The sequence below is a fragment of the Enoplosus armatus genome, chromosome 4 (genome assembly GCF_043641665.1).
Source record: "Enoplosus armatus isolate fEnoArm2 chromosome 4, fEnoArm2.hap1, whole genome shotgun sequence".
NCBI lineage: Eukaryota > Metazoa > Chordata > Actinopteri > Centrarchiformes > Enoplosidae > Enoplosus > Enoplosus armatus.
Genome location: NC_092183.1, coordinates 12016666 through 12088153, shown reverse-complemented (window position 1 = coordinate 12088153; position 71488 = coordinate 12016666). Strand labels below are relative to the sequence as shown.

General features: G+C 40.6%; 5 protein-coding genes across 7 annotated transcripts in view; 4 read left to right on the top strand and 1 right to left on the bottom strand.

Moving 5' to 3' along the window:
* Positions 1-18123: 18123 nt before the first annotated feature.
* LOC139283667 (mothers against decapentaplegic homolog 4) lies at positions 18124-24543 on the top strand. The gene is made up of 10 exons (XM_070903685.1): positions 18124-18184; positions 19334-19753; positions 20286-20460; positions 20649-20903; positions 21195-21302; positions 21420-21470; positions 22078-22261; positions 22856-23024; positions 23248-23386; positions 23831-24543. The coding sequence occupies exons 2-10, from the start codon at positions 19514-19516 to the stop codon at positions 24040-24042; spliced, it is 1533 nt and encodes a 510-aa protein (XP_070759786.1). The 5' UTR covers positions 18124-18184; positions 19334-19513; the 3' UTR covers positions 24043-24543.
* A 7422-nt stretch (positions 24544-31965) lies between these two features.
* Positions 31966-37290, bottom strand: LOC139284154 (RNA-binding protein MEX3B-like). Its single transcript, XM_070904338.1, has 5 exons — positions 36642-37290; positions 35203-35441; positions 34951-34996; positions 32742-33469; positions 31966-32376 (listed from the first exon to the last, which is right to left on the bottom strand). The coding sequence occupies exons 1-5, from the start codon at positions 37288-37290 to the stop codon at positions 31966-31968; spliced, it is 2073 nt and encodes a 690-aa protein (XP_070760439.1).
* Positions 37291-38578: 1288 nt separating this feature from the next.
* Positions 38579-42832, top strand: tmed7 (transmembrane p24 trafficking protein 7). Of its 2 annotated transcripts, XM_070904339.1 has the most exons (4): positions 38579-38640; positions 38990-39149; positions 40113-40358; positions 40606-42832. In XM_070904339.1, the coding sequence occupies exons 1-4, from the start codon at positions 38579-38581 to the stop codon at positions 40840-40842; spliced, it is 705 nt and encodes a 234-aa protein (XP_070760440.1). In that variant the 3' UTR covers positions 40843-42832. The 2 variants fall into 2 exon arrangements, with proteins under 2 accessions (XP_070760440.1, XP_070760442.1); XM_070904341.1 differs by lacking the exon at positions 38579-38640 and having other exon boundaries at positions 38949-39149.
* A 1257-nt stretch (positions 42833-44089) lies between these two features.
* fem1c (fem-1 homolog c) lies at positions 44090-50772 on the top strand. 2 transcript variants are annotated; one of them, XM_070904738.1, is made up of 6 exons: positions 44090-44633; positions 47983-48152; positions 48265-48450; positions 48858-49369; positions 49826-50002; positions 50347-50772. In XM_070904738.1, the coding sequence occupies exons 1-6, from the start codon at positions 44090-44092 to the stop codon at positions 50609-50611; spliced, it is 1854 nt and encodes a 617-aa protein (XP_070760839.1). In that variant the 3' UTR covers positions 50612-50772. The 2 variants fall into 2 exon arrangements, with proteins under 2 accessions (XP_070760839.1, XP_070760838.1); XM_070904737.1 differs by having other exon boundaries at positions 47983-48212.
* An 18175-nt stretch (positions 50773-68947) lies between these two features.
* The window catches only part of LOC139284599 (coiled-coil domain-containing protein 112), a 5466-nt gene continuing 2925 nt past the window's right edge, over positions 68948-71488 (top strand). Inside the window, exons 1-6 of the mRNA XM_070904934.1 lie at positions 68948-68992; positions 69520-69650; positions 70258-70376; positions 70585-70674; positions 70918-70993; positions 71246-71372. Of these exons, the coding sequence (XP_070761035.1) occupies positions 68948-68992; positions 69520-69650; positions 70258-70376; positions 70585-70674; positions 70918-70993; positions 71246-71372 (588 nt within the window). The remainder of the gene's footprint in view (positions 68993-69519; positions 69651-70257; positions 70377-70584; positions 70675-70917; positions 70994-71245; positions 71373-71488) is intronic.

The following is a 71488-nucleotide window of genomic DNA, read 5'->3' as shown; positions in this document are numbered from 1 at the left end:
GCACTCTGCCTCAAACACACACACACACACACACACACACACATTCACATATACTGTATGAACCTCTAATCAACCTCTTACGCAGTTAGCAAAACCATACCTTTTCAAGTTGTGGCGGTGTCAGTTTTGAGTATGTTGTACTTTAAGGACCTCTACGGCAACGGCCAATCAGGTGGTGCAGTAAGAACAAAGAGGGTTAAAGGCCTCATGACACAGGCATCCACCCTGCTCATGTGTCCTTGATCAAGACGCTGAGCCCCCACCGGTTACGTCAGGGGGTATTTTTATTAGCACGTAATGAAAAGCAAAAAATAATTTAGGAGGCAAGCTAATTCCCCTGCAGGATTAAGAAAATATTACTTTACTATTATCATTAAATGTAGATGAAGAGATACTTTGCTAAGGCCAATACCACCACATTAGCGAGAGCACAAGGGGAGAAAAACATATAATTCCTCCAAGTTAAAATGTCAACCGCAGCTTATTAATAATTAATTATTTCAGTGGTATCAAGTAAATATCATCCTGAACAAAATCCACTCCAGTACTGACAGAAAGTGAGTTATTTGTTTTATTCTAACACCTACCCTCTCTGTTTTCTCTGAGAACTAGCAGAATTGTATTTTTTTCGTCACCTTATAATATTTCTATTTCTATTTTCTGGTGGATGTGTTGTTAAACTGCGGACTACTTTTGAGGCAAGTGTGTGTGCATGTGTGTTTGTGCAAGTTTATGAGCCTTTGTGTATATCAGTGAAGAAAAAGGGGAGGACTGTGGGACAGAAAAGATGAGAGGGAGAAAACACTGACAGAAAAAGAAGAGTGACAGTGGAGAGATGAAGGAGGGAGTGAGGGAGCGAGAGACGAGAGGGCAAACTGATGGAGAGAGATGGAGGCTGTGGGTGAGAGACCAGACTAAGAAGATTTACTGTAACTGAGTTATTCAACACTGATGTTAAAGAGGCTTAGGATTCCAGCATTGCTCCCACCTACACAACCACACACACACACATGTACACACGCTAACACACACTGACACACACATACTTGCCTGCCTTTCATCATCTAACTGTCCTTTTGTAGACCTGACCAACCATCAGTGTGTGTGTGTGTGTGTGTGTGTGTGTGTGTGTGTGTGTGTGTGTGTGTGTGTGTGTTAGCGTGTGTACGTGTGTGTGTGAGTTGTAGTCTGGCTTTTGCATAACTGCCAATAGGATCAGTGTGAATCAGACTGAACTAAGAACGGGCCCCTGGACTTAATTTCATGAGTCTAGGACAAGGGGAGGCACACACACACACACACACACACACACACAGGCATTTATGTTTTCACATACACACTAATTTCTCATGTAGTAACACTCTCGGAGGGAGGGACACACTGTTCATTTATTCATCTGCTCATCTCTGCCAGTCATGTCAAAAACACAGCCAACGTTAATCTGGGAGAAGGCTCTGTCTGCTAATGTATGGTGCATTCGTCACCTGTGAGGAAATGTAGCCCCTTTCATGCACCTTGTTACATAAATTTGATGCCAACTTTACATGTCAGCCTTCATGTGTGAATAAGTCACTTCTTGTACCTCTAGCACTTTCAAAGTCTGAATTGAATGTCGTGATATTATATGACTCTTAGCGCTGTTCTCCAGCAGTGGTACTGCTTCCTCACATGCACCAGGTGGCACATATGGAGCTAGAATTGGTGGTTCTGTTCAAAATACTTCTGCCATGCTTTAATGAACATTTGAATAATATAAAACTATGTCTGAATGACAAAAAGTCAGTACTTTAACAGATAGATGAAGCCAACAATGCTGCATATTCCATGTCTGAAAAGGGATCCACAAGATAATTGTGTGACAACAAAACCTATGAATATTATATCTCATTAGCTGTATGAAGACATTTGATGGGAATGTGGCTGTTTTACTGCATCCATGGTCATTTCTTTTATTTTACATTTCCTCAAATGGCTTTGAGGCATGTTAACATCGGACCTGTGACCCTTCATTTGGCATTAAACAGACAAATTGGGGTCGTCCATATTTACTAAAGGGCAACACCAAAATTTTCTTTCAGTAAAATGGTAGAAAAGCAGCAAAGTTTAGTGCAATATGTATTTAAATGTGTTCATATTTAGTGTGTAAATGTGTTGCAATGTTTTATTGAAGACACAGAGAGGGAGAGAGACTATAGCCAGGTTGAAACAGTGAGACAAAGAGAGAAACAGCGAGTTATACAACTTCAGTCCGTCCTCAATCATAAGACAATGAAAACACTTCACAGCACAAAAGAACACTGCAGAAAATGGAAAGATATACATAACTTCACTTTACCAGAGCTCTCCAATCAGCACCACAACACAAGAGAGTGATACACAGTGGCATAACATCAAAGACAACACAGGAAATAAGCAAAAGCTGAAACTGAAACAACTTTTCCAGTCTGTTCTTATGAAAGCACAATATGCCACTGGTATCCACAGAGCTTATGTGTATGAGGTCATGTTTAGCAGTAACACAGTGGCCTCAGCTAACCATTTGCTCATGGTAGCAGCTCTTTTCTTTGACCTTTAATGAACCTTGCAAACCACTTTACAGCCTCACAGATCAATGCTAAATCTATTAGGTCAGATTAGAATTAAGGCAGTGTGTAATGGCTAGCCCTGTAACTATTGGGATCTCAGGTGTAAATACAGACTAGTGCTAATGCCACTACTGGCATTAGACCAGTGCTAAAAGCCATTACAAAACCGAGGTAGCTTTAACAAGGTCAGCGCATGTGGGCCAATTAGGAGGCTTGGAGAGGGTCATATGGCAAAGAGAGGAGTGAAACTGACTGGACGATAAACATGACATGTAGGTCAAAGGTGACACACACAAGAACACATAAAACACACATTCAAAAACAAGATAAGATGACAATGATTGACGTCTGATTTTTCTATTTTACTCACACACACTTCCCTGAACACACTCCTTTAACGGCCTTAGTCTCGCTCAGACAGGATATTGAGCCAATCGAGCTGCAAGACTTGAAAGCAGAAGGCAAACCTTTTCTGAATTAGCAGCGTGTCTTTAATGTGGAAGAACTAGAGCCGGACGGGGAAGAAGAGATGGGGGGGGGGGTGAAGGGGAGCTTTGTGGTTTTGAATGGAAAACCACAGTCCAAATTTTCAGCCCTTCTTTAACCAGAGCAGTTAACTGACGGCATATTTGTATTTACAGTAACAGCCACGGGGAGAGTTTGGAAAGGAAAAAGAGGGTTTCTTTACGAGTTTACACATGCCATACACATCCTGGGAGCATTTTGGTGAGTTAATCCAAGTCCATCACATGAAGGTAGTCACAAGTCTCATAAACAAGAATATCCAGTGTCATTACCATCCACGCTTGTCATTTAAGATCTTTTTCTTTTACTATTTTTAACAGGGGTGTACCGTCCTCAAATAATGACTTTTTGTTTATATTTACATAAAAAATAAATTTAATTCAGTGTTTTTAGCCTCACTTGCAGCGTGGCTCAGTGTCGGTGTAACTATTTGATGGATTGCCATGAAAGTTTGGACAGGTGGATGAAGCCTAATAAAGTTTGGTAAACCCTGACTGTCCCTCTAGTGCCACCAGCAGGTCAAAGTTGAACTTTTCCAGTGAAATATCTCTATCTACTGGATGGATTGGCACCAAATTATGGTTCCCATTACTTGATCCCCTGACTTTTCCACTACCCTGAATTTATATATTGAGTGGTTTGAGTGAAATGTTTCAACAACTATTGGATGGATTGCCATGACACACATTCAGGTCCCTGTCAGGATGAACTCCAAGAACTCTTTCATCTAGTGCTATCGTCAGGTCAGGAGGAGTGAAACTGACTGGATGATAAACATGACGTGTAGGTCAAAACACACGCTTGTATGAAAGAAAAAACACATTCAAAAACAAGATCAGACCTATGATTGAGAATTGATTTTCTTTTTACTCACACACACCTCCCTGTACACACTCCTTTCCTGGCCTTCATCTCGCTCAAACATAATATTGAGCCATCGAGCTGTAAGACTTAAAAGCAGAAGACAAACCTTTTCTGAATTTGCAGCGTGTCTGTGGTTGTGAGTGAAATGTTTCAACAATTATTGGATGGATTGCCATGACACATGGTACTGACATTCATTCACAACATTCAAGAATTCAAGGATTTTTTATTTGTCACACAACAGGAGGTACAGTGAACAGTGACAACCATCTCATTCTGTGAGTGTGGAAAAATGTATGTGAATGAATGTAATCTAATGTTTTATGTCAACTCCAAATGCCCCGTCAAATTCCATGAGGCATGAAGCCTTTTACATTGCGTAATTGGATTCATAGGCTGAAATGATTAACTAAAAACTGTAACTGTAAAAATTGGGACAGAGTGTTAAGGTATACAGAAAGGCGACTGTTGACCCTGACCTGAAGTTTATTACGCACATTGTCATTTCAAAACAACATAGAAACACTATGATGGAAAAAAATATGGGAGGGACTCGCAGAAAGTGGAAAAAGATGATTGTTAATGCCTAAAAGTGATTATTCATGCTGTGTTATCAGCATGACATTACAAGAACACGGAGGGTCTCGGTATGTCTGCTGTTACTGATCAGTTACTGATGACTTGGCATTTTCTGCATACAGTTATTCTGTGAATACCCATTTCCAAGGTCATGGAGGTAGAAAAGCATCAGATGGTACCACCAACAAACACCGCTATTGTTCTCAGTGGCTGGAGGCAAAGTACAGCTGTTAAGTAGTGTGTCAAAACAGTTTGATTCGGCTCCCAGATTCAGTTCATAACTGAAAGTGGAAGGCAGGTTTTATGAGGATCGATGCAGGGAACAGAGCAGCCAAAGGTTTTTTGAGGAAAAGCAAGGGACTCTCATGAATTTCAAGTCTCCTGCCTGCTGGATGAAGGAGTGGCCACTACATTTACACGAAAATAGATCTTAGACACTAACTATGAGAGATGTCAACATCAGTTTGGTCAACCAGTGACAAGCTGTGAGGTCAAAATGACAAGTGTTTGTGTGCGCTGTACTTCATGTAAATAAATACCACTATTAAATCACATTATTTCCACAATTAGCAATAACCTTCATAAAAGCAAAACTTCACTCAGCTACATCTGTGTAAATATGCAACTGTTTGCTAAGGGTTAGGGTTAAGTCCACCATATCAACTTAAAAGCTGATGATTTGTCAAAGTGGTGTTCACAATTTGTGTCCGAAACAATCTGTTATTGCAGGTTTAAATATGGTCCTTCTGAGGGTGAACCGTCTCTCATAATATGCACATTTTATGGGAAAGTCTTCAAGTTAGTCCCAGCTTTGAAGAAGGGCTGGTTACAGTTAGGGCTAACAGTTAGGAAGAGGTCTTTGTTGGTCAGAGTGAGTGGTTAGGAAATTAATGCAAGCAAAATGAGTGTCATACGAAAAACAATAAAAAGCATGTGCACTAACATGCATGCAGGCAGCATATGTGCAAATCATATCATATTTGTGCCCTGCTGCTGCCTAATCATCCTCTCAAGCAGCAGCTGGAGCAGTAGCTGTACAGTGGTAAGAGTGTTTGTGTGTGTGTGTGTGTGTGTGTGTGTGTGGTGTGTGAGAGAGTGTGTGTGGTGTGTGTGAGAGAGAGAGAGAGAGAGAGAGAGAGAGAGAGAGAGAGACCGTTGCACTTGCGGTAGTTAAAAGGAGATTTTCCATGTTGAGAACAAAGCAGTACAGTGGCCGAGAAAACGGCAGCAAACACTGCTGACGCATTAAGTGGGGCTCTGTGTGTGTGTGTGTGTGTGTGTGTGTGTGTGTGTTAAACACTCCTGGGGGAATTAGGGCCTAATGAAAGGCAGACGGACTAAAGTCCCAGACAGACTGTGAGGTAGCGTGACAACGTGCTAATGACTTATGTTACCCTTAAAACACAGTTTTTTAAAACTTTTTCCTGAACTCACATGAACACAGAAGAAAGCAACTCTTCTTTTGAAAAACCCCCGATCAAATTGTGAGGAGTAAGACCCACACTTCTCAGCCCACAATCAGATAGCTGAAAGCACTTTAGAGGGGTTGGATGGTCGAGTGGTTAGCAACGATGCATGTGACACCAGTGGTGCTGAGTTTAAACCCCACATCAGTGAAATTGCTTTTCCGCAACCAAAAAGCATTCCAGGAAGAAAGTTGTTTCTCAGACAACCGAATGTCCAAGCATGACAGAAATCACCATCCTAACACTGACAAATTGGGAGCTTAAAATTATATGGTTGTTTAAAGATGTTTTTGTGGAGCATTGAGAATCGACATTTTGACATCCCAGCTGGCGAAACGTTTGTGTAATGAAATCTATCTTTATAACTCAGCGCAGCCTGCACCGCAGTTGTACTTTCAAAGCAAAATGCTCGTATAATCTCATATTTTGTTTTCATCAGAGGGGAGAAAAGCAAACATAGATATTCTGGCACTCATATAACCCTCGTATTCAAAATGCGTCTGAAAGGGAGAGTTTGACTGATTCTTACTGAAGCATCAAAGTTAGTTACTTCCCATTTAAGTTAAAATGAACTAAGTCGATTAAGTTGACACCTGCAAAGTATAATTCAAGGTAATCTTGTATTTGACAGCAGAGCTTCTCATAGCAAAAACAAAAAGTTCGGAGGAAAGCAAAAAGCAAGTGGCTTTCATTTATTCTGCAGCTGATTCTGTTGATAAAAGTGCAGCTAAAAGAAGTGCTGTTGATAAGGACATTGATTAATGACCTCCAAACCTTTGTTTTCACAATGCAAAAAAAGGCTGTCACTAGCAAGCAGGCCCAGTCAGCAGTTTATGTCAGGAAGCCTTCAAACAAACAAGGTAAAAGAAGTCAATGACGGACCAAGAACATTTTGTGTCAATAAATACAGATATGCAGACGAAATTTAAGATTGGTCATGAAAACCTGAGAGAGCATGAGAAGCTTGTCACAAGTGTGTTTGTTAAGTTGGTGATGTACCCGCACATGATGGCTACCCACATGTCCTAGATTCCTTTAGAGATTTGTGTACACATCCTCAGAAATCAATGCTGCGTGTCTGAAAGATGAAATTGCGCCCATGAGCAGTGGTGGCAGTATGTTAAGGTGAGGAGGAAGGTTAGCAGCTGACTCTGTGCAAACAACACTGACAATGGCAGAAAGTTTTGAAGGAAACGAATGGAGCTTGTTGCCACTGCTGCTTTTTTCTGCCATGATCTTAACATAAACAAAATAGCAACATTCTTAAGTGCTGCCATGTTTAGTTGTTTATGTTGTGCAGAATTAGCTGTTCTAAAGGAAGACATTTCTGCGTCAGTCAGGGATAATTTGTCCCTGATCTGCCGCTCGTAGATATACTTTTTAATCCTCCAAGTACACAGGTAACAACTCTGCTCGTATCGTAAAATACAGGATTAGGGCCACATGTCACATGTCCTCCTCAACATCAGTTCTCCTTATTGCAGAAACTCAAATGTGTCTTATTGAACACTAAAGCAAAGCTGCAAAGAATCAAAAACATAATTAAATAATGTCTCTTTGTAAAACATCATCAGATGAGTTCATGCAGGTGTGTGTGTGTGTATGTGTGTGTATATGTTTCCTGATTGTGGGTGGGCCCATTAGCCCACAACCTCTCATAGCTTATGGGTCAGTGGTTTAGGAAAAAATGTTCCGAACCACAATCACATATACACACACACACAGACACACACGCACACACACACACACACACACACACACACACACACACACACACATAGACTAACCACAACACACCATCGTGCCAAACTATATATACAGACACACACACTATGAAAAAACACCCTGATCGTGTGACACACATCATAACAAACATTGCTCACATAAACCAAACACCCTGTGTGAGCGTGCGTGTGTGTGTGTGTGTGTGTGTGTGTGTGTGTGTGTGTGTGTGTGTGTATTGTATGAGTATTGCTTTATTGAAGTTTTATGATGAAACATGAAGACTGACCCTAATTCAAACCATATGACGGCACCAGTGTTTGATCTCCGCAAGCTCTCTGAGTCACAGAGGGGCTCACGGTGTGTGTGGTCACACGTTCACTTTACACATGTGATGGGTTAATGGTCAAACGCACACACACACACACACACACACACACAGAAAGACAGAGCAATGCAAGTGAAGAAGTGTCCTTGAGAAAAGTACTATACAACTTCTGATCCAGGGACATTATGCTGCAGTTGAATTGATATCATGGAAACATGGATTGACTTGAAGGATCCTACTGTTGTTTTTGCACGTTTTATCCCATTTAGAAAGTGTTCACATGTGAATTCATAACGTCATGCAGTATGAAGTATGTATGTATGAAGAATCATACGTGTAAACCAACAAGCATCTGTGCAAGTCTTAGCTTCACACCACACCAATAGTAAAAAGGTACCACAAATAAGTTGGTAATAGTTGATAATGTTACCATCTGTTTTTAGTTATAATAGTTTTCACAAGAAAACAAATGTTTCTTAAATTAGCATTAAGGACCTCAAATAATCTTGTGTACTTTGTTAAGTGCAAGATCAGGAAGTAAGATTAGGAAGAAATAAGAAGAATCTGATACAAACATCACCTGTACATGTACAATTGTACAGGCAGTGGAGAAACTTTGCTTTCACAGATGATGATTATGATGATGTTGGCCATGATGATGTTGTTGTGCAGCGAACAACATACTCAGACTAGAGACATGTGGCTGTCCTTGTGTGTCCTGAACAAAACACTTCTATTTGAAGATGGTTGTGTATGTTGAGCCGTTGGAGTGTTTGTCTTGTAAACTCTTTAACCTACTTTGCACATGTGTACATGTGCCCAACCTTCTGTTTGTTTTCAGTGTTTCCAAAATTAAGAAAACAAATACAGCCATTGCTAATACTGACTGACATGTCCTCACATACACACCACATCCTCTCTCTCTGTGAGTGAGATGTGATCGATTACATTCTCAAGTACGGAGCTGGAATCAGACATGCTTAGCCTAGCTTAGCATAAGCTAGCCTGGTTCTGTCCAAAGTGAATAAAGCCTGCAAAAATATACATTACATTTGTTTAATTCGTGCATACATAGAAATGTAAAAACAACAGCTGGGTGCAGCAGCTGTGCACGACATCCCAAAGTCTTGTCATCATAGTGATGTCGCCAAGTCAGTACAGAGACCTAAACCTGTGCTTACTGACCATATCTGGCAACTTATGTGGCTCTATATAAACATCCATATTAATTGACAATTGATGAGTATTTAACATTTAATGATGCCTTCTGTTCATATTGGCTTTGGCTGTACATAAATACAGCAAAACTTGTTTTATCGTCTGAGGTCTGTGAAGCAGGAGAAGTGTGTTACAGTTTTCTTTTTGCTAATATGCACTATTAATGAAATACAAAAAAGCTCTAAACAATATTGAAATGTGGCCGCTGAAGAACAGACTGCTGGAGGACGCTCCACTTCTGAAACTCTCCCAGTGGACATTGGAATTACGATAGAGCTGTGGTGCGACTTGAACTCGACACTGCCTCAACCAGTGGACATCAGGACATTTTTCACTTTGGACAGAGCCAGACTAGGTGTGTTTCCCCATTGCCTCGAGGCTTTATGCCAAGCTAAGCCAACCACGTCTTTAATTACAGTGAAACAAAAACATGAGAGTGGTATCTATCTTCTCATCTCACGATCAAAAAGTAAGCAGATAGGATTATTACCCAAAACGTTGAACCATTCCTTTAAGAGCTCCTTTAACTCTCTTTCTCTGTTCCTCCTTCACCTGATTTTCTCTTTCCTCCACTCGATCTTTCCATTTTTTGAACTTTCTGTATTCACTTTTCTTTTTTTTTTCCAGAGTTCATTCGCCCTCACTCAACCTTCTTCCTCACTCCTTTTTCTTTTTCTCTTGTTTGCAATCTACCTGGCATGCCTCTTCTTGCAGCTTTTCCATTCCTGTTTCTCTCTCTCTCCTCCTGAGATATCTCTCACTCTCAGTCTCTCCTTCCCTCTCTGCTCCTTCTCATGTTTTTCCCTCTGTTTCTCAGCAGTGGTTCTCTTGTGCTGATAGTCTTTTCTCGGGGGAAATCTCACAGAAGAGCAGTACAAAGCTGTAAACCCCCCATGACTCTGTCTAAGTTTCCTATCAGGTCCGTACAGGATTCACCAAACACAGAGAGCACACACACACACACACACACACACACACACACACACACAGTACACAGCCATGCAAACATGCAATAATGCAAAGACAGACACACACACTTACCTCACAACAGCGTGTTTGTGTGTGTGTGTGTGTGTGTGTGTGTGTGTGTGTGAGTGTGTGTGTGTGTGTGTGTGAGTGTGTGTGTGTGTGTGAGTGTGAGTGTAATAGAGCGAATCAGAGAGAACACATCTATCTGTTTGTATTTATTCCATGTTGACTCTGAGCAACACTGTAATGATGCTTGTCATGTTCCTTTGGGAAAAATGAGCTTACTCACACACATATACACACACACGCATTCAGGCTTACACAGATTCAAAACCTCCCAGAGATATCGAAGCACAAACTCAAAGACAAATAATAGATATGGAAAATTGGATATCCAAACCAACACAAATGTTCAAGCCAACAAACAAACACACATCTTTGTTCAGACACAAAGCGCTACAAGTCCTGAATTAAATCTAGTGGGTTTCAAACCTCATGCAGGGAAACCCTCTGAAAGGAGAGATTCATTACCTCTTTCAGAGTTGAATTTCTACTCTTATCAATGATGCTCTCTCTAGGAAAGTAACACTTGATTTTTGTGCTTTTAAAGCCACAATTGTTATGTTATTATGGCATCTTTCAAATTACTTTGATGGATTTTTTGTGATGGATTTTTTTAGACTGCATCAGTTTTAAGGCTTGTCTAATACTTGTTTTTACCAAGGTGGAAGCTTAGACAAGCAGCTGCAACACGATCAGCATTATTCACACACTTCCTCCACAGTCCTGGAGAATTACAGTATAAGTATAAGGAGTATCTTCCTCGAGAACTTCATGACTAAACACAAACATAACTAAAAATAGCAAACACTCAAGGGTTACTGTACTGTTAATGTTGAGATCATGGCAGACAAAGCAGTAGCAGCAGTGCCATCGTGCAGTAGTCTCTATGCCATTGTTGCTGTTTGGTCAGAGTCTGCTGCTGCTGACTTTCATATACTGCCCCCACTGGTAATCAGAATCAGAATCAGAATCAGAAATACTTTATTGATCCCCGGGGGGAAATTGGGGGGAAATTGTACAATAATGAGCTTAATTGCATCTTGCGTAGTTTTCATTTCTGTGGATGTGCACAGCCAATGTTCAGAAGGAACACAGGATAGCCAAGCTGCTGCTGCTGCTGACTTTCATATACTGCCCCCACTGGTAATCAGAATCAGAATCAGAATCAGAAATACTTTATTGATCCCCGGGGGGGAAATTGGGGGGAAATTGTACAATAATGAGCTTAATTGCATCTTGCGTAGTTTTCATTTCTGTGGATGTGCACAGCCAATGTTCAGAAGGAACACAGGATAGCCAAGCAAGTATATCTTTTTGTGTTTTATAGCTTATGTGTTGCATCTCCATGTCCCCGAACACATAGAGTGTCTTTTTAATACTACCTCTGGAGAGTGCCAAAAACAGACGTTTTTAAATTCTACATGTAGGCGAAACAATTGTAAAAAATCTCCAAATAACAATAACAAATATCTGTGTTTTTGATTACCTGTACTAGCATAGTACTTTGCAGCATTTGTTTTATTTAAAAGCAACACCGTGGAATTTTATCATTCCAAATGACACTCTAAGTGCCACTTAGCCATCTTTCCAACTCCTATTTTTACATAAAATCATGTTTTTTTTATTCCTAAAATGTTTAAACCTACAAATGGTGAGGATGCAGGCTTTCTGTAGCTACATGGTCAGTTACCTTATCTAATGGTCAAGTCTTTAACACAGAAGCAACTGAACACTACTCTGAACACAGATGGACGCAGCTCATTTGTAACTATGCCTATTTGCAAGCGGTGCAAGTGTGTGTGTGTGTGTGTGTGTGTGTGTGTGTGTGTGTGTGTATGTGGTTTGTGTGTGCGTGTGCCTAGCCCTGGGCTGATGAGGGGAGGCATGTGGTGGCCATTTAGAAGGATTAGAACTGTCAGAGACATCAAGCACGACTAATTATTCTGTTAGCACACTACACTGCAGGGATGGAGGGATACAGAGTGTGTGTGTGTGTGTGTGTGTGTGTGTGTGTGTGTGTGTGTGTGTGTGTGTGTGTGCGCGTGTGTGTGTTAGCAAAGAGGGCTGCAGGCAGGGAAAGATGGAGGGAAAGTAAAGCTAGAAAAAGATAAAGAGAGAGATGGAAGACAGATGGAAATGAATCCAGCCAGACAGAAGAGGGGAGAACTGAGAACTACTGTTAATACCCAGAGAGAATACACTCTCTGTATGAAAGATGGATTGATAGGAACAGAGAGAAGGGCAGATTTGGAGGTGTATTAGTCAAAAGCCCTGTGGGGAAATATGTGGAAAGTATAGAGCCAGGATTGAAAAAGAAAGACAACACAAAAGGAGAAAAAAAATGAGAAAAGAGTGATGCGAGGAAGGAAAGAGTAAGAAGGAGATGTTAAAAATGAGGAATGAGAGAGACAGAGAGAAGAGGGGTGACCTACCTCATGCCTTTATGGATGACTGCATTTGTATCCAAACATCCCAACATGCAATGCTCTGCCACTCGGGGCGAAATCAGCCTGCAGCACCCAATCAGCCGTGGCCTTTTACCACCTTGCCATGGGGCAGAGTGTGCGCTAGCTGAGTAAGTGAGTGTATTAGTGTTTGTGTGTGTTTGCATGTGAGTGAGTTCAAGCATGAGCGCGCACCCACATCTGTTTGTGTGTGTGTGTGTGTGTGTGTGTGTGTTTATGGATACAGACCTCCTCACTACACTGCCTCTCTGATTTATCTTCAAACAGACAGCTTAGCCATCTCCTCTCCCACACCTCCGTCTCTCTCCTCCTTTTTCCATCCCTCCGTTCACTCTGTCTCTGTGATGCTCCCCACCAATCCATCCATCTTAAAAATACCTTCCCTCTCTCAAACTAGCCCTCCCTTCCCTAAATCCATCTCTCCCTCCACCCATTTTACTCCTCCATCCATCTCTCCCCGTTTCCATCTATCCATCCCTCCATCTGCATTTACTTCCCGCGGGGTAGACAATTTCCTGAATCCCACTGAAGTGGAAAGATTTCACATTTAATACATCCCCCACTCATGTGATGTGCTCAGGCTTCAGATGAAGGGGTGAGGTGTTCAAAGGAGGAGAGGAAAGGAGACGGAGCAGAAGGTGTGAGGAAAGTTTTTGGAATGAAACGTGGGGTACCCTTAATTAATCAAACACATCGGTTAGTCTTTATCCTAAAAGCCTTTTCTCTGGTAACGTAAAAAGACTATTGACTATTAAGTCTACAGCCATGCTAGCAGCTCTTTGCTGTGAGCTAAATGCTAACACGTCTTAGTTTGGTGTGTTAGAATGCTAAAATGTGCACATTAGCACTACACATAAAGTACAGGTGATGGGAACATAATTAGTTTTGCAAGTATTTGGTCATGAACCAAAGCATTGGACAGATTAGTCCATGGTCGCTAGACCGTCGCCATGCCGCTAGCTTGGCTAAAAATATGTAACTTAAGCAGCCAAACTGGGTTCTGTTAGAATAATATAACAATCAATTTATCAAGGTCGCACAGCCTCTGCTGGAGTTATAAAAGACTTTATACAACTCTTCACATATGAGGTAGTAGTACTCCCCGAGACCTGTAAACAAACTTAGATGTGTAAAAAAGTTTCCCTTTAAGACGCCTTTTACAGGGTTTTCATTTAACACTTGCTTGAAAGTCAGCTTGAAACATTAAAGCCAGCATTTCCAACCAACTCATGAAGCTAACATTAGCCTAATTAGGTGGCAAGATAGACCTGCCAGCAAGTTTTCATTTCAAGCTTGACAGGCGTTGCAACAGTAAGTAAAGGGGGAAAAAATAAAATCTCAGTATTTTCATTTTGAGATTACGAGGACTTTTATTTGCAGAAGTGAAGAAAATGCAAAAAGGAGGTAACGGATGATGAGTAGAAGAGATGGAGGAGGAGGAAGAAGGGTGGGAAGAGTTGAGAATCATGAGGAAATAGAAAAAGGTGGAGGAGATGGAGAAGTGAGGAGGTTATAACCGAGTGACCAGGTGTGTTAAGTTGGAAAGCTGCTGTCACTTTATCCTGTGTTTTTTTGTCCCTCAGCAGAGTCAGAGACAGAGAGACAGAGAGACAGTCACATCACATCACTTACGCTCCTCTCTTGCTTGTCCATTTGTATTTACGTTTGTGACTATGCTGATGGATGTACAGTGTGCGGCCTACACACTCACACACAGAGCAGTCATGTGTCTTGCCTCTGAGGGATGGTTGTCAAGGTGATGTATAATGGTCCGATCAACCTCAGCATCATCACTGCGGAGACCCTGAAGAAAATCAGTTTCAACCAATCACAGTGTCTCACTTTGTGCTGTTATGCTGTGAAAATCTTTGTCCTGTGTGTTTTTAAATATGTGCTGTTGTAGGCAAGTCCTAATCAATTAGCCACCAGCTGCTCCACAATCATTAAACTGCACTTCAACCATAAACTGCTTCAAAAGTGCCACTATCACCTGGCACCAGCTGATATTTACTTGGTAATTTCTGTCATCCGTGTGAGAAATGAGATGAACTTCACATTTAAAGTGTAATTCCCTGTTTTTTCATGTGATATTCAGATGGCCTCGGTGCTAATGAAAGATACGGTTACTGCCAGACAAACATCTGCAAAATGACATCCACTACATCTAATGCAGGATGAATGGCAGTCATGAGGACAACAGACGCATTTTGCTTCATGATCAGTTCACGCTAAATAAAGTTTTGCAGCAACTTTGGTGTTTAGATTTTGTCCAAAATGTGAAACATGTCACGGTTGCTCCTGTGACTCTCATTCTTTAAGCATGCCGGGAGCTGAAATTAGGGAAATTGAATTTGTAGGGTTATTACCAGAAAGTAGAGCCATTCATTCCAGTTTTACATGGATTTAAAACTACCTCAAGGTTAAAACATTGACTAAACATCTGTATGTGTGTATTGGAGTTGCTAAAATGGCTGAATAATAACATGCCATCAATGTTGGGTGACAGCCTTTAGTATCTCCAGTTTCATCCATTTTATTGGCCAGTAGCCTACAGACAGATTCATTCAGTCAATTCATAGAAATTTGGATGAGCTAGAGAGTGACACGCATTTTATATTTTACAGCACATTTACATATAGCGTGTTTAACTTAGCTCTGTAAAAGGCTTATTATCAACACATGGGAGTACTGTATGTTTGATTTTTTAAGTTAAAATCTGATACACTATGTTTTGACACACACTGTATGGATACACCACTTTATCCTGTGTTTACTTGTTGATTCACCTCTGTAACAATGTAAGATTTGAATTAGATTAAGACAGAATACTAATTCCAGTATTTTCCTCACTAATTTAAGGATAAAAGTCATCACAAAATGATCACACCCTCTGATTTTTAACTTTGTGCTCAGAGGACACCAGTGCTGAGCAGAGTTTATAGGCTGGTGGTTACTGCACTCTGCTGGTCAGTATGTGGAAGTGGATGGTGGCTAAGTATTTTTGTGTATGTGTACCTAAAAAGTAAGGATTTTTATCTTCCTCTTGTCCCACAATGCCCTTTATCGATATGTTTATGCAAATAAATGTGACAAAAATAAATTCTCATTCCTCTTATTCTGTGATTCATCAATTCTGCATCTATCCTATTTATCTTTCTGTCACATGCTGAATGACAAAAAAAAGATCAAGGCCACACAATAAGTGGTTATTTTGGTCAGAGAAGGAGAAAGTCAGAGAATTAAAAAGAAAATGACTGCCTTCTCAATCTCCTCAATGAAGGTTATTTATTTGAAAGAAAGAAACAGAGGAGCGAGAGCTAAAAGAGGGAGCAATAAGAAAGGGAAACAAAGAGAAAGAGAGATGATAGACAATTAAAGTCAAATTATGGAAGCCTGCCAAGTACATTAGCTGCCAAAGCTGATAATTAATCATCATTGTGCGGCTTGTCAACGGGTAACATTCACATTTGTAATTGAGACAAATTGATAACCAGCAGGGCATTTAAACTGTGTGTGTGTGTGTGTGTGTGTCTGAGCATGCTTTTATATTCTCATTAATTAATGAAAGTGGAGAATCGAGGATAAACAGTGACTACTTTTCATTCCAAGTGAACATCACAGCAGCTGATTTCTCGTTAACCAGAGAGGAGAAAATAATCTGTGAAATGAGCCGCAGTGTGTGTTGCAGCTAAAATCTTCTCATTTCATACAATGTAAGTTATACGTATACTGAACTGAATCTGGAAACATTTCCCTGTGCTGAGTCACATGTTTACAGTTGCTTATATGCTATTAGAAAAAAAATGTGGTATTGGCTACAGTAGCTGCATGGTATTTGTATTTTAAATCTTCTCAAATGTTGATATCCCCTGTATACAGTCTGTCTACGGACAGCCAGAATAATAGTATGCTTTCTAATGGATACACATACAATATATGGATGTTAATGTGGACATGCATGGATAATCTGTAGGTATGTAGTTATAAGGACCTCTTTATGTAACAGCTTGCATGTTATTTTGTGTGTGTTACATGGTACTCCATGTTAACCAGTGTTTTCCTAGTGTCTACATAACTGTTAATTTTTAGTTTCTGCTCATTATGTCATATTCTAACAAAATTGTATGTTAATGAATAGATTCAGCTGCACACAAGCAGCCTCCTTTAGAGGAAAATTAAATTAAATTGTATGAAGCATTTCTGTCCATAATCAGATTTGTGTACCGATCCACAAACTAATGGACCCTTCACTGAGAACAAACTCTACTACACAGGACTCCAATAAATAACGGCTTTTAAATTTGGTGCAAAAAGGGTGTAAAAACATTAATAGAAAATGTGCCAATCAAACTTGATCTGTTTTCATTTAACACATTCTGTGTATATCTGTAAGTTGTTTGAGTCGGTGTGTTTTGAGAAACTGAGTTACACAGCCGTATCTTGTTCTGGTTTGGTCATCATGGAGGTAATAAAGACACACTTAAAATAATTTGTTTAAAAAACTTACAGAAGTAGATTCCTGGATGATTTATGATGTCAAATAAATGTAGTGGATTAAAAACTACAATTCTGCCTCTGAAATGTGCCAGTGTTTGAGTAAAAATATAAAGTAGCATCAAATTCAGTATTCAAGTGAAGTACATGTGCCTCAGAACTGTAGGCTACTTTAGTACAGTACCTGAGTAAATATACTTAATTGCTTTCCACCACTGAACGATTACCAGTATGACACCAGTGGCTAAACTGGGAGACAAAAGGACATTTGAACTGTGTCAGCTGAAAAAACAAACAAAACATTATCAGCAGTCCAGAAAGGCAGTAGGCTAGGGCAGCAGTGGTAGTGCAGTGCAGGTAATAGCAGATGTAGTAATGTGGTCAAATCCATTGTAGTAGTTTCAATCATTTGACATAACTGTAGTAGCAGTAGTAATAATAAAAGTAGATACAGTAAAAGCAATATATTTAGTGGTAGTGGTAATAGCAACACCACAACCTTATAGTAATGATAATATATCATTTTAGTAGCTGGAATAGTAAAAGTTGTATTTAAGTATCTTAATAATCATGAACCGTATGAACGCTTGACAAAGATCTCATTTTACGCATGCGCAACGCGCCACTGAAGGAAATAGTGTGAGAAGCCAGTGAAGTGGGTCGGGGCACGGCACGATATCTGAGATTTGACTCTGACTTGATCCGTGTTCTAGTTCCGAGGATGTAAGGCTACAGCTTGCGGACAAGAAGTTTCTTTCACCATGCCTTTTTGTTAACAGCTGGTGAAATTTACGAGGATAATCCAGGAGGCAGGGATCTTCACAGCCCCACCGCTGGCCCCGTCGGCACGGTAACTTGGTACAGAGGCAGGGCTATCCTGCTAGCTGACACACCAGCTAACCCCAGGTAGCGTAAAATTTTAGCTTTTTATATAACTTTAATTAGTTTGCCATTTTAAACTACATAGCAATCTCTTACCAGCCAATGTTTTTCACCGTTGCATATAATTATTTTGCTACTAAGCTAGCTATCAAACGAAGTGGTCAACAAATGATTGTGCTGCGGAACTGGCCATGATAAACAAACACGCCTGCTAACCTCGTAGTAGCATGCTACGTTAGCTAGTTCGCTATCAACAATCAGCGCTAGCTGATGTTTTGAGTAGCAGGTAGCTAGCAAATCCGATGTCAATTGAGTTTTAATAAAAACGCAAATTTCCTGTTAGGCTCTTCAAAATAAAACCACACGTGATTATTTTTCAAAGTAAACATCTTAATTGCCATCACAGACTAAAATGACTTTCAAAAGGCAGTTTGCACAAGTTATCTGATGTCAAAGTGTTTTGGTGTTAGATATTAGATGTCTTAAATATAAAGTCGTCAGCTGTCGCGGTTCATTTTCCTAATTCACGTTTCAAGGGGGTTTGCCTTTACAGTTTCACCTTTTATTTTGCAGACAAGAAGTGTCTACTTCCGATTAGCATCGCCCGTTTGCAGTAACTTCATGTAGCTTTCCTGAACTAACGGCAGCCAGAGTGGCGCCGCTAGCTAGCTAAGAGAGGCAAGCGAGCACAACTACTTAAACTTTATTTTTACCCTAGAATAAACAGTTCCGCGTTTTTCTGAACTCAATTGCAAATGTACAAAAATTGCTGTCGTCATGTCATTAGGTCGTTGGTGAGCTAGCGTTATCATTATGCAGCCCACAACTTAAAAACTAGAACGTTATATTTTCTGGTACATGCCTTCTGCCAGCCACCCAGACTCATAACAGAAACATTGTGTGTTTATCGGTTTTCGCTGTAAAAATAATCTGTCTCCCGGATTTGCTCACTACAGGACAATGGTACCACGGCAATAACTGACAACCAATATTCAAAATAAATAAACTAAAATAAAAACAGAGGTACATACAGCCTATTTCTTCGTGGTCAGTTCTACACAGTTGCCAGTTCATTAGATACACTTAGCTACAATTTATGTCATCTAATACTACAGCACTGCAATAAAAACAAAAAACATTTTCATCAACTTGCATGTTATCCACTCTTTTCAGATCTTTTCACCTTTCCGCTTCATGCCGAGAGGTTTGTGGTCACAGATCTGCCTCAACTACAGCTGAATTTGCTTTTCATCAGCCCTGTGAAGATTGTCTCAGCTTCGACTTCCTGATTATGTGAAACTGTGTCAACAACATACATATTCTCAGAAAGTGCAGTCAGAGACAGAAGTCAAGATGTCCATCACCAACACACCTACCAGCAACGATGCCTGCCTGAGCATCGTGCACAGCCTGATGTGTCACCGCCAGGGTGGTGAGAGTGAGACGTTTGCCAAGCGGGCCATCGAGAGCCTGGTGAAGAAGCTGAAGGAAAAAAAAGATGAGCTGGACTCCCTCATCACAGCTATCACCACCAATGGGGCCCATCCCAGCAAGTGTGTGACCATTCAGAGGACACTTGATGGACGGCTGCAGGTAGGACGATACGGTTGTCAGGATCATTCATTCAATACAGACAGATACATAATTATGAAGGGCGTTTCTACTCTTAGCATTAGTATTTATTAGATTTGACCCAGGTAAACAATACATCGTGTACAGTAAACTATCCAGCCATCAGAGTCAATTGCACATCAATAAAGTTATATTTAAACAAAAACATAAAATAACATTGAGCCTCATTCCAATTTTTGTTTGATTCACAAATTTAAACAAAACCCATGACAATCAACATAACTTCTAGATTTGCAACTAATGACTATTTTCATTATAGATGAATCTGTATATTATTTTTGTTATAAAATAGTGAAGAATTTAAGTTTTGTTAAGTTGTGCTGTCGACCAAAGTAGTTTTGGAGCCATTTTTTTGTTTTTGGAAAACAACCTGTGTTCAGATAATTAACTTAACACTATGTTTGACCTCAGCTGTAAGGACAGTGAGTTCACAAATGAATTCACTCTGTTTTCCTGTATTCTTTCTCTGTGTTGTTGATGTTGTTGTCCTCAGGTGGCTGGACGTAAAGGGTTCCCTCATGTAATCTATGCCCGGCTGTGGCGGTGGCCTGACCTGCATAAGAATGAACTGAAGCACGTCAAATACTGCCAGTTTGCCTTTGACCTTAAGTGTGACAATGTGTGTGTCAACCCCTATCACTATGAGAGAGTGGTGTCTCCTGGCATAGGTGAGTAGCAGGAGGGTTACCGTTGGAAAAAAGCGTCAAAGTTTCAGTTCTCTGTTTGTTATAGCGTACTGAAGTCAACTAAGACCAAAAACTGCCTTTAAAGGAGGAAATTAAGTGTTTTAGCAATTGTTCCAAGATACCATTTGTTTTAGTTAGACCAACCCACAGTCCCGTTCCTTGGTCCACAGATTTGTCAGGACTGACACTGACCAGTTCTGGACCCAGCTCAGCACTGATCGTTAAGGATGAGTACGATTTTGATGGACCGCAGAGTCTGCCCTCCATCGAGGGAGGGCACTCCATCCAGACCATCCAGCACCCCCCGTCTGGCAGCCGTCCGGCCCCCTCTGAACCGTTTGCGACCCCGAACCTGCTCCCGCCTGCTGAGGCCTCCACCTCTGCCTCAACGGCATCCTTCCCTGCCATTGCTGCTGGATCAGGCAGTAAGATACAGTTGTAAAATATTCCTATGTGTATGCTTGTTTGTCAGTCTGTCCTTGTCTATGTGTGTGTTTGCACATGTCATATGTGTCTGTAACTGACAGTTAAAGTCACATTTTAAATTTGGGACTTTATAGAGGGAATGGTTTTGGACATGTTCACTTTAAATCAATAATATTTAATGCATTTTCTGCTTCTGTTTTGTGAATTTTCTGCTTCTGTTTTGTGAATTGTTTGTACTCTTTGTCGATCTATCTGAGGATCTCTGACTTCCGTTCTGCTTTTCTCCTCAGGTGCCAGCTCAACCTGGTCTAGGAACAGCAGCTTTACCCCCAACATACCCCACCACACCAACGGTCATCTACAGCACCACCCTCCTATGCCACATCCGACACACTACTGTAAGTACGCACTGTTAATGCAGCTGGAAGTTAGTCTGCGGACAAAATCACATACTTGAATTATATTTTTTGCAAAGTGGGTGATTGCTGCTATAATACTCTCTCTGTTTCTCTCAGGGCCAGTGCATAATGAGCTTGCCTTTCAGCCTCCTATATCCAATCATCCAGGTGAGAACACACAACCCACAAGTAACTCTGGACAGAATTTTCAGGCCTCATATTTTAGAAAACTTGTGAATAGATTTGACCACTAGTACATCTTTCTTTGCATTTTTTTCTATCCACACTTGAAATATTCAGAGTACTTCCTTTGTTAGCTGTTATTCATTCTTGCTGAAGTTAGTGTTGCCCCTTTTAACTGCCTCTAAAAGTTTTAGACTAGATTGGATATAAAGTCGTGTTTCTGTACTCACTTTGATACTTTGATTGCCTCTGCGTTGACTTCAGATTTACCTTTATGCATGCAGTGCTGAAACAGTCAGTTTTCTAAATTACTGCAGTTGTTAGTATTTTAGTTTTAATTATATTTGAATTAAACAAATTGATTCAAAATATCATTGTTGATTAATGGTTTTAGTAATTTATCAAATGAAAATATCAAACATGTAGTCATTACTAAATGAGAAGTGTTGCTTGGTTTTCTTAATTTTATTTTGTAATTTGTAACTTGAAAACAAAAGTCACAAACGTTTACTAATGTTGCCTTGACGAGGAGCAAGGGGCAGCATTGCTGTTTGTTTCCATTTATGACTTCAGGTTCTACCTTCTGTTTCAGCACCTGATTACTGGTGCTCCATTGCCTATTTTGAGATGGACGTTCAAGTCGGGGAGACATTTAAAGTGCCCTCCTCTTGCCCCATCGTGACGGTGGACGGTTATGTTGACCCCTCAGGAGGAGACAGGTTCTGTTTGGGCCAGTTGAGCAACGTACATCGCACTGAGGCTATTGAGAGAGCAAGGTAGGTGACCCAGTTATAGTTAAAATCTTATGATAATGTACTTTATAATAACTTTAGCATTTTAAAGTATGGAAAGAGAGAAATATATAAATATCCCAAACTATTAAGTGAAAATGCATTTCCATATATGTCTTTTGGTTGGAGTATTACTGTATATCCACACATTTGAGACTTGACAGCCTTACCACAGTGTCATTACCATTAACACATCAGTTGAAAGCTCAGAGGTGCGTGTTGTTTCAACACAACAGTTGTAAGAATCACACAACCACACCTTCTTTACCCTTCCTTTTTATTACTTCCTGTTTATTTGAAAATAGCCTATAGATTTTCTTTTTACTACTCGCTGTAGAACAGTGTTTCATGTGCAGCCCCCCATATAGTTCTTATCTTATTCTACCAGCATGTTCACAAGAATGCACATGCACACAAGCACGAGAAACGCATATTAAAATTCAGCATATGCTGGGCCTTAGGAATACAGGCTCTGTGCTTAGGTGAGAATCGTTTAATGTAAACAAAACCTTTTCTTTTTTTTTTACAATGAAAACCCTATTTCCTTTATTCCCTACTGTCCTCTTTACTCTCTCCCAGGCTTCACATTGGCAAAGGAGTTCAGCTGGAGTGTAAGGGCGAGGGAGATGTGTGGGTGCGATGCCTCAGTGACCACGCAGTGTTTGTTCAGAGTTACTACCTGGACAGAGAGGCGGGCCGAGCCCCCGGAGACGCTGTTCACAAAATCTACCCCAGCGCATACATCAAGGTAGGGACATGGGTCATTGGACTGTAAACAGAGGACATCGCTCGAGGTTGACATTTCATAAAATGGTCTTTTTCCTCTTTGGGAAACTGCTGAGTGCAAGCAGCAAACATCTCCTCAAGCATTCTTCCTTTTATTGACATTGGTTTTATACAGTATTTGTGTGTATTTAGGGGGCTAGTTGCTTCTGAATGTACATTACTTAAAGTCTCTTCTCTCCTGCCAGGTGTTTGACCTTCGTCAGTGCCACAGACAGATGCAACAGCAGGCTGCTACGGCTCAAGCAGCGGCTGCAGCCCAAGCAGCGGCTGTGGCTGGAAATATACCTGGACCTGGATCAGTAGGAGGGATAGCTCCAGCTATTAGTAAGATACTGTTACTGCAAATACAGATGCACATCAACATATGGAGGCATTGGGTCCAGATGTCAATAAGGCTTATGATGCATGTTTAATGTAAATTGTACTGCCATTGAGACTTTTTTTTTTTTTCTTGATTGATTGATTGACGTACCTGATTTTTAGGTTTAGCATATAGTGTTTGCCTCGAAGTTGTTACTAACATACTTACAACATAGACTAGACTGCATCTATTTTCATCAATTCATCTGCCAATAATTTTCTTGATTGAATAATCATATGGTCTTTTAAATATTCTGAAAATACTGAAAAATGCCTAGTTAAGCACTAGTTAATAGGAATCATTTGAAATAACAGTTTTTGGAGTCTTGGTTTAATATAATTTACTTTGAATAAATAGCACATCTGGTTTTGACCTTATTGCGACTCCCTCTCCTCCCGTCCTCTCAGGCCTGTCAGCAGCAGCCGGTATTGGGGTAGACGACCTCCGGAGGCTGTGTATTCTCAGGATGAGTTTTGTTAAGGGCTGGGGGCCTGACTACCCCCGCCAGAGCATCAAGGAGACCCCCTGCTGGATCGAGATCCACCTGCACAGAGCTCTACAGTTACTGGATGAGGTTCTGCATACTATGCCTATAGCAGACCCACAACCTCTGGACTAAGATCTTTGTAACTGCAGTGTCACACTGCAACATACAGTGGCAAATGAAAAGTCTTCCTCAGTGGACTGTTTAGCGCAGAGAAGTCAGTGACACAGCTGTGACACTGAAGCAGAAAAATACTTTCAGGTGTGATTGAGGCACCTTTGTGCACTGTGGCCCCTACTTTTGCTTTTTTTTAAAGTAAGAGTGACACTAAAATGAGCCAAAGCCATATATTAAAGATATATTTCTCTATATTTTTGATAGATGGCTTTGATTTGTGATGACTGGAAGGGTGAACTGTAGGACTAGAAAAAGACGTCACAGATAATTACAGTTATAAAGCACCACAACATGCACATAGATGACCTGCAGATCCCATGAAACTGGAATGTACACCGACTACTTGGCGTCCACAACTACCAACGGACTCACTGATTCACTGAACAATACAAGAACATCTGAGTGCTGCTGGTTTTCTATTGTGTCAGTTTTCATTCAAGCTTTTGCGGACTGCTTTTACACCTGGGATGACGAACATGTTCAGTCAGGCTGAATAGAAAAGCAGCAGCACTCTGCACCGCGAGGATCACTGCTCCAGAGTGTTGAGGACCAGGCAGCTCAATCAGATCATACTAGACATTCACAGCCATCCACAAATATCACAGAGAATGAGATGACATGCACCATGCCTAAAGCAGACCCTTTGAACTGAAACCAGGTCAAGTCTGTGGACTGCTCTAGGTCAGGTATTGTCAAACTACAGGTTTGGAAAACTGGTTGTGAGCCTGGTGGGTGTCCAATGACAAATACTTTTTCCCCTTTCTCATTTTTTGAAGATTGTGGACTAAAGGTAGAGAGCCTTGGGTGAGGTTTTGGACCAGGCAATAATGTCCTTCTCTACACATGACAGCTACACTAATGCAGGTTTGCTGGGGTGTTACTGTTAAATTGCCCATTGATGATCCGATATATCTGTTTTCACTGACTTACTATGATTATATCATTTCTTCACTCACTCAAAGTGACGACAAGATGCTCATTTAAGTGATCATTCATCATTGGTCACTCTCCACCGCGGTCGCCTCCCATCTGTTTCAGGTATGGTTACAGTTTTGGGAAACGCCCTCTTTTATGCTGCCACAAAGCATGAATCTCATACACCTTCTGTGAACTGCTGACAGCAAAAACAGCTGGGATGCTTTTGGTTCAATAAGACTGAAGTAAGACAGCAGAGAAGAGGCAGACAGTTGACAGGTGACTGAGATTCAAGCAGTACAAGGAACAGGGTTTATCAATGTTTTGGCAAACCAAAGTACTAATTGCTCAGAAACAATACTGTAAGTCTAGTATGAGACGTCCAGTCAGCTGCTGGACTTGGCCCCAGTTACATTAATTTGGAGGTTTCTTTATTTTGAACGTTAAAGTTGATTGTTTTTTTTATCCATCTGAATTTTATCAATTTTTATCTCCGACAGTCTCTCCACTCTAGTTGAGAATCGTTGTACTTAAATATCTTATGACTTGCAGCCCACTTATATACTACTTGATCCAGGTCTCTTGTGTATAGTTTACTGACAAAGATAAGAGAATTTAAGACGGTTTCCCAGCAATATTGATATATTTTCTTGGTTTTATTTTGTTACTTTTATTAATTGATTTGTATTATATTTTTAGCACTTTACTTTTGTTTTTTTTCTTGTTTTTAATTCAATAACCTTTATTTTGAGGTGGGTGTCCTGCGATATGACTGAGGGAGTGAATAGGTAGGTTTATATTTTATGTAGGCTTGTGAGCAGAGGCAACATTGTGATGCATTTGAATTGAAAACATATGTAACACTAAGACATCCTCTTAAAATCTGATTTGGCCCTTTCACTCTATAGGCATTTACACACATCTGTAGGGTTTCTTTTGGCTGTTCTGAGTTGCAGTCTCTTCTTTTTGATTGCAGTTTTTATTTCTTTTTAATCCATGTAAATATCTTTGTTTTTGAAATGCATGTCAATGTTTGCATGAATTTTAATAGCAAATAGACTCCTTTATCCCTACCCCCTTTTTAAAATAGAGTACTTCACTTGCCCTGCATTACACAGGGAAACTGGGCTATCTGAGGAGAGTAGAAACCAGCACCTGCTGTATACTGCTGTGTTGTGTGTTGCTGGTTTATGAGAACAGCATCAAAGGCACACAGAGGGAAACTACATAGTCATAACTGATGTAAATGATCCAATTTAATTATATAAACTCATCATTTTAGCAGTGAAGCTCCTAGAGAAGGAAACTTCTCTCCCAAGACCTAATTTTGTATAAATACAGTAACTCCGTCAGTCATTAATATGCAGCCTCTTTTTGGAAGTAAAATGAGTACAAGCATGATATATGATAGATGTTGATAAAGGTGACGGTAGTTTGAGGCACAGAAATAATTTAATTTCAACAAGTCCCCTCCCCTCCTCTCTGCCCCACGCTGCATGTGATGCATTCTGTTACTCTGTTTTTAAAGGCATTTGTTATAGATTACACACACACATTGATTAGGAATACAAATCTATTTTACTCACCTTATGTTGAGACTCACAAATGTTCATGTTCATGCTTGTTGTTTTTCCACACCAAACTGCCATACAGTATGTTCTTTCTGGTCATCTGTTAACTATATGACAAGAAGTACTTTAAATCAATTTGTCTTTATGTGTCTGAACAGGTGTGTTATTTTTTTGAACAATGCTGTCGTGGTGGGTTACAGGTGAAATGGAAAAAGACTAATTAGATTTGTTCAAGGTTTGGTTGAAATTTGGGGTCTATTTGTCACAGGAAATTATCCACTTTGCTATCCAATTGCCCCCCCCCCCCCCCCCCCATCCCATCTTTGATTATTTCACTATAATTTGAATAGCATTGTTACAAAAACAGTTTGTCCTACATCAGGGATTAAAAAGACTCCAACTTTGGGATTATTTACATAATTATGCATCCGATTGATCAAATGGCAGGAAACAGGATATTTTATGATTATATGTTACTGAAAGAAACTGATGCAGAAGTCTGTCTGGAGAAATAATCTGTTATATTCTGTTGTGCTTTAAGGTGGACAGATGTTTTTATATTACTTGCAGTTATTATAGGAGCCTCAAGACACCGCACAGAGTTGGTGTTGACTACTATGACAGATTGCAGATATAAATTTTACCTGTATTTCTTATGTGAGAGTCTGTAATTAAACATGGAGTGATATTCTCTACGTGGTGGTTGTATTTGATGTAAGAACCCTGCACACACACACAGGTGTTATTCTGATTACACCCTCGCTCAGGTTGAAGCTGGGTGGAGCTATGCTGGGAATGCATAAGTCACCAAACCTTTCTCAAAGCAGACATTTTGACACATAACAGGAAAAGCATGTGTAAATGTGTGAAAGCAAGTGCAAGTTAGGGGAGGCCCTGGTGTTATGCATGCTGGCTCACTGGGACACTTATTTTGTTGTCATGAATGAGAAAGGTGTCAATTGTCTTGCCTCAACAAGTACAGAAGGAGAGCAGGGCAGATGTCAGTCATGCACGGTGTGTTCACGCCTACACTGGCCAGAGAAGAGGTCTGATCAGGAGCCAAACTGAAATCACCTGTGTGGGTGAGTGTAGCGCCTGCATATCAGTCCATCAGAGTAGACTTTGACCAAATTCTTTTAGCTGTACAATATCATCACATTGGATTAAAAACAAGTAAAGACAGTCCGAAATCAGCAACATACTGTGAAAAGCTAACACTATCTCTATGGTAAACCCACACAGGTGATTCACTTATTTTGGTTGCTTGTGGGCGTGTGTACAGGCTGTTTGCCATCTCCCCTCACTCTCCTGTTGGCTGTGTTGCACCTTTATCATATGCCCTTCCACAGAAGACATTTTAATGTGTCATAGTAGAAAGGTAATAAAATAAAAAGGTAAATAATATTGGTGATAGCTGAATTCCATTTAGCTGCTTCAGTTTCAGGGTCCTGGTATTGGGCTTTGCTGGGACACTTGAATAAAGCAGAGCCATTATTAGTAACACGTGTACTTTGATTGCTTATTACAAGTCAAAATGTCTGCTGAGGAAAAAGGCCTTTGTTGGACATGAGCGTCATTCCAGCACGGCTTCACCCACCTACAACCTGAGCTGAGGTCTAATCAGCCACAATTGAAAACACCTGTGTGTGTTGGGCCTTTAATGACAGACTTTGGCAGATTAGTCTTACATATGTGGTGGTGTCTATATGTGGTTCTGTATTAGTGAAACATGTAAAATTATGGTAGAGCACAAACATTAAAACACTAGTTTACACTATGAAAGAATCACAGTAGTCTTGACATGGCTTTAAATGAAACCGTCTTTATTAAGTAACTTTAATATCAGAAAAATAAAACTCTTAAATTCTCTTTACAGCAAATATATAATATCAGTGCTTTGGCCGCAATAACTTAAAGGCCATTATAAAATATAGTCTGCTTTTAAACTCCTGACTCAATTTGAAGAATTTATATGCCATAAGACTCCCCTACATATACATAACAAAAGTGTAGTAAAATTAGCAAATACTTTGAACTGTTGGTACAGCTTAACAATATATGTATTTATATATAGATAATCTAAGATACATTGTACAGTATACCGTTCTTAATTTGGTGGCGTACAGACATTGACAGGCAGCTTGAATCCTTGGCCTTTTTACAGTTGCAGTGTGACGTTTTACATTGGCGGTACATTATGAAGACATGCTTGTGATGCACATTCCATTTTCCACTATTTTTAACGGCAGCTATCAGTACTATTATCATCAATACTGTAAACTAATAACTAGACTACAAGCAGATAGCATTGACAACCTCCTGCAACATTTCTGGGTTTCCAACTCTTCATTCACTTAATCACTCAGAGAAAAGTAAAAAAAAAAAGAAAAAAAAAAAAGAAATTTAAAAATCTTATTGTAAACATTTTAATATAGATATTTATGTATATATATGAAATGTAACAAAATAAAAATAAGTTCTGTATATTTATCAGTCATTAACAGTAATATTATATAATACATACACAAAAAATGTCAATAAACATGGGGGCCAACAGTGTATTGCATTCCCTCTGAGAGAGAAAGAGAGCAAAGAGAGATCGACCCTTCGTAGAGCTGAGAGAAGTCAAATAAAAAGGACGGAGAGAAGACCAGAGGGGGCAGAAGCAGATGGGGTTTTTTGCACTTTTGGGACTCGTTTGGTTCCATTTCCTCAAGAAAGCTCAATCCATGAAAGAGACGGTATTTTGGAAACAGAGCTAAGCGATGGAATTACTCCCAAATACTGTTTACAGCTGGAATGCTTGAGGGACTGCAGTCCAATGTCCACACGGTAAAGCAACAGTATTGACCTTATGTAGTGTCAGCACAGTTCAAGATGAAATCATTCCAGCCGCTTCCCCTTCGAAATGTCCATCAACTCATTCAATCCTGTAAAACAAAGCCTAGAGACACTGGTGTTTAAAGCTAAGATTTGAGATGATTTCCACCAATTTGTACTTTTTCTCTTCGCTTTTCAGGCGGAGGAACGAACAGGTGAACACGTTGAAGGGGGGAAAAACAAAAATCTGAATGTGTTTGGAGTCCCATGTAGTCAATACTGTGATAAGATATGGGGGAGTCTGTGACAACGGCAAGTTAGCTGATGAAACATGAGAAGCAAAGTGTGTACCATTGAAACATCACGATTGCATTAAAGCAGGTCATGAAGGTTAACCCAGACTGAAATGTAGTAGAAAAAACAGAAGGGATTGTCTGTCTACAAGTTTAAGCCAAAGATTGTTTGATCTCTGTAATTAAAACAAGAGGAGTTTAATTTATCTAGTGCTTCCTCGAGAAGTTAACATACTGAGACGATTTTTGCATAGGCCTGGTAGACAAGACATGGCATTAAATAAAAACAAAGTAAAGCCAAAGTAAAAAGTTGGCCTTCGTCTCAATTTTGCATCCCAATGGATTTAAAAACGTTTTTGTTATTTTTTATTTACTGACTGCTTACCAACAAGGAAACAAAATGGCTGTCACAAGACGGCCACAGGGTGGAGCAGTTCAAGTGAAAGAACATTCAAGTGAAAAAAGGATCCTATTGAGATGGCTGAAAAGTCAGCAAACCGACTGTACAATACGAGGGTTTGTTCCAGATTACAGCGGTCATCATAGTAGAGTTTCATAGAATATCAGCGCCTCTGGCTCCCAGGTGAGGTTGAACTATTAATTATCCATACTTATACCATCTACTAAAGTGGCTGCAATACAGGGGAGGAGGAATGTTACCAAAAGGTACCAGCTGTGCACATCTTTCTGGCTGAAAACCAGCACATGGTTTCCCAAACAAGGATGTAATCGAGATATAAACAAAAAGGAAAAAAAAAAACAATGAGGGAAAGAAATATGAAAACAGAAATAAACTAAATGGGAGTGTTTGGTGCTAAAAAAATAAAATACGTGGTAAATACTTGAGAAAGGCTCGACAAAATAGGAAGCAAAAGAAAACATCCCTGTGATATAATCTTTGTTCCACCAAGATTCATTTAAGAGATTGAACTTCGACTAATACATTAAGACCTCGGTCTGTCAGCTTGTGTTCTTTCAAGCCAAAATCTGGATTTGTAGATAGTGTTGTCAGTTAATTACAGGCTTTCCAAAAAGGCCACAAGTTTGTTTTAAGACAGAGCAACACTGTGTGTCTGCTGAACAGTTGTTTCTTTTTGTTTACTCCGAACGGACTTAGGCACAAGTTTACCGTAAACAGTTTTTTAAAGTAAAAATGGAAAGCAACGTGGCGATGCTGAATTGGTGTAACATCCTGGTACAAAAAGGAGTTAACCACTCGTTGGTTCTAATCTGGGAAGGAAAGAAACCAGAGGCAACAAGAGGTTGCCATTGGAGTGTGTCATCTTTGTAATTGCGGGTTTGACCCACTTGGTTTAAAAACCCTCTGTGGGTGTGTTAGCATGTTTATCAATATGCTTTTAATATCAGCGATGCTCAAAAAACTTGAGATTTATGATCTGGAGCATGTAAACATCAACTTCTGTTTAAAGTACTTCGCTAGGCCTGATAATATTTACGCAAATTATCTGGGATACAGTGGCATTTGCCAGGATAATGTGGCATGTATACATTATATCCAGTTTACTACAGTAGGCATTCAAATTCTGTGGTAACCACGAGAATACTATTAATTTATACATATTCATATGTGGGACTCACTATATGTAAACATGCTCACCTCTTTTTTCCTCAAAGTTTCCTGCCGTGAGCACAATAATTGAGAGGCAATGGGGCTGGGCCATATTTCAGCACATAAAAACAAATGTAGCAGCGAAAAATGTTTTTTAAATGGATAAAACTTTTGAGATGTAGACAAAAAGAAAAACTTTGACCCAAAAGCCAACATCATGTATCTAATAGAATTCAAAGTACATTAAAATTTTTAATAAAATGTAGGTAGGCAGAAACTGATAACTAGATGTTTCAGGGAGAAGAAAATTTAAATCAAAAATCACGATGAACAAAAAAAAAAAAAATATATATATATATATATATATATATATATATATATATATATATATATTTGTATGTATATATCCCACCCCACCCAATGCTACACAGAGAGTTTCCAACCCTCCCATTGATCAATCAATCAAGGAAGAAGACTTCACAATAGCAGGCACATGAACGGGCTGGACACCCTAACACATGCCCTAAATACAGATCATTCCTTATTCACCTATTCTTCCCCACCTTCGTCAACCAAACACCAGCTTGGACAAAACTGGGGTGAGGACACACCTAGCTGCTGATTTGGAGTCAGTTTTGTAATTTCCCCACACGTTATGAATTGGAAGTGTTGGGGAGGCTGATCATCAGCCATCAAGGTTAATGGATTAAAATCACATGTTGCGGAGCTGAATGGCCTGTGTGACTGGGGACAGGCACACAGGGCAAACAGCATCTGGACCCTGGCATATGTGGGTGGCACAATCTAGACAGAAGAGGTTATGGCCACAGGGAACCAAGGCTGCGATCACCTGGTTATCCATACAGTGGATACATATCTCCTGTCCTCTCACTGCTGATCCGAGCCCCGGTCGATAGGAGAGGGAGGATTCAGGAGGGGAGGAAGAGGAGGCGGTGCTTTCACTGGAAGAGGAGAAGGCCGAGCTGTAAGAGGGGAACCTGTGGGCATCGAGGGTCCCAGCCGAGCCAAAAGGCCCTCGGAGAACACGCTGGGCCTGAGGGTGCTCCAAGGCTTCTGTCCCAGAGAAGGTTGGCGAGAGCCGGGGCGTCCCAGGCTGGCTGGTCTGGAGATGTTGATGACAACAGTCATTAGATGACCATCTTCATAAAAAATATAGCATCTTAAAAATTCCTGTTTAAGAACACACTACCAGCTACCAAATAAGTGTAATAAGCTCGCTCACAAGATGTATGTACAGAAATACAGACAGGCATGTCACCATGAGTATTAAAAAGAGCCCTTATCTTTCTTTTTATCAATAATCACAGCAGTAACCTGTGACATCAAGTAAACTTGGTACATGAGGCAATCAATAGGTTCATACCTAACACCCACTGCATAATGTCTTGAATAAGAGGATAAAAAGGCAAAAGATCACATTTGAATCGGGAGGCCATAAACTATAAGGTCCCACTGAATTTCACCTACCTGAGATTGACGAGCATCGAAGGCCTGTGGGGGCTGTTGGTCCACAAAGGGGCTCCAGATTTGTGGCTGTGCAGCAGGGTGCGAGGCTTGGGCAGTGGAGATGGTTAACGGGTCAAATCCTGAGGAGGAGCCTCCACCTCCCAGGCTGACCAGCTCCTCAGACCCCACAGGAAGAAGGCTCTCCCCAAACCAGAAACTTGCACTGCCGCCATTACTGTTGTTGTTGTTAGCATTGGCATTAAACGCACAGGTTGGGCTGAAATCGGCCATCCGATTACCATTACCGCTGCCGTGGAAAGAATCAGCTGAGCTGGAGCCACTGCCCAGGGAACTGGAGCTGTCATTGCGGTAGGTGGAAGACATCCTGACACCACTGTTAATATTGCTATTGATTCGCTGAGTACCATTGATGGTCATTGGCAGCAGGCCACCACCACCCGGTGATGATGCACCAGCATGAAGCCACCCAGCCTCCCCCAACACAACTGCTGCTGCAGAACTCTCAAAGCTGACGTCTGTCCCGTTGAATTGAAAGTCATTGTTGTCTGCACCAGGAGCCTCAATGCCTCCGCAGGTTCCTGTGCGGAGGGCGATGTGCGCCTCTATCTCATCCCTCGCCCTGTCCACGTTCTCAGGCATCCCGGTGACCTCGAACACTGGCTCTTTGTCACGACTCGGAGTAACGATGTAGGTGTGGGTCTGTTGCTGAATACGTTTGATGGTTGCCCCTGAAAGATATGACCAGACCAAGACCCCTGTACTGTAACAATTGTCAGTTTAACACCAAGTTTAAATAACTGCTCTGATCACATGGCCACATGAATGTCAAGAGCGCACAATTAAATTTAGTTCCACATGTATGAGCATTCCTGGGAAATACAAATCTGAGCATTAACAAATGGCACAGCGAAGAAGAGAACTGTCGAACGCAAAGAATGGTTAAGTATTAATAGTGCTGAATGCATTAGCTGGAGAAAATCTGAAAGAAAAAACAGTTAACAGATCTGTGCGCTTCATTGTTGCTTCTTAACTACAGCTTGACCTGATTGTGTCAAGTTGACAAATTAGCCCAAGCAGAGTGCACAGTCGCATTAACAGCAATATATATTTTCAGTAATGACACTTGCTTTTTCTAACAATCATATCTGACATTGAAACTGGAAGACGCACAGCTGTGCAATAATTATAGCACTGAATGCAGGCTGTCCTGGTGACTCAGCTGGCTGAAGCGCATACCACCTAACCACAAGACCGTGAGTTTCAGTCTAGTGTAAGAACCTTCTCAAATGTCAATTCTATACATCTGAAAAAGAATGAATGTCTTACCTTTCCTTTTGACATATGGCTCAAGGATAAACATTTAAAAACAGAAGTGCAGAAACAAATCCTGGAGTGCATTCACAAAATTAATGTGCCTCAATTAATGGGCAAAGAGACATTTTTTATCTCAGTACTTGTAAACACCAAAAATTAAATAGTAAAATTCCGCAATGCCTCTTGCGTTTGTGTGTGTGACACAGCGTTTCATCACTATTTTTAAATTTGATGTAATTTTGACTTGTTACCTCACCCTCTCTAGCCTAATGGCACATGGTTGAGAACCACTGTAGTTCAATTTACAAATCAACCTCAGGGTTTTCTGACACTGAGGTGGTAATGTCAACAGGGCAAGGGGTTAAAGACTCTTAGAGGGCAAAATGGTACCTCCAAGAGTAGAGCTGAGCACATTAAAACTCTTTCAAAAACTCTTGTTATCCATTAGACAATTCACATTTTCCTTTCAATGCTCAGAAAGAAACCAAAACTTATTACGTATGGACTATTACAGCAATGTGGCTCATTTATTAGTCAGAAATAAAGCAGAGCATTACTTTCATAAAAGTTAAATGTGAACAGAATCACCTTTTAGGAGTTGACTTTTCCTAAAACAAATCTAAAAGCTTAACATAACTTCCAAAATACAGATTTACTCTGTACGTTGAGCCTGATGAGGAAATGAGACTTGCTCTGCCGGTATGAAACACATTATGTCTAAAAATACATGTGTTTACTAGCATTGTACGAGCTTGTTGTTTTTCCATTTATGCTAAAAAACACTATGAAAACAAATGCCAAAGCTTAAGTCGTATGACCTCTCTTTACAGCATCAATTCCAGCGACTGGAGCAAACAACGTTTATCTGAAACACAAGATGAATCAAAAGACTCACCTTTGGGACCCACGACCAGCCCTACAACACGATATGGTACCCGCACCTATAGGGTTGAAATGACACAGGTTAACCATACACACTTTAAATGACAACCTAAGACATAAAACACAGATAGCCTCATTTATAAAACAAATGTGCTCACTTAGTTATTAGAAACACGGCACTTCAAGATATGAAATGGACAGTCTCATGCAGTGAATCACATTAACACTGAACGACACTATGACTCATAATTACGTGCTTGCTGACCTGAATGGTCGTCTGTCCAGGTAGAGAGGGGGTACCTGGACCGGTTACAGCAGACAGGGGGCCAGTCTTGTTTCGAGAGGCTCTGATGAGGGAGAAGTGCTCGGCTGCTGACAGGATCTCCCTCTTAGCCATGGCCACGTCTTCTTTGCGTCCCGTCACAACAAAGACAGGCTGCTCTCCCCTCACTGGTGTCTTAATGTAGGTGTTGGTTTTGCCTCGAAGTGCCTTAATCTTACAGCCTTTCGGGGGCAAGTTAGAGAGAGGCACGGAAAGGCAGGGGAAAGTTGGATTATTTCCAATTACATTACAAACATATTATTAAACTTTGATCATCAGTATCTCCAAATTGAACTAATAAAATATCATGGCACACGCTATTTCAGTTTCCAGTCACTAATGCCATGTAAAAGTTGCATAGCTTATAAATTAAATATTCCTTTCAGCAGTGGTTGAGAGTCCAACATCATTACCAGAGCCATTTCCTGTTGTTGTCAACACTGCAGTCTGTGCACCCTCCCCCAACTGGTCTCAAATACGACATAATAACACTCCCCCAACCTACCATTGAGCTATGTAAAGTTTATGTAAAAGACCAGATAAAGGCGTTGGATATCTAAGAAAAGCCAGTCGTGTTTAGTGGAACTCAGAAGTCTTACGTTATGTCACGGAGCTAACTATAACCAACAGCTGATGTGGCAAAGCAATGGTGACCAACACTCTGCTCTTCATGTCCTCCACCGAGACAAAGCCAAGCCTCATTTAGCAAGACAAGGTACGGCTGAGGACCTGCTCACTGTCCGCGAAGCACAGACAAAACATCCTTAATACAGCCGAGCTGGCAAAGCGAGAAGACACAGAGCGACCTGCTGGCTGATAAAACTTGTGATGTAAACTTTTGTTGAGGGTGTTGGGCGAGGGTGTTGTTGACCCAGTTAGGAGGAGTGCTAAGCTAGCTAGCTGGTTTCAAGATAACATTATTTGTTGTAGCTGAAAGTTATATATGATAGTTTGGTTTAATTATAAATCATTTATAATATTTAAACTAGATAGAGCTAGACAGATGTCCCATTAAAAAATGTAACTTAGAAAATAGTTAAAACCCAGCTTATTATGTAAAATAGCGCGTTCTCATTCATGCTAGTGCGGGTGACAACAAGTTACTAGTTAGCTAACGTTAGTTCTCGCTTGCGACAAAAAAACCCTACAATTTAGCTAACGTTACGTGTTTTATCGTAAATACATTTTCTTTATATTCTAACGTTATGTCGTAATCATTTAATTAACTTTTTATTACATTCACTGCCCTGTTTTTATTCTTGTGTATAGCTTAATTTGCTGCTATCTGAATCTTCCCACCAAGTTTTGTCCAAACTCCCATTAGCATCTTGAATTAGCTAATAATTCCAACTAAAACCATCCGAAAAACAACAACGACTCACCCTGCCTGCCAACAATCTCAGCAACGTGCTCGGAGCTCGGCACGGCCACACACTCAGTCGTGTTGACGCTCTTTCGCCGATTCAACAGCGAAGGCTCGGCCTCGTAGCCCGACTCCCCGTACACGCCGGGCGGTAGCAGCGCCATGCTGTTAGCGGGAGGTAGGGCGCTGCCGCCGACCCCGGTGTCATCCCGCTCGTCTCCGTTGTACAACAAGACCGTTTCGACGTGCGGTGGCTCCATCCCGGACGGCACCACGGAGCCACTCGGCCCCGATGATAGGTGTTGGTGGCGGTGGGCCTGCGCTAGCAACGAGCTACCGGTGCAGCCCGAGAAGTCGGCGGCTAACGTTACAACTTCTGGCTCTTCGTCCTCCGGTGCTGCTGTTATGTTCACTTCATCTCCAGAGGGCGGCCGGTGGGGAGGCAGGGGCTTCAAGTCTAGGACCGTACCGAGGAGGTTAAAATGAGAAACCGGGGGGAGCTGGTGGTGGTGATGGTGAAAGGAGAGGCTCTCGTCTGCTTGTTCGGCGGTCTGGCTCTGGGTGCCGTGGTGCTCCTCAAGGCCCATACCGGCGAAAGCGTGCACTAGTGGCGGTGGTACCTCGGACTCTCCCTCGTCAGCTTCCAGCAAAGACGTGCTACTAGGCATGGTGCAAAACTTGTATAATATTGCCTTTAAACGGTAATCGATACGAATAATGAATCAAATTAGTTTTGGTTTACAAAAAAATAAAAAGCGACCAGCGCCTGTTGGTTGAAATGTGTGGCTTTTGTTTTGTCTTTCCAGCTCTCCATGCAGCCCTCCCCTCCAACACTGTAATCTCGTATTGCTGGTTCACGCGAGATTCTGTTTTGGGGTCAGACGTGTATCCACAACTGTCAGGAAGACGCACTCAGCGCGCATCATACAGGGGTGGGGTGTCATGACGATAATTCATTATAATATATTTGTAGAAACCATTTCACTATTTGATTATTATTATTATTATTAGCAGTAGTTATTTTGTTTATTGTATTGTATGTGAGGCCGACAGGAAAGGCACCTGGCGGGAAGGACGCATGTTTTTTTTTTTTACCAGAGCAAGAGAGAGACACAGGTAGAAAGACATGATGGTTCGTTTGTTTGAACAATGTATTAAACCTACCAAAAAACAATTCCATTTAGAAAATGTACAAGGAGAGATCAAGAGAAAAAAGCAGAAAGAAGTAACGTTTTATTATAATGCTTAGCTTGAGGGTAAGGAAAGTATATATATTGGCAATGCAGTAGCAGTCACTAGACAAACGTGTGTCTGACCCCATGTCAACCATCCATGGCTGTAAGCTCAGGCCATAGGAAGTGTCCAAAGATACTGTTGTTTGAAGACAACTGAGTAGGACCACAACTTTACAGGACAAAACATTACCCAATAGTGAGCTTCCACAGAGTTGATATAGAGACTGTCCATTCCAAAAACATAACCGGTTGTCCAACTCAGAAACAAGCTGGAGCAGTTTCAGTCTGACACAGATGCCCTCCATGGGAAGGAACTTCACCTACTGAGTTTTGTTACTGTACTACACCCTTCCTGTGGACATTATCATCAGCATAGCCATAAACATCTCATAGGTCTCATAATAAAACAAAATGGTTTCCTGGGCACTGAAATAATTAGATATTTTGTATTTGTATACAAATTCGAATACATTTTCAATATACCAGCCATTTAAGTACATTTAAGTTATCGTGTAAACTGCCAAACACAACATCATTTTCAGATGCAGTATTGTATTTAACCACAGTCTGTTAAGTAGCAGCCACGTTGGAGTGTGTTGAAAAAGGAAGAAACGCTTTCCAAGTATGTGAACGTGGCCCACGTGATCTCGCAAGCGCTCCTCCTCTTATTTTTTGACCAATGAGAGTGAGCAAGGGGGCGGGATTTTACAGATGACAGCCAATGCCTTGTCACGTTTGTAATACGTTACTTAGCATTAGTCGCATCCGGGTGAGCACTTTGAGGTGAGTAGCTAATGTTGCCTGAGACAAAATAATAAATTAAGAAATGTTACTGCTTGCATTTACTAAAATTTCAATGACTACAGTGCGCCCATAATACACCAATACATTAACAATAAGAAAATATTACAAATTCCAAGTGGCTTTCTGATTCTAAAATATAAAGGCCAGTCAGCTAGCTAGTTAGCTTTAAGCTAACAACTCGTCGCTAATATCAATGTCCGGGTTTGCTTTGTCACCATTTTTGCCTTTTTGCCATCATCGGTATTGGTTTTAGTTTGATGTCTGCTTATGTTTATTTCGGCAGGTCTGCTTAGGTTTTTTACTTTGGAGCTTGGCTCTCGGTCTTCAGGATGTACAGATCCTTTCGGGTGCTGTTGCAGGTGCTGTGGGCCCAGCTTCTCTGTGGGTGGGTGCTGGGCTCCGAGCTAACTTTTGAGCTACCAGACAATGCCAAGCAGTGTTTCTACGAGGACATCATCATCGGCACAAAATGTACACTGGAGTTTCAGGTACGTGGGTCTTCTTTCTTCCCTAAGCTCATGGGAAGTTTCCATTTTTAAAGAAGTCCTCTTGAAGGCAATATCAGACTTCAAAGATTATCAGAATCAGAAATACTTTATTGATCCCCGGGGGGAAATTGTACAACACACTAACACACATGGTGATGAATACATGGTAACCTTTCTAGAATACTATTTTTTTTAATTTATTTCACACGGGAGATTTTGGCAGTTTTTTTCCATTGTATTTATTAATGTAGCATGGATGCTCAATTTTGTTTGCACAAGCACAATTTCTATCTCTATGGTCATCTATATCTGAATGTTGCACCAGTAAGCAGATTTATGAATATTATTATAACACAAATCATGTGTTTTGTACATATTTTCATATATACCTCTGGGAGTGCCAGTTTTTGTGGTTTGTCTTTGTTGTTTTGTTTAAGATATCCTGCAGTCTTTGTACCAGCAATCTAACAGCACAGTTTTCTTTAGTGTTTTTTCTCGTAACAAGCTGAAGTTGCCCAACAATCATGTCAAAGCAAATATTAAAACCAACTCAGTAATACTGATCAACAAATGGTGTATCTTAGAGAGAGCAGTATTTGGCCTTTAGCTTTCTTTAGGTTCATAGTAGCAGACCCCACAGGCCACAGTCTTTCCAAGGGCTGACCGGTAATTATTAATTATGTTGTTTTAAAGTCTTTTCATGAATTGTATTGTGACATAATTATATCAATATATCATCATTCACAGTTTTTATGCCGAAATATGACCAAAATCTTTCACAACTTTCAAGTAAAATACTAAACATTTGGCTGATTTAGATGTGACTATCATATGTGTTGTGTCCATATTGTCTATCCTTCTTCTTTGTCTCTGTACAAATTGACACAATTCATAATGGTTTGGGAAAAAACATTTTGTCACTGTTACTGAATACATGGTCCTCCTGTCTTTATGTTTTCCCAGGTGGTGACCGGTGGCCATTATGATGTGGACTGTCGTTTGGAGGATCCAGATGGCACTACACTCTACAAGGAGATGAAGAAGCAATATGACAGCTTTACCTTCACAGCAGCCAAGAATGGCACCTACAAGTTCTGCTTCAGTAATGAGTTCTCCACCTTCACACACAAGACGGTTTACTTTGACTTCCAGGTCGGCGATGACCCCCCACTCTTCCCCAATGAGAACAGAGTCACTGCTCTCACCCAGGTGAGCTGTGTGTGTGTGAGGGAGTGAATGTCAAGTCAAGTCAGTCCTGGTAGTCTGTCAATAGTTTGTTACCTGCAGCTGTTGTGGATTTTATTACAGTTAATTATTTTTACTCTCCAAGTTCCCTTTAGTTTGTGAAAAAATTAGTTGCCAATCATTAATTTCCAGCCACAGTCCAAATATCTTATATTTGTTTCTTCGTCTTCTTTTTTTTATTTTTTTTATTTATTTTTTTTACCATTTCCAGATGGAATCAGCCTGCGTGTCCATCCATGAGGCCCTGAAGTCGGTCATTGACTACCAGACACACTTCCGCCTCCGTGAGGCCCAGGGACGCAGTCGGGCGGAGGACCTCAACACCCGTGTGGCATTCTGGTCCATCGGAGAAGCCATTATCCTTCTGGTGGTCAGCATCAGTCAGGTGGTCCTGCTGAGAAGCTTCTTCTCTGACAAGAAGACCACTACAACACGCGTGGGATCGTAACAGTCTCTGAGCCCTAGGATCTGATTCATCATTTTCTTTTTCCGTACCTGGGCTTGTGTGCATAGAGTGGGTTAGAGTATCAGTGCTGATCTGAAATCGGATCATATCAAACTGCCAGGTCTTACAATCTGACATGTCGTCCTCATTCAGCACTGGTGTTCTTATTAACTTTATGCAAATGAGTCTTGAGCAAAAGGTTATATGTGTTTTAACTGTTTTTGGGGGGTAAAATAGAAAACCTGAAGAAAGGCTTGCTTGTGACTATCTGTACTGGAGGCAGTTCAAGCAGCTGGTCACATAGTTAAAGCAACCCTTAAATACTTTAAATATTTGAAATAATTTCTAAATGTGTTCTTATTTTATTTGTGTCCTTCTATACCCCCATCATTTCATACCATCTCTGTTCAAATTTTCAGCCCAAACTGCACTGAAATAACCAAGGGAGTGGAAGTTGTGACTAAATGTACTCGAGTTGAGGATTTCTTTCCTTGTCTGCAGAGCATTGGGTCTCTAAAACCACACTGGCATGGCAAGGGGTGTTTCCCCACCAAGGTTGTATTTGGTTATGAAAAATGTGTTGCGCTTTTTTTGTTTTGTTATTAAACCTCACTATATGAAGTGAGCAATACTAGATATTATGTTTTGCTTTTATCAGCGTTGTCATTGTACATGAGTTATTTGAAGGGAGTATGCTGTACAGAGAGTAAGCCATCCTCTAATCTAATTGTAATAGCTTGAAACAGTTTGTATTTGGATTGAAAGATCGAATTTAGAGATGCAGATGGCCTTCCTTGAGTGACTGCAGCCAATTCCTTTAATACATTTAAGTCAGTTTTTGCATTTTGGATTCAGTTTGCTCAATTATACATTGGGGCAAAGTCATGCTTCAGTTTGATAACACCTTGGTGAATTATCTTCTTAAACTGTTATAATTACAGGTAGGTGCTTTATTACATCTATGTGATTCAGTATGGAAGATAAAAAAGAAAGAACTAATATTATTCTTGTCTTTGAAGTGGCAATGCCAGCAACTTTAAGTGCACCAACTTGTTATAAAAACTTTGTCTTTCACTCGTTCCCTTGCAATGTTATATCAAATTCTGCCTTTGCTGTTTGAAGTGTAACAACTTATTTATCTTGTGGGCTGATATTGTCCTCTTGGTTTTATACAGCACAGTTGTAAAATTCATGTTGTTATTCAAAATATTGCTTGAATATAAGATCGTTCTAGTAACTCTGAGTTGTAATTTGACTCACTGACTACTCAATTAATTTTCTAAAGGAGCAGCATTTTGACAGCATGTCTATCTAATATGACTGGTTCTGGCTTTTTCTGCTATTATTTTTCAGTTTTTAATCATCTGATTCAATTAGCAAAACTGAAAGATTTCTAAACATCCAAGTTTTTTCACTAAACATTTGAGCCTCTAGGAAGCACTACATACAGTTGTTGCAAGCTTTGTTCAACCTTGTAGTGTCGCCTAAGTGGGTCATACTTTCTCTCACTATTCACTGATTTGCCGACAAAGGCACTGGCATGGCTGAAACATGAAATACCTACTTATGTCATTTTTGTGTGCTAGGACATCACACAACATCAATGAATGTAACTGAGATCAGATCCCCTGGCAAAGCTAGACGACTTCACTGTTGTAATGTAAGAATTTTGTCAAAAATATAACTTTTACACCTACTCAAAGACCAAAAACTCAGTGCTTTTTCGACTTTATAGTTTGGTCCTGCTTAACTGTCAGAACTGATTCCAGAGACATGGAAAACAAGATGTATTACCGTCTTGCTTGGCTTTGCTTCGTTTGTTTCCTTTGTTTTGCTTTTCCCCTCTCACCATATGTTCATCGTCAGGCTTGGTAGGTGGTGCACGTTTAGGTTTGTGCAGTGATAGGTCATTTTTGGACACAAATTCAGCTCTGGGGTATTCTGGGAACTTATTAAGTTATTGGAACGGCTGAATAAACTTTGTTAAAATGTCGGGGTATGCTTTTTTTTTCGTCATCAATAAACATTTGGTTTACAGAGAGGGATGACGTTTCTGAATACATCCTCTGGTCATGCTTCTTTTATCCAGTAGGGAGTGATATAATCAAGGCCATCACAGTCAGCTTTGCATCCATACAATGTTTAAAAATATGTCTTACTCCGGAAGACACATATGAGGTATTTTAAGTTTTCTTTTGACGGTGATTTCACTTTCCATGGTAATTATTTCTTCATAAGGTCCCAGGTACTTACAGAGCAGCAGTCTCTCTTTGTTGTTTTTTTTGTTTTTTTAATTGGCCACGTCACAGTCTACCAGCTCTGTGATTGGTCGCTCACATGTCAATCAATTGCGCTAGTTGAGAAAAAAGACTGCGTTGGGTTTGCGATTTGACAGAAACTGAGTCGTGATCATCCGGTCGAGCCGTGGGTGGATAGCCTTCCCTATTTACCTTCCCCTCGCTGAGATTATTGTCGTGCCAGCTTGCTGAGGGGCTACATGGACGAGTAGTATTCACTGTATTTGGGGTAACGTCTGTCGTTTGCTTCTCGACGTGTGTGTGTGTGTGTGAAAGAAAAACGACTCGGATATTTGGGATATCCCCTGTTTATTTGGCTGAACAGGAGACCGAGCGTCGTTTTCCCAAGCTAAGCTAGCAGCTGCACGGCGTAACGGGTGGGGGTGGATTTTTTTTTTATATTTCGGCCCTCGGACAGCCAATATAAATAACGTCTCAGGAGTATGTTGTGGAACAATGGCAGGCACAGGAAGCAGGTGTAATGGAGGAGAGCTTCTTGGAGGGGAAGACATGTCAGTGGATGAGTATCGGTTGAACGATCAATAAAGAGGTGCAGCGTTAGCGTTAAAGTATTTCAGCTAGCTAAGCTAATCGGTTAGCTAAATTGATCAAGGAAGTTGAATAGCCACCTTGCTAACTTGGCGACAAATGTATTACTGGACCAAGGGTCGTCTCAAACGTCTAAGTTATTAATAGAGTTACAGATTCACGTAACAGGCTGGTGATGCCAATTTCTGAAAGCTGAAGTGAAGAAAGTCACGATTTTGCCGTGGGCTTTTAACCAAAACGCTAGCTAGTCGGTTTACCGTTAGCTAGAAAGTCGGAGCTTGTTGTAAACAAAGGGTCCCGAGCTCCACCAGTCCACAGCAACGTTACACCTCGAGTTATCGCTGACCGTTTTCTTCCACGGACATCGTTGCCTTTTTACTTAACAGTGTGACAAACTCTCAGAAATGGATTTAAAGACGGCAGTTTTTAACGCAGCCAGGGACGGTAAGCTCCGGCTGCTTCAGAAACTGTTGGAGAACAAAGATGGACACGAGGTGACCAAGTTGATGGGAGAGAAGACAAATGGGGCCACCCCGCTCCTGATGGCCTCCCGGTACGGCCACCTGGACCTGGTAGAGTATCTGCTGGAGTGCTGCAGTGCTCCTGTTGAGGTCGGGGGGTCGGTGAACTTTGACGGGGAGACCATCGAGGGGGCGCCCCCTCTCTGGGCCGCTTCGGCGGCGGGTCATCTGAAGGTGGTCCAGTCCCTGCTGGGCCACGGAGCTTCTGTCAACAGCACGACCCTGACCAACTCAACACCCCTAAGGGCAGCCTGCTTTGACGGTCACCTGGACATTGTGAAATACCTGGTGGAGCATAAAGCTGACCTCGAGGTGGCCAACAGACACGGCCACACGTGTCTCATGATTTCCTGCTATAAGGGACACAAGGATATAGCGCAGTACCTGCTGGAGAAAGGTGCAGATGTCAACAGAAAAAGTGTCAAAGGTGAGTGCATAGCACACTGACAGCTACCTGCAACAACCAAATAGTGCACCCCTTTATTCTCACGATCCCTGACCCTGAGATAAGAAATTCATTTCTTCTGCAGATTTCTACATTTAGTACAAAATGGTTTCTCCACATGAACTCCGTAGTGTTGTGAGACAAATGATAGATACATGGATGATAAAGGTATTTTTACTGATCTCAGAGCAATTCATTTTTGAGACGTCAAAGAAAAAATGTGATTTTTATATAGTAAACAAGTAAAATACCCTGATACATCACAGGTGATTTATATGTGGAGCTCTAGTTGTGCATTTTGCTATAACCAGTAGGGAATAACTATATGAGACAATAATTAAACCATTTGCATGTTTCCATCTGAAATGACTCAACAGAATAACATGAACTTCTGGTTTCACAATGGAAAGCGTGGACGACTACGTCAGCTTGGACTGATTCTGTGGGTGTGTCTGAAAAGACAATTTTCTCCTTAGATGGTGTTTTTAAAAATACATGAAATCCAGTCCATCTGTTTTTTTAGGGTGTTTTCTTTTACGAGATGGCAGACCACAGGATTGCATGAAAAGAAAAGTATTAAAGTGATATCCTGCATTAAATAACTGAGTATCAAACACTTGACCACTCTAGAAAAATGTGTATTGTTACTTCCTTCATGGAGCTCAGCACCTGTGGTTAGCTTAAAGTCATGTTAGTTACGGTTGCTTTCAAAAGTGACCATGTCAAAAATGATCAAAATGTCCTTTACAAACCTCTGAAACCACTCTTGAAATAACTTTCACTTCTCCCTTGACCATTTGTATGCTCTACTAACTAACTTGTTTCAAATGATCATACTCTAAAAAAGTGGCTTTATACATGGCGTTTGTGTTAATCCTCATGCATGACTCTGTCAAACTTGTACGCATTCACATGTTTTGGTTTTTGCACATTTGACTGCCCACCTCCTTATATATTTCCATTGGTCTGAACTGTGCTGTTGTAGCTCATCCTTGGCTTGTCTGATGAAACCACCTTTGGCTAATTTGTGGTTGCCACCAAATTAATTTACTTAATCAACATCCAAGCAAAGCTGAGCTCACTTGGTTCTCCTGACCCACAGAAGAGCAGGAGGCAGGTTCTCTATTGTGTACAAACCAAAGCATGTGCTTTAGAAGTGAGCTTGCCAGCATCATGTGTGATGATTGAGGTGGAAAGCACCCATACTGGCCCATTCTTCTGACTATTGCCTTTCCCATAACAGCTGAACCAACAGGAAGGAGTAGCTGTAATATTAGATATGAAGTGACAGATTTCCCAAAACCAACTTTGTGTTGATGGAGGAAGGACAAAAATGGTCAGGTTACCACAGACGCAGCAGATTGAACTGCTTAAAAAAACCCTCTTCCTTCAGTACAACACCTATTAGTGAGGTGCCCTCCTCACGTGGGCTTAAGGTAGCCTAAATTCTGTTTGGAGGAGCATAATGAGTATTCAGACTAATCCCTGGCCGTGGAAAGGATTTCCTAAGTTTCTGGATTAACTTGTTTTGTTCGTGGATGTGAATTTGTCATCCTGACAGGCAAAGCTCAACGCATTTCCTACACCACATAAAACTATTGATGCTGAACATATTCCCCCAGTAAATGTGTCAAATCCAGCAGGGTTTGAGGAAGGCCCAAAGAGGCATTGTGGCAAATTCATTGTAATGAAAAATTTCTTAGCAAACAGTATTTGATATCTGAAAAATATTAAAACATTGACTGTATAATCACTTGTCCATTTGAAAGCATTTAGCCATCCAATACCACAACACCAATGATAAACATATTTTCTGAAATGTTAACCCAGCCTACCATGTCTGTCTTTAATAAACCAGAGGGAAAGCTGCAGTGCTGCTTCCCCCCAAGTTTTGTTTGTCAATAGAGAGATGAAAAAAAGAATCTGATCGATGTAGTTTTGGCAGAAACCCCAGAGTATAAATAATGATTAATCCCTGACTAACCCTGTTTGGTCTCGTCTGCTTGAATATGGATTAGCCTCAGTGTACTAAGAGCGGTCAGGCTAGAGCATTACACAAAAGGATAGCCCGGTAAGGATGGACATGAAGTGTGTTGAATTGATTTATTGTAAAGGCATTTACTTGTTTTTCTTTTTTCCTTTTAACTTTATATAATCAATAAGTGCTCCCCAGAGCAATGACTACCCATGTTTCTCTCAAGGAAGAACCAGCTGTGGAAACCATCCATTTGTTTACAATGTTTTTGTTGATGATTGATTCTGATTTCCAGGGCTGAGTTGCCTATTTGAAAGAAAAGTTTGCAAGATAAGGAAGACCATGCTTATGCCTAGTAGTATTCTACATCCAGACTTTTGCATTCATGTAACAAATGATATGTAACATGCATTACAGTTTGTCCTTGAGCTACTTACCATACTGAAGTGTTGCGCACAGTGCTGGATGCACAGGGCCTTCTTGCTTTATGCATGAACACTGAAAAGATGTCAGGAGGAAACGTGTGTACACTATTAAAGTGACCCTACTGCAGGAATCTATCAGATTCAGATAGTTTCAGTCTTAACATGAGGAAATGCAGTAATGGGTGACATTGACCTGGTTTGGCTCCTTGAAAAAAAAATATTCCTTCAGTCTTTCCATTCAGACAAGGCTTACATTCAGCATCAGCACTGATTGCAAGTGAAATTGGCATTTTGCACGTTCTCTTAGGTTATAAAATGTGCTCCATTATGTGTTAATGGCTGTTTAGAATACCACAATGTCTGAACTCTCTCTCCAGGTTTCACCTATGATGTGACACACCCACCAAGTGAAAGCAAACAACTCAAAGACTGTTACAAAACATTACAGTGTCGGAGGGCATATTATTTAACAGAGAAGTCATTGCAAAGCTTGTTCAAACTACACATGCACAGGATTGCATCAGTTGAGCTGATATCCCCTCTGTAAAGCTTCTATTCACCCACCAAACTAGACCTAGAGGCAGCATGACCTGCTATTTTCTATCTGAGTGAGTGGTAGTGAGAATTACATGCACATACTGTGAGCATGACAAGTCGTACCTGAATGTGTAATCACTGGGTGGAAGTGAGCATGTACAAATCACTTGATGGCAGCTTCCACAATAATCCTGGTATTGGATGATCTGCAGCCATTTTGAATATATATTCCAAGAGAAAGGACAGTGTGCAGGGTATACGGCTGTCACTACGTATAAACAATAAGAACGTTTGCTAAATTTAGCTTCTGTGTGGTGACACGTCTTTGTCTGGGTTCTCAATGAATATAAATAATATAATCTGTAGCTCAATGTAAGACATGTCCCCCTCACAGGCAACACAGCGCTTCATGACTGTGCAGAGTCTGGCAGTCTGGAGATCATGCGGATGTTACTGCAGTATGGAGCGTCCATGGAGCAGGACGGCTACGGCATGACACCCCTGCTTTCTGCCAGCGTCACTGGCCACACTAACATTGTAGACGACCTGACAACGCACCAGCAGGTCAGGGTCTCTGTCGCTTACAGTGGAGTTTGTCTGCATAGATGTGTGCATGGCTATGGCGTTTTGAATATTTATCTTGAAGGAATATGAAAAACTGATCTTTCCTCTGCAGACAAGCCACATGGAACGCATTGATGCCCTGGAGCTCTTGGGAGCCACGTTTGTTGACAAGAAGAGAGACCTGCTCGGAGCTTTAAAATACTGGAAGAGAGCCATGGACCTCAGGTACATGGACAGTAACATTGTCCATAAACCAGAACCCAAGCAGCTGATCATGGCATATGACTATGCCAGAGAGGTGAGTACGAGTTTGAATATGTCTTTCCACCCAAGACCACCCTAGAGTTGATTATGCAAAGCATTTAATGCTCTAAAAAATAGGTTTTATTATTGCTGACATAGTCACATTCAACTTTAAAAGTGGCATTCTCGTCTTTAGTGTTGGAGACGAGGCTGCAAATTTTTGCATTTGCCTTGAAGAAACAGAACAAAGAGAAGCAGATATTTAGGACCATACATTTTTTCCCCTTAAAAAAATGGTTTTCAGGCACAAAGGAAACAGAAAATATTGGGTATTATTCCAAATGTATCAGAGAACCTATTGCAGCAGTCCAGCGTCAGGTCTTCTAAAGCGATTTGCTCCTGAAAAGCCTGCCAAAATTTCTGCACCTTGCCGTCGTCTTGACCTTGTAATCCTCTTCCTAGGTAACAAACGGAGAAGAGCTGGACGGACTGATATCTGACCCAGATGAGATGCGCATGCAGGCACTGCTCATCCGTGAGAGAATCCTCGGCCCGCAGCACCCAGACACGTCTTACTACATCCGTTACCGTGGTGCGGTCTACGCAGACTCTGGGAACTTCGAGCGCTGTATCAATCTGTGGAAGTATGCATTGGACATGCAGCAGAGCAACCTGGACCCCCTCAGCCCCATGACGGCCTCCAGCCTGCTGTCATTTGCTGAGCTCTTCTCCTTCATGCTGCAGGACAGGGCCAAGGGGCTTCTGGGGACATCGGTGTCATTTGAGGACTTGATGGGGATCCTTTCCAAGAGTGTGTTGGAGATTGAGCGGGCAGTGAAACAAAATGGACCGATGCCTCCTGACCCTGCCCAGCTCAGCAAGGCCCTGTCAATCATCCTGCACCTCATTTGTCTTTTAGAGAAGGTTCCGTGTACTGCAGAGCAGGACCACTTCAAGAAGGAAACCATTTATAGGTGAGTTTCTGTGTAAATTACTTGTATTGCAACAATTAGTCTTCAGTGAGGAAAATCTTCAGTGATCTTCAAATGTAGAGTGAAGTCATCCATGTGTGTCATCCACTTGTGTTCACGCAATACAAAATATGGTAGTTTTGAGCGGAATGCACATGTTTTGTGGCAGTGGTTTTCTTTGACCTAATTTCTGAAACTGTCTTTTTAATGCCTTGCCTTGTATTTGCTTTGGTGGTGTCAACCTACACCAGTACCAGAGCACTTATTTCAGTGTCAGTCTAACTAAACGATGCATTTCACCTCTGCCACAGGCCTTTTGTGAATTTGTGTCAGTGAATCTTGTACATTCATTCAAACCATCAAAGTCATCCTGGTCCTCAACTTACTTACCTTGTAGTTCATTGTCACCTTGTTCCTGTTCCTTGACTGAAAAGTTGACGTTTTTCCACATCTTCACAGATTCCTGAAACTCCATCCGTGCGGTAAGAACGGCTATAGTCCACTACACCTGGCAGTCGACCGCAACACCACCTGTGTGGGCCGCTATCCCGTCTGCAAGTTCCCCTCCCTCACAGTTGCCTCCATCCTTCTTGAGTGTGGGGCAGATGTGAACAGCCGCGACGAAGATGACAACAGGTCTGTGGGTTTTTTTTGTTTTTTTTTGTTTTTTTTAATGTTCTTCTACTCTAGTTTCAGCTTTCATAATTTCCTGTTCTTTCACTATTCTGGTTTTAGTTTCAACGAATAACTCTGTTAATAAGAAACATAGTAGAAAGGATTAGAACAATGATTTTATTTCTTCTGTCTGTAAACTGAGATGGTAAATGAAAATACTCCTAAAAATAATCCTAAAAATTGCTCCATCGTGTGCCATCATGACAGCCAGCAGCTTAACGGATATCAAGAACATATCAGACCAATGATAACATATTTTGTTGTTTAATCTTAAAGCGGATCTATTCTCTTTTCCAACCCACCAGCCCCCTCCACATAGCCGCATCCAATGGTCACCCAGACATCATGAACCTGCTGATTTCATGCGGGACTCACTTTGATAGCACCAACGCCTTCCAACAAACGGCCTGCGACCTCCTGGACGAGAAGGAGCTGTCCAGGAATGTCATCCAGCCCATAAATCACACCACGCTACAGTGCCTAGCCGCCAGGGCCATCATCAAGCACAGCCTCGACTACCGGGGAAACATCCCTGAGAAACTAGAGGCCTTCGTCTTGCTCCACAGATAATGATCGTGAAGGAGTAGAGGGGAATGGTTGGATGAAAAGAGGAGGGGGTAGTGATTACATCGAGTGGACTGAACAGACTGAGGAGCAGTATAGTTCAACGCCTGACCCACGAGGTGTTTGAGGAGCTGAAAGACACAATTTTGTGGGTTAGGTTTGCGAATTCCAACTATTTTGGAGTGTATGAACTTGAAGATTCGTGTGAACAAAAACGTCCTCATTCAACCAGGATTAACAGAAAAATGATTGGAGTAAATGGAGGAATGAGTTACCATTTTCTTCTTTCATGGAGCCACAGCTCTGACTGGTTACAACCCGATCTGTGGGGACGTGTTAGGAGTGGATTGCAACATGGACAAACTCTGTTGTATCTCTGGATGAACTGAGCAAGGGGTTTACGTATTTTTGCTTTAGGAAAAAAAAAAGTTTTGTTTTTTTTGCATATTTCACTATGCTATTTATTGAATGAAACTTGAGAGATTTTTCTCCATGCTGGCTCAAACCCAGCCTCAACTTTGCCTGCTTCTCTCAAAGCAAGGATTGAGGCGTTTCGACATATGCTGGGACTTCAGGTTATTTTTTTGTTTGTCCCATCACTGTTGCCAACAGTCATGGACCCTTCCTGAGTCGTCTTTAGGTTACTCTTTTTTTTTTTTTGTACTTTTACAATACATTTAGTTATTGTCATGCAAATCTGGATATCTGCCAAGTGGTGGGGTTTCTAGACTCATTTGTCGTTCCCACTTTAGTGTATAACAAAGCTTTACGAGAAGGGTTTAATGTCTGCGAACACCATAAGTGCTTTATTATTCCTATGCACAGGCTAGGCTGTTGGAAAGAGAGACTGTTGTATTCTGTGCCGGCACTTGTCTGTGCAATATCTCTCATGAGTTTTTGTGTTTACCTCATTGCTGCCGTTTCCTTCAGTATCCCCCTTACTGGGATGCAAAACCATTGTACTGATTGTGGTAAGAATGAATTTGAATGATTGTGTGTGTTTTGTATGCGTGAAAGAGTGAGTGCCACATAGTGTGTTTCTTGTATGCGGAGTGTTTTTTTTTGTTTTCTATTTTTTTTTCTTTTTTTTTTTTTTTAGCTTAAACAAATTGAGGACAAGAGTTTGGTGAAGTGGCACTCATGGATTCCATAATGCACATGACTGCCCACGAGAAACCACAGCGGCCAAACTGTCTGCAACCGCTGGAGTGTGCAGGCTTGTGCACAGAAGTGACCTCTTAACGTTCATACATGGCCGACCTTTAAATGCCGTCGTCCTTTACAAATCGTGATCAAAAAGCAAAATCTGAGTAGGTTACCAACATTTGGCCCACTGTGAATGCGCAGCAGCAGCATATCAACCAACCAATCACTGCAGAAAACCTTTTTCATGAGAACTCCTAGACTACAGCTAGGGTAGCTCTGCTCATTTTGTACAACTGTCATCCAATTGTATGAGAACTGAAGACAGAGTGGGAGGACGCCTTGACATACAGAATAGTACAGCTTTGTGAATTATCTTGTTTGCACATTAGCTTTAGATGTGTGGGTTGAAAAAAGGGCTTTTCATAATTCTTAGGATTTCATATTGCAGTCTATTAAACCTGACGGTTCAAAACCAGACATAGAAAATGTATGAGGACTCCCAGGGCAACTTGATTTGAATCTGCACTTTACTACAGCGGAGTTTAAGATTTGAATATGGCATTAATCAAGTTCATGTCTTAATAACCAGTTTGACAATAAACCCATGTTGCACTTGTCTCCTTGTCCAAATGTTTTTATTTCCTTATTCTGTCTATTTGTGGGGCTTTTGCTGATGGGAATTTCAGCAAATGTGTAGGTTTCTAAGGGATGATGTCTTTTTAGCCTTGTGTAGGTGTAGTTTTAATTGGTGCCAATTTCCAATGGCCTAATTGGGATGAAAGGCAGTTAAACTGCATGTATCCTTCTCATGAGGAAAATGGTATTTCTCAAGGGAAAAAGCTGCTTTCAATCCTGACTGAAATTGATATAATGGTACTTATACACTAGTGTTGTCCCCAAGTGATCAATGTGTACACAAGTGATCAATGTGTACACAAATTGCCTTGAAAGGTTCATGGGAATATAGAAGTAGTCACACATAAAAGCAGGGGCAATATAGTTAATTATTATTACCACAAGTTAACCTTTCAACCAGTTTGTTTTGCTGCTTCTCTACCTGTTGCGCTTTCCTGTGGATTTCATTGGATTTTCAGACAGAGTCCATGCTCCTGCTTCTTTTACAGTCACTGAGCGGTAGACTCATTCCAGATACTGGAGCTGTAAGCGGGTGTACAGAGGACCCCTCTGGACTGGAATGTGTCCAGAGAAACCTTTGACATAGCAGGAGGGGTTGCTCGTGTTGGGATCCAGTCGCTTCTAAGAACCATCCCAAATAACAACATACTGATTTATGGCTTGTTTGTTCAAGACGCGCTGCTTAAAGCACTAAAGGAACAACAGTGGCTGACTGGGTGGACTGTTTTGCCTTGTTAAGAGATTGACAGACATTATTTACCCACTCAGTCATAGAAACTAACCAAATATGTTTGCCTTTGGCCGTAGTACAAGCAATGAAAAACATTTCCCAGCTTTGTTATTTAGCGCAGACATCACGATAACTGCTTCTATCTGGCACAGTAGCTCATCCATGATCAATATGTTCTTATTAAATCTGACAGTAAAGATAAAATGGATAAATGATAAGGCTAGTGATATTCTATAGTCTACATACTTTTTTATCAACAAATCCCACGAAACAACCAAAACCAACAACTGATCCCACTAACAAACATTGTCTGTGTATCTAAAGCCTGATTATATAGTTATATAGTTATTCATCTGTGCCATAGACCTCCATTGTTGTCTTTTAAAACACATCAGTGCGCCACACTGTTGCACTTGCTGACATGTTCCTTCATTACCATAAACATGTAGTTTATTTTGAGTTTTGCTCTGCATAATCAAATGTGTATGAATCTGCATCTGAAAATAGTTCCCCAAGAAATGCGCTATTTACTCCTATAAAAGCGACCTTTGCTGAGGAGTGTTTTTGGAAATTACTGAGCCCTTTAAAAAAATGCAATGTATTTGTGACCTGCATTTAAAGATTTACCTATTCCAGTAAGAACATATGGTCTTTTGTGCAGACATTTGGGGTCCCCAGAGAATGAACCCTACTTTTCCTCTATCGCCACCAGTAGGTTGCCACTTCCAGCTTTTAGTGAAATGTCTTGACAACTATTGGATGGCTTGCCATGAAATTTAGTACACATAGCCATGGTACCCGGAGGATGAACCCTAGTGACTTTGATTATCCCCTGACTTTGTCTGTAGCACCACCAGCAGGTCAAGCTTTTCACTTATCTTGTGAAATACAGGTATCTCAACAGCTACAGGATGGATTGGCACAAAGCTTTGTACAAGTATTCATGGTCCCCAGATGAAGCCTACTGACTTTGGTGATTCTCTGACTTTTCCTCTAGCGCCACCATGAGGTTCACATTTTTGGTTTTGAGTGAAATATCTTGACAACTATAGGAAGGATTGTCATGAGATTTGGTACACACCTTCCTGTTCCCCTCAGGATGAATTGTAATAACTTTGTTAATTGATAAACTTCCACCTGACCATCATCAGGTCAAAAATGTCATGTGAAACTAATGTCAAAACTAATGACATTCCCATCATCCTTAGCTGTAAATCGAGTTTAGTCCAAATGAGCAAATGTTAGCTTGCTAAAATGCTAAACTAAGATGTGTTAGCACTTAGCTCAAAGTACACCCTCACACAGCTACTAGCATGGCTGTAGACTTTAAGTGTTGTTTTCCTTTGATTGGATTTGTTCACACTGAGAAAAATATAGATTAGCACCAGCCTCATCCTGTAGTCAGTTCTCTGTTGTTAGAAACATTTGTCTTGTTTTTTTGGTTTTATTTTACAGGTTTTAGGGTGATACTAGTTAGTATTTTACTTTTAAATGGTGAAAGGATGAAATGAAACAACTGTCATCTAACAACTTGATGACGGAGCTTCCTCATATGCAAAGAATAAAGGAGTCGAGTCCTGTCTTGATTAGGCATTTAATACGTTATATAAAAGTCACAATGGAAATATGTCTTGATTATCAACAAATTCAAAATGCAAAGATGAATTAGGTTCTTCTCCCACTGTGAGGCTCTCGCCACCTGTTTCCTCCACACGTACAGCAGCAGCAGTCAGTCCCAGAATGTGACACCTATCCTGAATGTTCTGAGTCACTGCCAGGATCTCGAGCAAAGCGGAGAGTGGGAATTTCTTAATGAGTCACGATCACTGTAGGTATGTGTGTGTGTGCACTGGGCAGCTGAGGTAGGACAGGGCAGGTTTGGGTAGATATTCTGCGTGTGTCATAGCAGAACAAGAGTCCATTTTGTGACTTATAAACAAGGATTTTGCAGCTTCTGAGGACTTCTGGGCCATTTGAAACCTTACTGTATAGTGTTACTCTCTCATAACTAGCCAAGAGAAAAAGAAGGAGACAAAGGGGTAAACAGGATGTTTGTGGATGTGTTTTTGAGTTCATGTGGTTTACTGGCAGAGCCACTCTGAGGAGTGTCATTGAACTGCTGCTTTGCTTTATCATAACCACACCCATGATTACCTGCTAAAAACAGCACAGCTATTATGAGTTGAAAGAGGACACATGGTTATTTATTTTTACCTGGCGCGAGGAGTGACATGTCACTGGGAACTATATCAGTTGGAAAATCAATCTGTCGTCACACACATCTCTAACTCTTCTTTCTTTCCAACCTGTTATCTCAGTTATGTTGAGCTCAGTTAACCCAGATTTCCTCCAGCAGGAAAGTTTACATCCCTCATTGACAGTAATTGTGAAGTATACTGTATGATGTAGATGTTTCTGGGTCTCAGTGGCTGGAACAAGTCGAGGCTTGTCACAGCACAGTGTAAAACATGTGAGTGTTCATGTGGCACAGCCCCACTTACACTGGCACTGGGGGTTAATGGTGCCGTGTCGCACTAAATGTTGGCATAATGAGGGAGAGTTTTAAAGGGCTGAAATGAGCTCCGTGCCACACAAGGAAGGCGGGTATGTAGGAAGACCGTTTGCGTTATAAAAGCCAGATTTTCTTGAAAAATCCCTCGTCAGCTCAGCAGGGAGGGGGTGTAGTGAGTCAGAGGGTTGCCCATGAAGTCCCAGCCATGAAGTTGGCGAGAATCTACCTCGCTTAGCTGTCTTTGAGCAAGACTCCAAAAAGAGAGTCACTCTTTGTTATTGTCTTGTAAGATGGACAAGATGCAGTATATATTATACAGGGGCAGGAAGTATGAACATATCAATAAATGCTTTAATAAACCCTGATCTTCTGTTCTGATCCTCTTTAACAACCCCAAAAACCATGCTTTAAGTCTGTCTTAAAGCAATACTGACATACTTTGTAAAAATGCATTTTAAAAAGACTTTAACAGACTGAGTTAGTCTGATCAAGTGGATATCTTCCTGTTATTTTAGTACCAAACTGCCTCTTTTCATTGCTGTCCTTCTGTCGCAGCTATCTGTGGAAGCACAAAGAGGGAATCTCTTAATAACACATTGTCATTTGGAAGATGCCCTCTTGATTTGTTTGAATTTAAGAATAATGTTTTGCACAGATAGAAGACTGTGGATTTTGTTCCCCTTCTCTTACTTTTAAAATTGTTTTAAGATGGTCTTCAAAAAATGTGAGCCTACCCCTTAAGATGTGTTTTGTGTTATAACCTTAACACATTTTCCTAATTTTATGAGAATTGCTTATAAACATGACTCTAGCTGGTTACATTTTTTAAAACTGATTTTCACATGCTCTGTATCTGTAATTGGTGTTGAGAGTACTGTCAGTGCAGCACTTCATCTCCCAAATCCCACAAAAAGTCTGTTTGGGTTCATGTCAGCAGAGTTATATATCAGTTTATTCTTAAGACATCTGAAGTTACTGAGTGGGATAACATACAGTACATTCTTTTGTCTGTGAATGTCTTTTTGTTAAACAAAATGAATATATATTTGTTTGTGCATAGATCATATAACATATGAAACATTAAATATCTTTTTATTTGGTGTAATAGCAATGCTTTATAGTCATTTTCTGTCTTTTGTCACCTGCATCATCATGTGCATGCTCAGTTTGTGGCAAAGGGAACAGTTACCACTTCAATATTTTTGTACATATTGGGTTTGAATAAGGTTAGAAAAAAGAAAAAGATATTTAAAGGGGGAAAAATCTTAAACCTGAGTCTCCAGACAATATGAAAACATAACTATACACAGTCTTCACTCACTGTACGCAAGCCTTCACATTATGGCTTATTTTCGTGGCCTTTTGGCAGTGCTCTCAGCTCAGCCTACTTCTGTCCTGTCTATATTTAGGGCTGAATAATGCCCTGTTGGAAAGTTGTCCTACATTAAGCATCCTCCTCCATCTCCGAATACCTGCAGGTGAACTCGCCTCAGTCACCAGACGCCTTTCCATTCCCCGTGCCTCTGTCTGCCTCCATGTGCCACTCAATCCATTTCAGTTCAGTAAGGTTTTTACTGACATGACAGACGAGTAGAATAATGCCAGAGCACATTTCCAAGTGCAGCAACAAAGCACAAAATGATGAATAAGAAATTAGGCCTATTGTCTCTTTTAATGTTTTATTACTTAGCCGTCTCTACCTTTATCTGTCTCTGTCATTGTCTGTAGCTCTCTGCTCTGCCTCCTCCTCATTCTCTATCTGCTCTCCATCTTCCTCTCGCTCTCTCTGTCCTTGGTCACCACGGCAGCAGGAGAGTCGTTTTTACTTCTCTTTGTGGATGAATTTATTGGATCACGACTCAACAAATAGTTAACTCCCACCTTCATTTTTACAATGAGTGACAAGCCAAAAAAAGATTCACTTTTCTATGTTCCCTTTTTACAAGGACATAATAAAGAAGAGAAGAGTTTTCCTACACAAAACATTTAGATTTATTTTAGCTTATGTATACCCAGTTACCTGAACAAGGTACAGAATGTGTATGTTTACAACAAATGAATTCCCTTTGGATGTTAAATCTTTGTTTGGAGAAACATGCTTGAATTGAGTTTTTCACACAGTACAAATCTAGTGTTAATCTAGTTTATAAATGTACTTTTCTGTCTTCTCATGAACCATGCCGTATGGATTTACATGGATTTGCGATGAATCAATTACTAAACAGCTGTTTGGTAACCTGTTTCACCATGATTACATGACTTTAAAAGATTTTGCAGGTCGGTTTGGTATCAATACAATATAGAAAACAAGTTGCTGAAACAACTTTGGGAAGCATCATTAACTTCCCTGCTCACTTTACTTCAATTCACCTTTTAAATTTACAACTGAAACAATTATTGATTAAATGATAATTCCATCAATAAATATGTGGGAACAATTTTGATAATTAATTAATCATTTCAGTTGTTTAATTAAGCAAAATGTCAGCCATTCTCTGATCTCTCTATCTTCTCCAATACTAAGGATTTGCTGTTTTACTTATATCACTGAAAATTGAAAATCTTTGGATTTAATAATACAATGGACTCACAGAACTTGTGATGGGTATATTTCATAGGCTGAACCAATAATCGTAAAGAAATAATGGGCAAATGAATTGATAATGAAAATAATCGTTAGTTGTAATTCTATATACATTGCTGTTTAGTGTACTTCAGATTACCTTCCTATTCCTAACAAAATTGCATGCAACATTGCCACTTCGCTCAAAGTTTGAGTGCCAGTGTGTTCACCTGCCCACCGAGTGTCAAACACTCCAGAGTTCAAACACAGTTCCACAAGTTCCTCAGCGAACACATGCTGAACTCTTAGCCTGTGCTTTGTTTTTTCGCTGCATCTCTGATCCCTTTTTGACCTCCAGCCCTGGGACAGTAAATCTATCAACGCTGTCCTTCCTAAACCGAGTTTAAATAGAGATGGATCTGCCCATTGCACTGATTCACCAGAGTACCTACTTTGTTTTCTTGTTTGCTTTGATGCTCCGACAGTGCATCGCTATGGATGCAAGGAGCACCTGCTGATTGTAAAATAAGAAGGTGGTGACTGAGAAAGTGGTGTTGGGAAAACGTGACAGATTACATAAGAGCCCCCCGCAGCTAAAATAGATAGGCAGGGTATTAACATGGGGATCACTGTGGTCTGAATCTGATACTGATCTGGCCAATGCTGTCTCTGCCTCGCTCTTTCTCTTTCTGTCTCACAAACACACACATATCCTCTCCCGATTGGACCAAGGGCACTGCTAATAGTGTGTGTGTGTGTGTGTGTGTGTGTGTGTGTGTGTGTGTGTGTGAGAGAGAGAGAGAGAGAGAGAGAGAGAGAGAGAGAGAGAGAGAAGAGTGATTGCTGCTCTCCAAGCACTCTGGCACCAAGACTTTCCACTTTGAGTCAGCTGTCAAAACAACACATAAATAGAGGGAGAATTAGCTGGCATGGCAGTGATTATAACAACAAATACACAAATTCAACACACACATATGCAAACAACATTCACTCACACACACTGGGGCAGATCCTCTTTTGACTGTGAAATTGACAGCCCATCAAGCTAATTAATGTGAAGTGTTGAATCATCAGGAATATTATTAAGACAGTTGAGGAATCGTGTGAAGAAAGTATACAAGTAGAAGCACACACACACCTGCACTTACATGTGTACCAACCCTAAACACACACTCCATGTCACTTTTTTTAGATTTTTATCTATTTATCTATTGGCATTTTTGCCTTTATTGGACAGCCAACAGTATAGATACAGACATCAAATGTGGGGCACCAGAGATATCTGGCTGGAATCAAACCGGGGACGTTGCTGTCACATGGTATGCATCTCAACCACCAGGACACCCTCTTTAAGGTCTATTTTAAACTGTCCTTCCAGTAAGAGTACCACATTATTCTAGTCCACTTGAGTTTGCTCAGTTTGCTCTATTGCCTTATTTCTAACATTAGTCCGGATTCATTTTAATACAATATTCCACTTTGGCTATTTTTTCCCCAGGGACGTCCCTTTGATTTAATTTCCTGTCAAACTGCAATAATGTGAACCAGTCTGATGTGTTTTCAACCACCAGTGATTGGGACAGCGTGGAATCTAATCATTGCGATTTTTTGATCGTAAGGCTACATATTTTATTATATGTGTTGTTATATATCAAAGCTCCTGAAAACTTCACAAAAACATAACCTATGTTGAGATAGTAACTTAGAAACCAATAGACAAAGAGCACAACTGTTAACACCTCTGTTGCCTCATTTGATCTTCTGTGTGCCAGGATAGTTTTCATACCGATGAAAGCAAATGAAGAGCATGCCACCACTTCTCTACTAAAGATAGTTGGCTCAGGAGATATTAAATATGGGTGGATCTGTTCCTCTGTCTTGTTCTCATGCTCTGTAGCTATACATGGGGGATTCTGGGTAACCCGGGCAGCTGACATTGGTGGCTGTCCAGACACGAACATACTCAGGAGAAGGCATCCTGAAACTGAAGTATGGCAGTGACAGTCGGCAGCAGTGACACTGATAGACCCAATGGCCATTTGATATGCAGATTAATAAGGAATTTGTTACTTTACAATCCAGAAAGTAGGCGCTGGTCATTTACAGTGTGTGAAGCTCAGGGCTTTTACTTTGATATTGAGAACCAAAGTTGATGGAAACCATAAACTCACTTTATCACCCATATCAGTGTCTCTGGCTTTATTACATCCTTTTCACTCTCACAATTGTGCTAATATTTGTTGACCTGGAAAGGCAAACCCAGGGTTTCACTGACCTTTAGTGAAGGTCACATTTAAAGGGGAATACCACTCTGTTTTGGCTCAGGAATTTACATGTGGCATCATGTAGCCTGTATTTCATGGGACTTTGTGAACTTCAAACACTTTCTTCCAAAAGAAGAACCAATAAAAAGAAGTAGTTTTATGTTAAAATGAGCTTCTGTTAGTGTTAAGTTTGGTGGCAGAAGATGCACTCATGTCCCCAAAGACCCTGTCCTAATCTTTTTTATGTTTACTCTAAATTGAAGTAGGTAATGGGACATTTGGAATGATGCCATCAAAACTAAATGTTTTTATGAATATCGTGGTCCACGTGTGATTTAACTTTTGTTGGCTTGTTGTTGACCTTCACATACAAGAAGCAGTTATATTATTCTTTACTGTACATAACCACGTGTTTGGCGTTGTGAGAGGCAGGTATCATGACTTAGTAAACATGAGAAGATAAATAACAAAGTTGGGGCTGTTTGCCTTATCACGATGACTTATCATGTTCTCCAACACTATAAGCTCGGGTTTAGGTATTTATCTCTCACTAATAGAAAGCAAGCTGATTGAAAACAGAAACATTCCTGTCATGCTCTGTAGCTGTTACTTTGAATAAATTGTCTTTCCAATGACATGCATTCAAGTTAAGAGGGATTCATTTCGTACAAGACCAGGATGAAAACACTTTAAACGTTTTCTCTCGTTCAGAATGCACCATGTACAACAATTCCTCTTGATCAGTCTAAATGTTTGGCTGTGCCCACATTTGTTGCCAATGCCAAACCATCTGCCACAAAGCAACACTGACTCATCAGGCCCGCCTACACTCTTTTGAGAATCCACGATTTCCACAAGGTACCTCCTTTTCTATCTAATCACCATGTACTGTGCCTTCCTCAGTACTTCACTGTGGCTCTGCAATCAAACACAGACCTGCGCATGTGACTGCAGGGTGTTGCAGTTAAAAGAGCAGTCATGGCCAGAACCGCAGCCTTGCAACAAATGCAGATGCAAAGCTCATCCAAATTTTGTAATTCATTGAACAAGGTTTGGTTCTATATTCTATTCTATTCTATTCTATTCTAATCCTGTGCCTCATCTAGTATTGTCTGGTTTGCCTGTTTGACAGTTATGCTTCCAGTGCCCAGACGCATAATGGCTTACATGTATGTGTGAAAATGCTCACACACACACACGCGCACGCACACACACACACACACACACACACACACACACACACACACACACACACACACTCACTCACACACACACACTCACTCACACACACACACTCACTCTCACACACAGTCTCTCTCTCTCTCTCTGTCTTGGCACCCATCAGCAGTTGATAATTTACACAAAGAGCGCCGACAGTGTTTGCTCTGGTCCTGAGCTGCAAGGGACAGACAGGGACAGATCCAGTGTCCAGAGGATAAACTAGATGCTCCAACCTGCTGGTGTCCATTACTCATGATCACACTGATACAGCTGATACCTCAATCCAAACCTTAACATCTCTATCTGTCTCTCTTCGTCCTCTTCTCTTAATTTAGCTCTCTGTGTTCCTTTGTTTCCATATCTTTACCTACATGCAAACACAGATAGACACAGATATGTGCTTTAAAGGGGAACTGCAACGATTTTTCAAGTCAAAGTCTGTTTACAGGTCTTGAGAAGATTAACTACAGATGTGAAAAAGTTGTATAGAGTCTTTCTGGAGGTGTGGAGTTTGAAAGAAGTGAGCTTTACAGGACTCTGTAGCCCGGAGTACCATGCTAAATCGGTGGAGAATCTTTTTAATAACAAAGGGACTTGGTGCTTTTGCTGCAGGAAAATTACATTTAGAAACTGTAAAATGTAACAATAAGTGTGTAGTTGTGTAAATGTTTTGGTATATAATAGGAATGGACTTTTCAAAGATTCTGGTGTAGGTTTACAAAAGGGAGGGTAATAAACAAGAGGTGATCTGCCCACATGCCAGAATGAAAGTAGAAATCCCAGTTTTCCCATCAAAGTTCCAGTCAGTCAGAGAACTTCACTATGACTCTTATAATTCTGTTGAACCTTCGTGGCTGATGTGTAGCACCACAGATGTCCTTTAGGCATGAAAAGGCAGAAACCTCAAAAGTCTCCTCCAAAAACAGCAGAGACAGACAAAAATAAAGGAATCAAACCCACAGTGGTCTCCACCTTTCCTGCAGTGAAGAAGCATCTTTAAGAGGTGAACTTTGTCTCTGTGAGAGAGGCACTTGCTCTGACTGCAGCATTATCTCTCCTAATAAAACACCAGGGATAGGGTGACACCAGCAGCCTTGTACTTTAGAGTGGCCAGTCTGCTCATTAAACCACACACACACACAGACACACACAGTCGTGTTTCCATCACTTCAGAGGACGTTACATTGACTTACATTCATTTCCTGGAGACTTATCCTAACCCTAAACACTATTTGCCTAAACCTAACCCTTCCCTATCTTAAACCAAGTCTTCACCCTAAAATGCAATGATTTAAGTTATTACGTTTTGTCCCCAAAAGGAAGGCGAGTCCCCACAATGTGACTGTGCAAACAGATGTATGTCCCCACAACATGAGTAATACAAGGCCACACACTTGCATGCACCCGAGCACACCCTGTGAACCCTGAGTGGCACGTCTGCAATCAGCTCCTCTCTAAGCCCCCACAGGCCATGTCTGTAACTTTAGCACTTCTCACTCCCTCTCCCTTTCTCTGTCTCACACCCCCACACACACTCACACACACACACACACACACTCACACACACACTCACACACACACACACACACACACACACACACACACACACACACAAAGAAGGGCATAAAGTTCACTGTGGTCAGTGACAGAACTGTGTGGCACCCCACAGGCTCCACATGAGCATTCATTCACTTTTCTCTAGTTAATGCTTAATCAACTTGTAGAATATCTACAGACCGGAGTCAGGCCACAGCTGGTGCTTATTTAACAGATGCCATGACATTTTACTGTAATATGATTTACTATGCTAACTAGAAGTCAGTGAGGATCATGCACTGTACTTACAGCAGGGATATTTTGGGTTGACAACACTTTCACATGACACTGCTTCACGGTCTGAATTTGTTTTGATTTGGGGACAGTTACACTCCTGGGGTTGTTAATTTACTGTAAAGAAAGAAACAGCTTCAGGATTCACAGCTAAATTAGGTGTCCAGGTATAAACGCTCATGACTGTTGTTCTCAGACAACACATTGAGCTAATTTAGTAACAAGTTTTAAAAGGAACATTGAAGGTCAACTTTGCGTGGGTTAGCCATATCATTTTTATTTCCTCCGACAAAATGAAACAAGCAAACAATGTGATGTCTTACCGAAAGTTAGATGAGTCAACAATTACCACAACTTTCAGTTTTTGTATGGATTAAACAAACAAGATATAACGTGGTAATTAGTGAGCTTTAGAGTTGCTGGTAGGCAGATTTAGTTACCTTGGGCAGGCTAGCTGTTTCCACCCGTTTCCAGTTTCATGCTAAGCTAAGCTAACCTCCTGGTTATATCCTTATATCAGTACAGACATGAGAGTGGCAAGAATGTGATTAAGCATACTTCTTTCTTTGTAGTTAGTAGTTCTTAGAGGATGGTTGCAGGCTGAGTGTGGTCCTGACGTATGAGTTTGACAAGAGGAAAAAAAGGAAGCAAAGAAAGTACCTTACTCTCACCCTAACTCACACAGTTGGCAGTGAGGTACACCCGTAGAGATAAAATGTGGTCATAAACTGCTGACTGCCATCCTGTCAGAAGCTTCTTCTTCACTGAGTCTTAAAGCACAAATACATGTTGTTTCAACCTCAGCAGGTGCTCAGTAAACCAAAGTTTGTTAGCAGAGGCACTGCAATCTAAAATCATTCAATGCTCCATCAGTGCATGAAGTATATTTCTAAGTCTAAACTCTGATTGTGTGTATCCCATGACAGTAGACGATGCTCTGAGGGAAGTATGCCTTTAGTCAGAGCTAGAGCAGACACACATCTCTGACAGGAGAGGTGACCCACTTACAATGACTTTATTCTTGTCTTTGTCTTATTAAATTAGATATAAGCTATATAAGGACTAGCATCACAGTATTATTTAAGACCAAATTAAAATCATGGGAGTTTTGATGTAATGTATAAAGTGAACATGGATTTTAAAGACAGGTTGTCAGGACTGACTCCCTGCACATCCACTTTTCATTGATACATTTATGTGTATTTGTACAATTGAGTAACTCAATCAAAATTTGCATATATGATATATTCCTAAAATACAGAAAAAGACAGAGAAGATGAAACCCCTCACTTTAACATAAACAATCTCAAAAAGGAAAATTTGATCACTTACAATTCTACTGTATGACAACTAGGCAAACTCTGATGAGGACAATGTGATATGATCGAAAACTCCAGAACAGCTACTAAATAGACATTTTGGTGCATAGTTTTCTGACATCCTGTTCCCAAGGTCAAAAATGAACTTTGAACCTCAAACCTCAACATGTTCTAGTTTTGTATATTATATATATACACACATATAAAACTATGTCATTTTAGCACCTCACCACTCTATTTAAAGCTATAAATTAAGAACATAACTCTCTCTCAGCAGATCACATGAGGACGGCAGTGAAAGGCCTCCGCTGTACATCACCATGTGGAGTGTGTGGGTGAAGTAAGAACTTATGTCACGGTGGATATGTGAGAGGCACTCTGGATAAGAGCATCACTTTAATGGGGGATAATATAAGTGAAACGAGTGAAAAGAGAGAGCTGCCGAGCTACCAAGTGGTAGCTGATTCAGATGGTTCTCTATGATGAGCAGAATGTATATCCTTCCTGATCAAATCAACCAAATAAACGTCATACTCGAGGTGTGACCGGCTCAGTTTTCTCACTCATACGAGAGTGACATTTAGGATGCTAATTTAGGTTTAACTTCCTGGAAGCACTGATATAGCTCGCTCTTCAGGTGTATAATTCAATAACCTGTATTTTGATAACGTTTCAGTGAGTATACATGCTTTTTTTTACAGCTGTTATGAAATGTGAACATGTTTTCAAAAAGTTTAAGCTACTGTGCTTTTTCTATAATGATGCTTAGACATCTTTGAAACCTTGTTTACATTTTAAATGGCTTTCTGGGGCTGCAACATGCAAATGCCACAAAATCAGCATTTTAAGACAAGTACATCCAAATAGTTGCAATGTATACGTGCACGTGTAATACTACAATGCATTGCAAGCTATCCTGCATGAGCTGAAGTGCTGAACAAGTGGAAAGTTTGACCTGCTGGTGGTGTTAGATGAAAGGTCAGAGGATCGCCGTCGCAATTAGGAATCAAACTCTGGACACCATTGAGGTTCCTGTGCTAAAAAATCATGGCAATCTGTTCAAACTTTGCAGTGTTATTTCTTCATTATTCCAACTTCTCTGCCTCACAACCCCCAAAGTCAACTCGAGACCCCTTCATCACACACTGCATATGTCAGAGTGGTGAGAGTGATTTTGCAGTGAAAGAAACTAACTGGCAGACATACAGGAAATCCATGAAGTTGGCATGTAAGGCACTTACATAAGCGCACACATTAAATTAGCTAAAAGTATGAGTTACAGGAGACATGTTCACTTCAACCAAAAGCTACATTCAGAGAAATTTTGATGTGTTGACGTCACTGAGAGAGAGAGAGAGAGAGAGAGAGAGAGAGAGAGAGAGAGAGAGAGAGGGAACGAGCCTGAAGCACAGCAGGAAAAGCAATTAGTCTGATCACTTTCCTCCTCCTTCCCAAGCTCCTTACCACACACTGCTCAAGTAATTTACTGATATGTACACGCGCACACACACGCACACACACCAACGCATGTGCAGTTGCCTGTCTGAGTCTAACATGCCCAACATGTGCAGGACGTAGCCAGATTATGTTACTTTCTAACACCATATACAATTACAGCACTAGTCAGGTGTCAGAACAAATTGTGTGGTATGTGTGTGTGCAGATGTGTGTGTGTGTGTGTGCATTTTTGTCTGTGCATGTTGTTTATGTGTGTTGGTTAACATAGTTGACCCTTATTAAAGCAGGCATGTTGGCCGAAAACACTCCCATTCAGCAACAGGCTGACAGCCAGCAGGACAGAAGGTTTACACACGTAAACACACTCACCTGTGGTGTAAGAGTAGGGACGCAGCTCGGGCTCTCCCACTGGAAACACACACACACACACAAATAAACACAGTGGCAGATGTCGTAAATAAGCATGTCTAATTCAAAGAACTGGCAGGAGGGAAGCTGAGAGTTCCTCCGCCCATGAATGCAAAACTGACCTCTCAGTTTACAAGGATCGTGTCTCATAACATTTTCAAACACGCTATTAGCTCCTACGAAGAGGTCAAAGGTTATGTCTTTCTTTCTTTCTCACTTTCCCTCTTGCCTGTATCGGCTATTCTACATTACACTCCTCAGGTCAAAGATACATTGTTTCCACTAAAGTTTTAATATGAACGTGAACGCTCATACTACACAAATGTAAATGCCAAGTTTCTGAAATCAACTTCTCTTCCTAAGGTAAGACAAGAGTTGAGGGAAATGCTTTGACTCCTGTGAGAGAAAGTGTCAAAAAGAGCTCAAGGTTCACTTCCTAGTTCTTCCCAGAGCTTTATACTGTATCTTTAGAGCTTCAGGGGAGTTTGCTCAGTTGACATCACATGACAAGTATTGTACAATTTTGAGATACTTGTACTTTACTTGAGCAGTTCCATGTTATGCTACTTTACACTTCTACTCTGCTGCATTTATTTGACACCTTTAGTTACTTTGCATATTCTGATTATTAATATAACATATAATCAACAACTAAATGATGATGTATTATTATAGATTAAGCTACCCAGCAGTATATATAGTTACTAAAATTAGCCCCACCTTTACCAGCTGCTACATTGGCGATGCTTACACTTTAATGCATCAATAATTATAATCCAATGACAAGATATACATTATTCTGAAATGGGCCGTTCTGTATAATGAGTATTTTTACTTTTGGTACATAAAGTATTTTTGGATGCTAATACTCATGTGCTTTTACTTGATGAATGTTTGAATGCTAGACTTTTACTGGTCTACACTGTGGTATTGCTACTACAGAGCTGAGTACTTCTCCCACCACTGTATGGTTGTAAGATACAAGTCATACAACCACCTGTTAACTTAGTGATGACAACTGAGCTATCTCCATGGCAACTGAGCACACTTTGTCCAGTAGGGAAGGCTGTGAGATGCATTTGAAAGGTCCAGAAGAAACTATTAGGAGGACCATATGTTAAGTTTTAATTTGTTTCTGTTTCACACGCAAAAAAAAAAAGACACAGGAGTCAAGTGTTTCTGTCACAAGGGACAAAGAAAGACTCTTCCTCTACAAAGAAAGAGTAGCAGTCAATTTTAGACCTGACCTAAACTTTACAACTCTTTCACGTTTACATTTTTGCACCCAAATATACGCTGTCTGGAAATCCCCTGCTTTATATAAGCATGTTTTGTTTGATTTGTTATGCCAACCAGTTGAAGGACCATCTGATTGTCTCATCGATCAAATCAAGTGAGTCCCTTGGCTGACAACGAACACAGGAAATTGTAACACTCTTCATTAAGGACAGTGGTTGCTATTTATGTTGCGATGACAACTCCTGCCTCTGCACCCATGGGAGAGACCATCCCCAATATCTGCACTCAATAATGGATTCAGGTTTCTATTTATACTCCCTCTCACTCTCTCTTTCTCTCTCCTCTTTTCTCTCCGACTGTCACTTGGCCAGCTCTCCTAGTAAATATAGCTGCTGTTGGCCATCATAAAAAGGCTGTTACAGAAATAACCAAGGCCTCGCTAGACAACATAGGCCGATATTTGAGAGAGTGAGATGCGTAAGTAACTCAAACCATCTAGTTGTAGCAGGGTACAGTCAGATGTTTCTGTACCTCAAGAATTGGGCTACAGAAAGTAAATTAAATGTTGCTTAAATCATACAACATTATTTATCCTGGTTATCACAAAAACATTTATCAAAAATATTTTACAGAATTTGACAATTTGACAATTTGAAGTTAAAGGCCAAAGGGTTAAGGTTAAGAAAACCACAGGCTTAACGGTAAGGAGGGAAAGATTGTGGTCATGAAAAACAAACCTTTTGGTTGTGGTTAAGCACTCTCCTTAATGTAAGTCTGTTGTCATGGTTACAGTCTCCTGGTTACATTAGGTTTGTCTCATCAAGCCTGGATGGGAGCTTGTACAGTACCATCTAATGTGTTCCAGTATAGTCCATTCTTTCAGGCTAATGTAGACATACAATAGATTAATGACAAGCAGCGTCCTCTGCTGTTATGAATCAGTAACTACAGGGCTATTTGACAAGCGGTGCTCGTTTTTTAAATAAAGTTTGTTATGTTTACAGATTCGCTTAAACATGGCCACCCTAGCAACCGCACGATGCACTGATATACATTGCTCGGTAGCTATCACAGAGCTGTTGAACTGTTATTTAATTTGGTCTAAAATTGACATACATTTTCTGAAATGTTTAACATGTTCAGGTAAAGCAGGGGATATGGAGTAGTAGCTATCTGTTGACGAGCTAGCGTTGGCTAATCAATGCTAGCTAACGTTAGCTAGCTAAGTTGACGCTATAACGCCAGGAGAGGAAAACCGTTTGCTAACTTTATGGTTTTGTTTTAACCTACATACGCTAGCCACTGACACCCTATAGCTAATCCGATGTACACTTGTTAATAAGTGTAATTATTGTGGAGTGTTAGCTTGGTATTTTAAACTAGTTAGTTGTCCGAACATGGATACCTTTTCTGTCACTTGGTTACCCATCGTACTGTGCTTCCAGATGGACGAGGAACTGAATGATCCATTATCGGACGCGACGTTGCAGAAGTTCATTATCAAAAATGGTTGAAATGTATACCTGCAGTTGTTGTTATGTATTGCACTATCAGCTTGTGTTCTCTGCTTTTACTTCATGAATTTGAGCAGAGAGAGGGAGACTCCAGTGTCCAGCAGCCCTGCACATTCTCCTCGGTCAGCAGTGAGATTGTTGATCACAGGCTGGCCAGACAGCAAGCTGCACAGTTTCTCAGGGAAGCAGAGAAGAACAGGAGGCAGTAAGTGCAGCTACACAGGGTTATTTCATATTTAATTCTGAATCTTCAAACATGTAACTTTCACTGCAGAGAGAGTGGGTGGACAGAATTACAGGAACGCTCTACAGTAAATAAAATCCAACAATACCACAAACTACAACCTCAAAATAAAGTGCATATCTGACACAGTCTCTGCCAACAACCAACAACATATGAGCTTCACAAAGATGGTATTTACTTCAGGACTGATGTATTGGATTGCATAATATTGCAAGGTGTTGGTTTTGTTATTCCAGCCATGTGTTTCATCTGTGTTTGTATATAATTTTTGGTTGAATTATTTCACACGTCTTTTGTATGAGGAGTAAGATGATTCTCTCCTGTTGGCTCAACAATAGCAAGAACTGATTTGGTGCTGCTGAGTCACCTCTTTAAATGAGACAAGCAAAACACATTTTACATTTAAGTTTAATGTAATAATAAGTTGAAATGTAAGTAAGGCACATTCTTTATTTGTGCTGTACTAATGTAAGCAATCACTAAACCACTGTAACACACCAAATCAGTCCTTTCTTCACTGGTCAATGATGTAAAATACCCATTTAACTTTGCTTCTCATTCTTCACAGGATTGAAAAGTTGGAGAAAGAGAGGCCACTGAGTGTTCAGTGCAGAAAGAATCACTGGACAGATGTGTCTGGAGAACTGGAGTACGAGAAAGTGCTGGAGGAAGACAGAAATGCTGAGAGTGGGTCTTTCTTCGCATTACAGTAACTTAACATTTCCCCTAAACCTTTTCATGTGGCATGGTGACAGTGCCTCTGAGACAGCATTATTACAACAGGGTATAAAATACTCTAGTCATAGCAATAAACCAATATTCAAGGAAACATCCATCCTCAACCCTTTGATAAAAACTGCTATTCATAATGTTCTTTGCATTTTTTCTTCTTTAGAGATGAATCTTCAAAAGCAGCTAGTGAAGATTCATAATGGTGTGAGGAAATTTCAGAGACAGCTAACAGATGTGAAGCCAACTTCTGAGTGTAAGTTTTGTATCTGGTATCTGTTTCTTCATAGTAACTTCAAACAATCATATACATTTCAGCCATCAGTACTTTTTTGTCATCATTAATATCAATATTTGTGCCATTCTGCAACATCAATATTAAACATGCTATTGTAAAATAGTGCTCTGCTCAATAAGATAATGGTGAGTATAATGTCATAAGAGTACAATGAAAATAAGACTGTTAATAATGTTTCTGTATTTCTACTTGGGTTTTCAGTGATTGAAAGACTGGAGGAAATAATGTCAGAGGTGGAAATCTCAATTCACACCCTAAAGGAGGAACAGCGGTCATGGTAACAGGATACACTAAACAAGTTCTGACCAAATTAGAACTAGCAACCTGTTAATAGACAAAGCAAACAAAAAGTCAAAATATTCAAAAATGACATGGTTATGTACAGCCACGTAGGCAGGAAAGTAACAGGTGATTATAAACCAGAAACAACAGCTACTGATCAATGTTTGCTTCACACTGGGAATGTATACATGTACTGTCATGAAAATATTATAAATAGTCGTCTTTTGTGTTTCTCTGCTCCTCGCAGCTTTGAAGAACTTTTGAAGGAGGAGAGAACGTGCAGACAGGAGATCACTGCTTATGAGAAGAAGATTGAAAACTGGAGCCTTGCTGTCAAATCAGACCTCAAACTACCCACAGCTCCCACTGTTAAGGTCTGTCTCTCTTCATCTTCCTCCTTTCTGTGTTTTCTCTGTTGTCTATGCCAAGTGTCCATGTCCGAGTTTGTGTTTCAATATAGAACCTTAGAATGAATGTGATAAATAAATAT

Coding starts and splice junctions, on each gene's coding strand:
- LOC139283667 (XM_070903685.1), top strand. CDS start 19,514: ATGTCCATCACCAACACACCTACCAGCAACGATGCCTGCCTGAGCATC. Junction 19,754..20,285: donor CACTTGATGGACGGCTGCAG/GTAGGACGATAC, acceptor TGTTGTCCTCAG/GTGGCTGGACGTAAAGGGTT. Junction 23,387..23,830: donor AGGGATAGCTCCAGCTATTA/GTAAGATACTGT, acceptor CCGTCCTCTCAG/GCCTGTCAGCAGCAGCCGGT.
- LOC139284154 (XM_070904338.1), bottom strand. CDS start 37,290: ATGCCTAGTAGCACGTCTTTGCTGGAAGCTGACGAGGGAGAGTCCGAG. Junction 35,442..36,641: donor TGAGATTGTTGGCAGGCAGG/GTGAGTCGTTGT, acceptor TGCCCCCGAAAG/GCTGTAAGATTAAGGCACTT. Junction 33,470..34,950: donor GCTGGTCGTGGGTCCCAAAG/GTGAGTCTTTTG, acceptor CATATCTTTCAG/GGGCAACCATCAAACGTATT.
- tmed7 (XM_070904339.1), top strand. CDS start 38,579: ATGCCTTGTCACGTTTGTAATACGTTACTTAGCATTAGTCGCATCCGG. Junction 39,150..40,112: donor AATGTACACTGGAGTTTCAG/GTACGTGGGTCT, acceptor ATGTTTTCCCAG/GTGGTGACCGGTGGCCATTA. Junction 40,359..40,605: donor GAGTCACTGCTCTCACCCAG/GTGAGCTGTGTG, acceptor TACCATTTCCAG/ATGGAATCAGCCTGCGTGTC.
- fem1c (XM_070904737.1), top strand. CDS start 44,090: ATGGATTTAAAGACGGCAGTTTTTAACGCAGCCAGGGACGGTAAGCTC. Junction 48,451..48,857: donor CATATGACTATGCCAGAGAG/GTGAGTACGAGT, acceptor TCCTCTTCCTAG/GTAACAAACGGAGAAGAGCT. Junction 50,003..50,346: donor CGCGACGAAGATGACAACAG/GTCTGTGGGTTT, acceptor CCAACCCACCAG/CCCCCTCCACATAGCCGCAT.